The 71522-nt window shown below is 48.2% G+C and overlaps 3 protein-coding genes, 1 long non-coding RNA gene and 1 pseudogene across 7 annotated transcripts; 2 read left to right on the top strand and 3 right to left on the bottom strand.

Annotated features, from left to right (window-relative positions):
- The first annotated feature begins 31990 nt into the window (after positions 1-31990).
- Positions 31991-33142, top strand: LOC136469535 (uncharacterized). Its single transcript, XM_066467694.1, has 2 exons — positions 31991-32707; positions 33077-33142. The coding sequence occupies exons 1-2, from the start codon at positions 31991-31993 to the stop codon at positions 33140-33142; spliced, it is 783 nt and encodes a 260-aa protein (XP_066323791.1).
- Positions 33143-33335: 193 nt separating this feature from the next.
- Positions 33336-34872, top strand: LOC136472865 (uncharacterized; annotated as a pseudogene).
- A 2261-nt stretch (positions 34873-37133) lies between these two features.
- Positions 37134-55083, bottom strand: LOC136476897 (serrate RNA effector molecule-like). Of its 4 annotated transcripts, XM_066474867.1 has the most exons (14): positions 54687-55083; positions 52225-52292; positions 51676-51798; positions 51305-51359; positions 40971-41045; positions 40669-40743; positions 40540-40587; positions 40364-40432; positions 39385-40176; positions 39245-39293; positions 38947-39164; positions 38665-38868; positions 37927-38017; positions 37134-37497 (listed from the first exon to the last, which is right to left on the bottom strand). In XM_066474867.1, exons 1-13 carry the CDS (start codon positions 54896-54898, stop codon positions 37957-37959), a joined length of 2049 nt encoding a protein of 682 aa, XP_066330964.1. In that variant the 5' UTR covers positions 54899-55083; the 3' UTR covers positions 37134-37497; positions 37927-37956. The 4 variants fall into 4 exon arrangements, with proteins under 4 accessions (XP_066330964.1, XP_066330963.1, XP_066330965.1 ...); XM_066474866.1 differs by lacking the exon at positions 37134-37497 and having other exon boundaries at positions 37735-38017; positions 54687-55082; XM_066474868.1 differs by lacking the exons at positions 37134-37497; positions 51676-51798 and having other exon boundaries at positions 37735-38017; positions 54687-55081.
- LOC136475419 (uncharacterized) lies at positions 44429-47392 on the bottom strand. The gene is made up of 3 exons (XM_066472910.1): positions 47387-47392; positions 46197-46472; positions 44429-45091 (listed from the first exon to the last, which is right to left on the bottom strand). Exons 1-3 carry the CDS (start codon positions 47390-47392, stop codon positions 44429-44431), a joined length of 945 nt encoding a protein of 314 aa, XP_066329007.1.
- A 1101-nt stretch (positions 55084-56184) lies between the features above and the next one.
- On the bottom strand, positions 56185-57383 carry LOC136472864 (uncharacterized). The gene is made up of 3 exons (XR_010762443.1): positions 57123-57383; positions 56707-56828; positions 56185-56246 (listed from the first exon to the last, which is right to left on the bottom strand). It is a non-coding gene; the product is annotated as an uncharacterized lncRNA (long non-coding RNA).
- Between the last annotated feature and the right edge of the window lie 14139 nt (positions 57384-71522).

Here is a 71522-nt window from a genome sequence, read left to right as displayed (position 1 = left end):
GGAGGCTATGAAGAACATTCCAGTTGGAGACATCAAGCCTAAAGATGATGAAGATGATATACAAGTAATTGATCCACCTTCTTCATCAAATGTGCCACAAGATGGTAATAAAGATGGGAGAATAGAAAATGAAGACACTCATCTCCCATGATCAAATGGTGGTATAAGCACAAGATGTTGATGCTCCACAACCTTCTCCTCAAGTGGTCAATAGAAGAAACATACCTCTACTATAAGATCATCCACAAGATCTCATCATAGAGAGTCCATCAAAGGGAGTAATGACTCACTCACAAAACTTGCTTCATTTATTGCACATCACTCTTTTGTCTCTTGCTTTGAGCCTACTAAGGTAGAAGAAGCTCTTCAAGATCTGGATTGGATAAATGCCATGCATGAAGAGTTGAACAATTTCACCCGCAATGAAATTTGGACTCTTGAAGAGCAGCCAAAAGGTGCAAGAGTCATTGGAACAAAGTGGGTGTTCCGCAACAAGCAAGATGATCAAGGTGTAGTTGTGAGGAACAAGGCAAGACTAGTTGCAAAGAGGTTCTCTCAAGTTGAAGGTTTGGATTTTGGAGAGACCTTTGCACCAGTTGCAAGACTAGAAGCCATTCGTATCCTCCTTGCATATGCATCACATTATGACATGAAACTATATCAAATGGATGTGAAAAGTGCATTTTTAAATGGCTTTATTAATGAACTAGTCTATGTTGATAACCTCCCGGGTTTGAAGACCCTAGATATCCTAATCATGTTTATAGGTTATCCAAGGCGTTATATGGGCTTAAGCAAGCCCCAAGAGCTTGGTATGAGCGCCTTCGAGACTTCCTTATTGAGAAGGGCTTCATCATTGGGAAGGTTGATACCACACTATTCACCAAGAAGCTTGATGGACATATCTTCATTTGTCAAGTGTATGTTGATGATATCATCTTTGGATCATCAAATGAAGATTCTTGCAAAGAGTTTGGTGAATTGATGTCGAAGGAGTTTGAGATATCAATGAGTGGAGAGCTTACATTCTTTCTTGGTTTTCAAGTCAAGCAAATGAGAGAAGGGATTTTCATCTCTCAATAGAAATATACAAATAATCTTCTCAAAAGATTTAAGATGGATGAATGTAAGCCAATCAAGACACCAATACCAACTAATGGACATCTCGACCTAGATGAGGGAGGTAACACGGTTGATCAAACTCTCTACCACTCTATGATTGGTAGCTTATTATATTTAACCGCATCTAGGTCCGACATCATGTTTAGTGTGTGCATGTGTGCTAGATTTTAAGCTAATCCTAAGGAAACTCATTTAATTACCGTTAAAATAATTCTTAGGTATCTTAAGCACACACCAAGCATTGACCTTTGGTATCCCAAAGGAGCTATATTTGAATTAGTTGGCTATTCCGATTCGGATTATGCCGGTTGCAAAGTGGATAGAAAAAGCACATCCGGAGAGTGCCATTTGCTTGGTAGATCACTTGTGTCTTGGTCCTCCAAGAAACAAAATAGTGTGGCTTTGTCTACCGCCGAAGCGAAATACATTGCCGCGGGTGCTTGTTGTGCACAAATTCTTTACATGAAATAAACTTTGCTAGACTATGGTGTAGTTCTAGAAAAAGTACCTCTTTTGTGCGACAATGAAAGTACGGTAAAACTTGCAAATAATCCGGTTCAACACTCACGCACCAAGCACATTGATATCCGTCATCACTTTCTTAGAGATCATGTTGCAAAGAATGATATTTCATTAGAAGGTGTAAGGACCGAAGATCAATTGGCGGATATCTTCACTAAACCACTAGATGAGGCAACTTTTTGTCGATTGCGGAGTGAGCTCAATGTTCTTGATTTTAGTAACTTCACTAAAAAATGAGCTTGTGTTGTCCCTTGCATTGCATTGTAATATACAACATGTTTACTCTTTATGGTAATGCATATAGGGCTTGTCTAACATGGTTAAGATAACTACCAAAAAGCGTGTGAAGAAGCTTAACCTTGGATCAAACTTGACAAGCAACTAGATTTACTTTAAAGTATTGCATTGCATATGCACAAATGTTGCTCTGTCATTTATCTTCAATTGCGCTCTTATTGCCTATTTTCTTAAAAAGAATTATAGCCTAAGGCAAAATATTTTGAAAAATTTGAGGGTTTGAGAGAGGTTACTCACATCAGTCCCAATTGGTGTTTATTTGGATCTTATTGAAGTTGGGACTTGATTGGGAACAGGCAGCACGAAGGACTTTGAAGATTTGCTGGAAAAAGAGTGACCGGACGCTACACCGGACTCTAAAGTCCAACATCCAGTCAGTTCACAGGAGGTGAACTGCTGCTGAGAAGGAGTGACCGGACACTGAAACAGTGCTTTCCCAGCGTCTGGTTAGATGGCGATCTAGCGTCTGGTCGATCGAAGATGAAGGCGACTGCTTGCACCGGACTCTGGCTGCATCCGGTCATGATTCCAGGGGTTTTGGACCTCTCTAGAATCGACCGGACGCTAGGTGGCAGCGTCCGGTCGCTGCCATCGGAGCGTCCGGTCAGTAGAAAACGTACAGGATCTGGTTTCTTCTCTGTTTCCTTATCTATTCCGTCATGGGGGGGCCACCATAAAACCAAGATTGAGCTGCATACGCCGTCATCGCTGCTGCGCCTCCTTCGCCCGTACCCTAGCCATCGCAGCCCACGCCGTTGCTCGTGCCTCTGCTCCGCGCTGCCTGCCCGCAGTCCACGCCGCCGTGCCTGTGCCTCTACTCAGCGCTGCCTGTGCCCGCGCCTCCGTGCCGTCGTGCCCTACCTACGCCGCCGAACAGCGCACCCGCGCAGCTCTAGTGCCGCCGCCGCACCCATGCCCTAGCACCGCCTCCACGCTCGCCCACACCACTGCTCCCAGCGCCGCCTCTAGTCCGCGCCGCCGTGCACGTGCTCTGACCTAGCGCCGCTGAGCCCCTATTCCAGTGCCGTTGTGCTATTGCCCTAGCCTGCACCCGTGCCTCTACTTCACATGCCCGAGCCACATTGCAGTGCCCTGCATCCTCTGTCGCCGATCCTCGCCGCATTGCAACCCTAGCCGACTCGGTGGTTCCCCGATCCGTTCCTATTCTCGTCGTTTCACAAGTTCGTCAGGTAGCAAGCCCTCATTTCCAATTTCATTCCTAATTGCTTGCTTCCTAGGATTTCGTATCTTTAGATATATTGTATTTATTTGTATATCCTATCTATTCTATCATGTAGCGAGTCGGTGCCGTTGTGGTCCCTTTGGCAGTTGTTAGTTAACTCGGGGCCAAGCTCACGAGTACGTATCGAGGCCAAGCCTCGGGAGTGACAGTTGGTAGTTGATTCTTGTTAGGGCAGTTATCCTTTTTAGATCCATCAGATGGCTTGTGTCAAGAATGTCGGAGGTGGTCCCGGTGATGAGGATCCGAGGCCCCCGCCTCGCCAACCTACAGATGCAAAAGGCAAGGCAACAAAAAAGCTAGCGATGAAGAAGCACAAGTACCCTGATGCAGATACAGCAAGAGCAGCCACAGTTGTAGAGGCCACAGAGCATGCAGAGAGAGGAGGAGCTCGGAGTGGTGTTGTCATTGCAGATCAGCTCTCTCCATCTATGAGGGCTGCACTTGAGCAGGTTGAGCGCCATCATGGTGGTCCAGCTGTGACTCTCATGGTTGGAGGACGGCATGTCTCTATTGATGAGAGTCTGTCTCACAGGGAGCCTCAGCAGCAGCCACAGCCAGTAGAGCAGACTTAGGAGGGAGAGCAGGCTGAGGAGACAGAGCAGGCACCTCAGCCATAGCCTCATCGCTCTAGTCATACCCATGCTCTAGTCACACCGAGGTCAGAGACACAGCGGAGGGGTTCTCGCCCACCGCCTAGACCACAGGGTCCGCCTCCAGTGACTCACTTGGATTTGAGGGCTGCCACAACCAAGTAGGTTTAGCAGCTCAGATTTGTGGACTTTGAGTAGTGGTTTCCACCGAGGCAGGATGAGCGTGCTTCAGAGGGTTTCTACACACCACTATAGGAAGACTTTTATAATGCATATCTTAACAGTGGAGCAGTATTCAGATCTCAGAGGGTGTGTAACATTGAGACCATTGTAGCAGCAACTAGAGATCATATTCGCTCTTACCTAGCTTACCTGCCAGGGTTGATAGATTTACTTGAACGGACATGCCTATATGTTCCATCTTAGGTCCATCAGTTCTATGCTACACTCTAGATTGACCCGCAGCACAGATTTATACACTTTGTATTCAGAGGTAGAGATTATAAGCTGACAAGCACTAGGATTAGAGAGATACTCAGGCTTTAGGAGCAGCCCATCTGGCTACATGAGGTTTGCTATGGACAGACATCGCCTCCCAAATGCCCTCACGGTGGTTTTGTGCCCCCTACAGATCTAGTCCACCATTGTTTTACAGAGCCATTCGGCGAGGGGTCGAGCAGGACACCCAGTGATGTCAATCCTACAGCTAGAGTGCTTGATGCTATTATGTGGAGGACACTGCTTCCGAGGATGGGGTATCACAAGGGCTTGACTCGCATACAGTTATGGTTACTGAACTCTCTGATGTAGCAGACAGTGTTTGACATTTAGGATCTCCTTCTATCAAAGATGGAGGATACTATTGCAGAGGGGTTCAGGAGTCATAGGCAGCTACCATATGCTCACTGGGTTACATTCCTGATCCACAGGGCAGTTACTGTGAGGCCACTAGAGATGCTGGCAGAGTATAGTGGTGCTACTACAGAGTTCCCTGCATACAACATGACTTAGATGATTCGACATAGTGCAGTGAGGACACCCAGCCAGCCGAGCCGACGTCCAGAGGTGTCAGAGACTATAGCTTAGCAGAATGAGACCATCAGGAGCATAGCAGCTATAGAAGAGGAGCAGCTTGATGCTCAGCAGGAGGGGATTGTCGCGAGCGACCCTAGTGACAGCTCAGATGATGACTACCAGCCTATTCCTCAGATGCCTCCATGTCGACATGACCATGAGGCTGGTAGTTCCAGTTCAACTCCACCTGCACTGCAGATAGACCCCGCTCTACTTGCCATACTTGAGCGGATGATGTAGGATCAGGCTCGCCAGGCTCAGGAGACACCTGCCACTTTTGCTCAGTTTTAGACTAGGCAGGATGAGTTCCAGCAATAGCAGCAGGCTATACAGCAGCAGTAGTAGGCCATGCATCAGCAACAGCTTCTCATGCAGCAGCAGCTACTAGGGTTTATGCAGCATGTTGTGACAGCTATTGGGGCTCCACCGTCATAGCCTTCACCCCAGCTTGGTCAGCCTGCCACCACTTCTATGACTCTAGCATTAAATCCTAGTGGGCTTTAGAGTCAGGGATAGCCACCAGCACAATTTGCGTCACCTACAGAGTAGGTGTCCAAGTGGTTTGCCTCGCCAGTGTTAGCCCCACAGTTCACACCTCTTCAGACGGGCTTCACACTGGCTCAAACTTCCTCGCTGCTAGTGCTAGATACCTCAGTCTCTAAGAGCCTTGGAGCATCTTTCAGTGAGTTGACAGGACAGCCTACTCCACCATATTTAGATGTCCTAGGTCCTTCTATAGTTGCACCTATTACCGGGACTACAGAGACACTCCTTTCTTCTGTTGCATCATCAGAGCCGCCTACTTCAGTGATACCTGCACAGTCTATGGCCGCTCCAGTCTCTGATCCAACCCAGACCACTTCAGCATCGCTTCCATCTACACAGGGTCAGACAGCTTAGAGCTCAGGGTCAGATGATGATGGTACATAGTTCTAGCTCACTCCTCGTACCTCAGCGCCTGACTCGTCCGCTGCAGCCCCGCCGACCGACCCTTAGGTTTTGGTGTTTGACGCCAAAGGGGGAGAGGGATTGAGTATGTTAGACCTAGGGGGAGCGACTTAGGGGGAGCTTAGTTTATCTATTATATTTGGTTTTTATATGTGATACACTATTATGCATTCGTGAGTTTACTTTTATGCATCAAACTATATTTATGTGACAGTGATATCTACATGATCGTGATATGTGACATGTGTGCTCTCTACTTTGAATCTTTTATATGTCATATCACTAGTGTTGTCAGGGACCTAATATCGAGGTACCTAATGAGGTGGAACTAATGGCCATCGAACGATAAAAAACTCCTGAACGAGAGCACTACTGCACTCCTTGCCTGAATGACGGGAGTTTGGTTCCGCCTCGCCCGACGCTCGCAGGCCAGCTCCACCTCACCCGAGGGCTGGCGGCTCGGCCCCATCTCGCCCGAGGGCTAAGGGCTAGGCTTTGGCCCGCCCAACGCCCGTGGGCCAGCCCTGCCTCGCTCGAGGGCTAAAGGCTAGATTCCGCCTCGCCCAACCCTTAAGGGTTAGGCTCCGTCTCGCCCAAAACCTAGGGGCGGGCTCCGCCTCGCCCGATGGCTGAGGGCTAGCTCCGCTTCGACCAGACGCCCGAGGGCGGGCTCTGCCTCGATCGACGACTGTGGGCGGACTCCGCCTCGCCCGATATCCGAGGCCTAAACTCCACCTTGCCCCACCTCTGGGGGCTGGGCTTTGTCTCACCGGACGGCCGAGGGCAGGCCCCACCATGACCGACAAGGTACATCCCGTCCTTCTGTAATAATGAGCACAGGGTGCGACATGACATACGAGTCAAACGTAGTACCAAGGACCATACCCTGCGCCACTACGGATAGCGCTGTCAGGGCATGATGGGACGGGCGCTTTAGGCCCTCCCAGGCATGGCAGGGCCTGAACAGTGTTGCAGGCGCGTGCTCTTCACCCTACAGTATTGTAGGCACCGCCTTCAGCCCTCGGGTGAGGAACAGGACACCAACATATGACAACCACTACAGTCCAAGGAACTCCCATCCTCTATAGTAATGAACGGGCGGTCACCACACCGTCCGCTCCCCATAGGGCCATGGGAACGCACCTCGGTCCGACACGCCGCCCGCAGGGGCAGGACAGGACATGCCCATCTGCAGATCAAGTAAAGGCGCAGTGTCATCAGCACATGGGCACCCGGCGAACGTGCCAACCCCTAACATCATCTGGCCGTATCAGCGAGGCTAACTTGGAGGAAAAGGAAAACCCGAACCCTTCGAAGGACTTTCGATACCTTGCTATTTTCTTCTTTCTCCCGTCTGTAACCCCTACTCCCCCTTGGTCTATAAAAGGGAGGGCAGGGCTCCCTACTAGAAGGACTGACTTTTGATGGACAACTCACATACAGACGAGCTCATAGAAAGTTCAGTTTCACATCACACACACTGCCAAGCCGCCACCAGGCTCTTGGCATCCTTTCGACCCTTCCATCAGAGACCTGGGACCAGTCCCTCTCTCGACCATTTGTACCCCCTACTATGAACCATTTTCAGTGCTAATAACACAAGCAGCAACAGACTGGACATAGGGACATTCAGCCTGAACCAGTATAAATCTTGTGTCCTTTAGCGCACCATCCGGGCCTAACACGCATCAATTATAAATTTACTTGCCGGTGTTTGTTCGAAACACCGATAAGTGTTATGCTCATTTGCTTTGCTTCTGTGTTTTACTCTGATGCAAATGAGCTTTATTACTTATACTCATTCTTATTTCATATCTTTCGAGTATATCATGTTGGCTTGGGTCATATAAGCTTGCCTAACTCTTTTGTTCTTATTGTCAAAAGCTTATATGAACCAAGCATGTTAAAACCTCAACTCTTTCACATACTCGAGGTGGTATTGTCATCAATCACCAAAAAGGGGGAGATTGAAAGCATCTAGGCCCCTAGTTGGGTTTTGAGGATTAATGACAATACGTGATTACTATGACTAACGTGTGTTTTGCAGAGGCAATTATGTTAGGTCATGGTAATGGAGATCGATTAGGCTGTCATGGTGGTCATGCCCCTACGATGGAAATCATTTTGGTTTTCAAAGGATGGACGACAAGGTTAAGGATGGACTAGTTCTAAGTATCAATTGGAGTTGAAGAGACACTTAGAGTAGTTTAGGACTTTGTTTTTCCTTTGGCCGTACTATTAAGGGGGGTATGGATGGGTAGCTTGACCAAGGTGAGTCTAGTGGGTTAGGTGTGGTGCACAGTTGCTAAACCTAGCACTAGGTAGCTCCTAAAAAGCCCTTAGATCCATTGGAGCAAACTTTATTCACATATGATCGAGAGTTGGAAGTGAATGGAGGGTCAAATACTGATAGGACGCTGGCTCTGGGGTGACCGGACGCTAGCGCAGAGTCCGGTCAGTTCATTTGATCAAGGTAAAATCGTCTGGTGCGACCGGTCGCTGAGAGGTGAAGTGACCGGTCGCTGAGTCCCAGCGTCTGGTTGACTACAGTAAGGTTCCAGAGAGGGAAAATCATGACCGGACGTGTCAGGTCAGTGTTGATCAGACGCTGAGTCCCAGCGTTCGGTCGACTCCAGTAAGGTTCCAGAGAGGGAAAATCACGACCGGACGCGTCCGGTCACATTTTAAACACTGGAGTTCAGGGAGAACTGACTGGAGCGTTCGGTCACCCTACAAAAGCACATAACGGTTCATTTTTCAACCATGGTTATAAATACTTCCTCCATTCGTGTGTGGGGATACTTTTGCTCATTCCAATAGCTGAAAAACACCTTTGAGAGTGCCAAGAAGAGCAAGGTCCTAGTGAGGTGATTGAGATTTGAGAATTCCAAAGAGGGCCCTCATTAATGAGATCAAGAGTAGCAAAGTGTACATCCACCCTTCTCATTAGGCTTGTCGTGGTCAAGTGAGAGTTCGTGCTTGTTACTCTTGGTGATCGCCATCACCTAGACGGTTTGGTGGTGATAGGGAGTTTGGTGATCATCCGGCGGAGCTTGTGGATGACCCAACTCAAGTTGTGAGCGGTTGTGGGTGATTCACCGCGATGGAGTGTCAAAGAATCAACCCATAGAGAGCACTTGATCCTTGTGCGGATCAAGGGGGAGCTACACCCTTGCGCGGGTGCTCCAACGAGGACTAGTGGGGCAGGTGACTCTCTGATACCTCGACAAAACATCGCCGCGTTCCTCCTCTATTTACTTTGAGCAATTCAATTCTTGTCATTTACATTCATAGAATTGCCATGCTAGAGTAGGATTGGAATTTAGGTTGCTAAACTTTTGTGCGGTAGATCAATAGAAACACTTTCTAGGCACAAGGGGTTAATTGGGCTAACCATAGGACTTAATTATTGCAAAGAAATTTAGAATTAGCCCAATTCACCCCCCTCTTGGGCATCTTGATCCTTTCAGTCCCCAAATTTATTTATTTTTATTAATCTTCTGGCCTAGAATCATGGAGAAAAAGGTGAAATTGACCTGCACTGATCCCGGATTTGAAGAACAGTGGCTTCAGTCGTGATTCTTCGTGCGCACTTTTGAAAGGTCCTAATATGGCTAAGGGGGGGGGGTTGAATAGCCTATTTAAAAATCTACAAACCAACTAGAGCAATTTGATTAGTATGATAAATAGCGAAATGCAAACTTGCTCTAGCTCTACAAGGGTTGCAAGTCACCTATCCAATAATTCTAGTTACTATGATCACTAGACACTCAATTTGCTAAGTCACTACTCACTACGAGCTCTCACACTTGCTACACTAAAGAGCTCCACTAGATGAACTCAAAACAACAAAGCGAGCTCTCAATTCTAACTACACTAAAGAGCTTGCTACAACTAGTTTGCAAGAATATAAATGAGTGAGTAGGGTGATTATACCGCCGTGTAGAGGAGTGAACCAATCATAAGATGAATACTAAATCAATCACCGAGAGAATACCAAAGGATAAGGGACAACCAATTTTCTCCCGAGGTTCACGTGCTTGCCAACACGCTACGTCCCCATTGTGTTGACCAACACTTGGTGGTTCGATGGCTAAGAGGTGTTGCACGAACCTCGTCCACATAATTGGACACTGCAAGAACCTACCCACAAGTGAGGTAACTCAATGACATGAGCAATCCACTAGGGTTACCTTTTGGTGCTCCGCCGAGGAAGGCACAAGTCCCCTCACAATCACCAAAGATGGCCACGAACAATCACCAACTCATGCCAATCCTCCTCCGCTGCTCCAAGCCATCTAGGTGGTGGCAACCACCAAGAGCAACAAGCGAATCCGATAGCAAAACATGAACACCAAGTGCCTCTAGATGCAATCACTCAAGCAATGCACTTGGATTCTCTCCCAATCTCACAAAGATGATGAATCAATGATGGAGATGAGTGGGAGGGCTTTGGCTAAGCTCACAAGGTTGCTATGTCAATGCAAATGACCAAAAGGGTGAGCTTGAGCCGGCTATGGGGCTTAAATAGAGAGCCCCCACGAATAGAGTTGTTGGCTCCTCTGTTCACTGAAAAATCAGGGCGATCGGACGCGCCGGTCAGATCGACCGGACACAAGATCCTAGCATTCGGTCACATGAAGCACGCCATGTGGCCCCTGCTTCAAATGCTGATCGTCCGATCTCAATGGTCAACAGTGCACTTAAGTTGTGACCGGACGTGCTGCTCAAAGTGACCCGACACAGGACCCCAGCGTCTGGTCGATTCCAGTAACCACCGACCGGACTTGCCCAGCGTCTGATCACTCATTGTCTCCTCTGTGTGCCGCCACAGCAACATGACCGGACACTGAATAGTGTTCAGCCTGTGTTCGGTCAAGAGACTAAGAGTATCATCTTCTTTTATAATTGACCAGATGCTGCTCCCCAGCGTCCAGTCACCACATGACCAGCGTCCGGTGCACTCTGTGAAACCCTATCTTTTCTGTACGGGCGGACACTCTGCCGGTGAAGTTTCGAACCCTTGCTCCCAAGTGCTAAACACAATGTGTATCACCTTTGTGCATGTGTGTTAGCATATTTTTAGAAATATTTTTAAGGGTGTTAGCACTCCACTGGATTCTAAATGCATATGCAATGAGTTAGAGCATCTAGTGGCACTTTGATAACCGCAATGAGTTAGAGCAACGAGGGATGGGCCCGCAAACAATCAAGACTCAAGGATGCAAGCATCACCAGGGCCTCGATCTGCAGTCAAGCCCCAGCCAGGCTGGCCCAGAATGAAATCCCCGTGAACAGGATACCATGATTCCCTTAAAAATATCCGGTTGACGAAGAACCAAATCTTATGGTCCTACCCATGAAGGGCCCGATGCTACCCCCTGGGCGATTCTACTAGAATCACCTGGGGGCTCAGGGGCTACACCCGTTGGGTGCGCTCACGCGCACCCTCTGGCAGATCAAACTCTGGCAGGTCAAAACATCCCTCGGGCAATTCAGTCCGAATCACCCGGGGGCTCAGGGGCTACTGTCGGGGACCTAATACCGGGGTACCTAATGAGGTGGAACTAATGGCCATCGAATGATAAAAAAACTCCTGGACCAGAGCACTACTACAGTATTGTAGGCGCCGCCTTCAGCCCTCGGGTGAGGAATAGGACACCAACATATGACAACCACTATAGTCCAAGGAACTCCCATCCTCTACAGTAACGAACGGGCGGTCACTGCACCGTCCGCTCCCCATAGGGTTGTGGGAACACACCTCGGTTCGACACGCCACCCGCAGGGGCGGGACAGGATGTGCCCACTTGTAGATCAAGTAAAGGCACACCGTCATCAGCACACGGGCACCCGGCGAACGTGCCAACCCCTGACATCATCTGGCCGTATCAGCGAGGCTGACTTGGAGGAAAAGGAAAACCTAGACCCTTCGAAGGACTTTCGATACCTTGCTATTTTCCTCTTTCTCCCGTCTGTAACCCCTGCTCCCCCTTGGTCTATAAAAGGGAGGACAGGGCTCCCTACTAGAAGGACCGACTTTTGACGAACAACTCACATATAGACGAGCTCATAGAAAGTTGAGTTTCATATCACACACACTGCCAAGCCACCACCAGGCTCTTGGCATCCTTTTGACCCTTCCATCAGAGACCTGGGACCAGTCCCTCTCTCGACCATTTGTACCCCCTACTATAAACCATTTTTGGTGCTAATAACACGAGCAGCAACAGACTGGACGTAGGGACATTTAGCCCGAACCAGTATAAACCTTGTGTCCTTTAGCGCACCATCTAGGCCTAACGCGCATCAATTATAAATTTACTAGCCGGTGTTTGTTCGAAACACCGACAGTTGGCGCGCCAGGTAGGGATCTTTGTGCATTCCAAACCCTGCCACGGATGCTTCGGGAGCCTTGATTTCATCATCACGGTGGGAGGAGAGTTGGTACGGCCATACACCGCCATCCAATCTCTCCCCTCCATCGGCCTCAACCGTGAGGGGCTTGGGCGCCAGCTCAGTGCCTCCCTTGGACCCCGGTAGTCTAGGGAGAACCAGCGTCGCCTCACCCTTCCCAACGACAACGATGTGGCATGACCTTCTGGAGAGGGGCTCCTCTTTCCGGAACACCACGTGTAGAGCACCCCGACAGCGTTTCCATTCGGTCTCCGCAACGTCGCGGCGACCGTCGGCCACCTTGTGGCACTGCGCATGGTTCAGCCTCCCACAGACAGCGAGTTCGTGGGGGTAATTGAACATGACACGGAGTCTCTCCACAAGGTCCTCATGGAGGAGCCAGGATCATCCTCTAGCTCTGACTCCAGCAAGGGGAGCCACAACCCCTCCCAGGAGTGCTTTATGGCGGGAACCCCTGAGGGGCGCGTCGACAGCGTCTTCGGGGAGGAAGCTACCTCGACAGGCAACCCCGATGGCAAGACCGCAGGGGAAGCAGTGGCCCCATCTTGCGTAAGGATGGAGCAGCTGCGAGCCCAAAAGCTGGAGATCGATGAGGCCGGACAAGAGCTCGTGCGGGAATACGTGAAAATTGATCGTGAGATTGAACGCCGCGGAGACGGCGGGTGCGCACGCGCCACGGCCCGCAATGTGCACCAAAGGATCATCACCGATGATGGAACCCTTCCTCATTTCACTCGGGTGAGTCAGAACATCACCGCCGCAACGGCCTTGCTTCACGGCCTCGCAGAGGCCACAATGCCCGAGGAACGCTGGGCCCAACGAGAAATTCGCACACTGCTCGAGCGTGCGGCGGCGCAGCAGGCAGAGAGCTCATTGTCTCGGCGACGTGAGCTCAACACTAGCCAGCGTATGCCCTCGGCGCGCCCCACCAAGGACACGTCGGTCCACCAAACACCACTAGGCGGTGGATAGCACACCGCTGTTCCGGTACATCAACGTCTCGGCCACGACCGCGACACACGCAACACCATCGACGCCCATAGACGCACCCACAATGACCCAAGAGAAGGAGCCAAATGTGGCTACCACCCTTAGCGCGGTGGACGCTACGAAAGTGGCAAGGATCGGAGTCCAAGCCCTGGCCTGCCAGGCCCTCAGGCCTTCGGCCAGCACATCCTCAATGCTACTTTCCTGCCAAGGTACCGACCGCCTACCAACATCCCTAAATATTCTGGAGAAACAAACCCTGGGCTTTGGCTCAAAGACTATCGGCTTGCCTGTCAAGCCGGTGGCGCAAATGATAATGATTTCATTATTCGCAATCTCCCACTATTCTTGGCCAATTCGGCGCGAGCATGGTTGGAGCACCTACCGTCCAACGCCATTCAGAGTTGGGCGGACTTGAGGGAGATCTTTGTGGGAAACTTACAGGGCACGTACAAGCGCCCTAGGAACCCATGGGACCTCAAGAACTGCCACCAGAAGGAGGATGAAACCCTCCGCGGGTACATCCGACGCTTCTCCCGACAGTGCAACGAGCTCCCTAACGTCGCCGATGCCGACGTGATAGGAGCCTTCCTATCTGGGACCACCTGTGAGTCTTTGGTCCATAAACTGGGACACAGGGGCCCACGGACCACCAAGGAACTCCTGGACATTGCCACTAGCCATGCCTTAGGAGAGGAGGTGGTCGGAGCAATCTTTGACCGTTCCGATGGCAAGGCAAGGCGGGACGAGGGCACCGGCGAAGGCGCCTCCAACCGTTCCACCAAAAGAAAGAATAAGAAGCAGCAGCGCGATGACTCGCTCATGGCCGCTACCGACTGCAAGGGTGGCTAGAAGCCCACAGAGGGCACTCCGAACCACTTCAAAAAAATGCTTGGGGAATCGTGCCCAAACCATGCTTTCCCGGCCAAGCATCTATACAAGGATTGTGGCCTCATGCACAAATACTTGACCGGAGGCCTCAACAAAGGGGAGCAGGGGAAGGAACCTGCCCCCACCACAGACAACACCAAGGAGAAGGATGACGCCTTTCCAACGTCTAATGGCGCCCTCATGATCGTCGAAGGGTCAAAGGCCTATGACTCCAAACGCCGCCAGAAGGTCGCGCGCCGTGAGGTCTATACGGCTGGGCTAGCCAAGCCTTCCTCCGGTGGTCTGAATCCACCATAACCTTTGACTGGGCTGACCATCCGGATGCCGTCCCACACCTGAGAAGGTATCCGCTTGTTGTCAACCCGATCGTCAGCCCAAAGCGACTCACGAAAGTACTGATGGACGGAGGCAGCGGCCTCAACATCATGTACGCCAAGACGCTCGACGAGATGGGCGTCGACCGGTCGAACCTCCGCCCAATCCAGGTGCCTTTCCATGGCATCGTGCCTAGCAAATAGGTCATACCGCTAGGGCAGGTCGATCTACCCGTCACTTTTGGGGATCAGTCCAACTACAGGACTGAGACCCTCACCTTTGACGTGGTGGGATTCCTGGAACCTTCCACGCCATCCTAGGACGACCATGTTACGCAAAGTTCATGGCCGTCCCCAACTATACATACCTCAAGCTGAAGATGCCGGGTCCCCACGGGGTCATCACCATCGGCACCTTCCAGCAGGCCTACGAGTGCGAGGTCGAGTGTTGTGGCCACGCCACAGCTATCGTCGCCTCCGGGGAACTCGCCGCCCTCAGGGAAGAGGTCGCCGAAGAAGCGCCCGACGCAAAGAAATCCGCCGGGATGTTTGAATCGGCAGGGGGCTCCAAAGAGGTCCTCATAGATCCCAGCAGCTCTGAGGGTAAGACGGTATGCATTGGTACCACGCTCTCCTCCAAATAGGAAAGCGTGCTCGTCGACTTCCTCTGCGACAACAAAGGCATCTTTGCGTGGAAGCCCTCAGACATGCCAGGCATCCTGAGGGAGGTCGCCGAGCACACCTTGAAAATCCACCCAGGCTCTAAACCGGTGAAGCAACGCCTACGTCGCTTTGACAAAGGAAAGCGCAGGGCCATCGGTGAAGAAATAACAAAACTGTTGGCCGCCGGATTCATCAGGGAAGTACACCACCCAGAGTGGTTAGCAAATCCCGTTCTTATACGAAAGAAGAGTGGGAAATGGAGGATGTGTGTTGACTATACGGGTCTCAACAAGGCATGCCCAAAGGATCTATTTCCTTTGCCACACATAGACCAAATAGTTGATTCTACCTCAGGGTGCGAAACCCTCTGCTTCCTTGATGCGTATTCCGGCTACCATCAAATTGCGATGAAAGAGTCCGACCAGCTCGCGACGTCTTTTATCACCCCCTTTGGATCATTCTGCTACACCTCAATGCCATTTGGTCTAAAAAATGCTAGGGCTACCTACCAGCGCTATATGCTCAAATGCTTTGGGGGCCTCATTGGGCAGGCCGTTGAGGCCTACGTCGACGACATCGTAGTTAAGTCCAAATGGGCTGTCCACCTTGTCGCTGATCTCGAGCAAAGCTTTGCGAAACTTCGTGCAAATGGCATCAAACTCAATCCTGAGAAGTGTGTTTTCGGGGTCCCGAGGGGCATGCTACTCAGCTTCATCGTCTCCGAGCATGGCATCAAAGCCAACCCAGAGAAAATATCAGCCATCACAAGGATGGGCTTGATCCAGAACATAAAGGGGGTTCAGCAAGTCACAGGGTGCCTCGCTGCCCTCAGCCAATTCATCTCTCACCTCGACGAATGAGGTCTCCCCCTTTACCGACTTCTGAAGAAAGCCGACCACTTCGAGTGGACGTCCGAGGCCCAAGAGGCACTTGACGGAGTCAAGCTACTCCTAACAAGGCCCCCGATCCTGGTTCCTCCAAGCGACGGCGAATCCCTCCTGCTATACATAGCGGCCACCACACAGGTGGTCAGTGCCGCCCTGGTAGTAGAGCGGGAGGAAGAGGGACACGCCCTTAAGGTCTAGCATCCTGTGTATTTCGTCAGCGAGGTACTATCCGACTCCAAGACCCGTTACTCCCAAATCCAAAAGCTCCTATATGCCATCCTCATCACCAAGCGGAAGCTACACCACTACTTTGAGTCACATCTCATGACGGTCATGACGTCGTTCCCCCTTGGCGAGGTCGTCTAGAGCCAGGATGTGACGGGAAGAACCGTGAAATGGGCACTAGAGCTAATGGATCAAGGCATCACATATGCCCCCCAAACGGCGATCAAATCCCAGGTGTTGGCCGACTTCATTACGGAATGGACCGAGATCCAGATGCCACTAGCGGTCGTCGATCAGGAGTACTAGACGATGTACTTCAATGGATCACTGATGAAGAAGGGCGCTGGCGTGGGGCTAGTCTTCGTATCACCCCTTGGGGTCCGCATGAGGTACATGGTTCGTCTCCATTTTCCCTCATCAAATAATGTGGCCGAATATGAGGCGCTCATCAACGGCCTACAAATCGCCATCGAGTTGGGCATCTGACACCTCGACATCAAGGGCAACTCCTAGCTGGTTGTCAACCAAGTCATGAAGGAGTCGAGGTGCCACGACGCCAAGATGGCGGCATACTACCAAGAGATCCGACGGCTGGAGAATAGATTCGATGGCCTCAAACTCAATCACATCCTAAGGCGCCTCAACGAAGCGGTCAACGAACTCGCGAAAGCAGTGTCTGGTCAAGAGCCAGTACCAACTGGAGTCTTTGCCAGTGATCAACACAAGCCCTCGGTGCGTTACGAGGGGTCAGAATGGGCCGATGATGGCCCATCTGATCTGCCCCCGAAGGCCAATCCGTCGACTGCTCCGTCCGAACCTGAAGTTATGGAGCTTGAAGAGGATCCAGCAGCGAAGCCTGACCCTCTGAATGATTGGAGGATGCTTTACCTTGACTACCTCCTCCATGACACACTACCAACGGACAAGACGGAAGCTCGATGGCTCGCACGTTGTGCCAAGTCCTTCATTCTTGTAGAAGGCGAACTCTACAAATGAGGCCACACCGGAATCTTGCAGCTCTGTATCCCTAGCAAATAGGGAAAACTTCTGTTGAGCGACATCCACGGGGGGGTCTGCGGTCGCCATGCCGCACCGAGGACCTTGGTTGGAAATGCATTCCGACAGGGCTTCTACTGGCCCACCGCAGTAGCCGACGCCGAGCAAATCGTACGCACCTACGAAGGGTGTCAGTACTACGCTCGGCAAACTCACCTCCTGGCCTAGGCACTCCAGATGATACCCATCACATGGCCCTTCGTGGTCTGGGGGCTCAACCTAGTTGGGCCATTCAAAAAAGCGCCCGGGTTTACAAAATGGATCAAAGCTTGGCTGATCTCCACAATCAAATCTGAGCAGGCTATGCTGTTCTTCCTCGACATCATCTATCATTTTGGAGTACCAAACTCCATCATCATAGACAACGGCACGTAGTTCACTGGTAGGAAATCCATTCGATTCTGCGATGAGCAGCACATCCGGATCGATTGGGCGGCCGTCGCGCACCCCAGGATGAACGGGTAGGTCGAGCGCGCAAACAGCATGCTCCTACATGGCCTCAAGCCTAGGATCTTCAACCGGTTGAACAAGTTTGGCACACGCTGGGTTGCTAAGCTCCCCATAGTACTCTAGAGCCTAAGAACAACTCCCAGCCGGGCCACCGGCTACACACCTTTCTTCATGGTCTACGGTGCCGAGGCCGTCCTCTCGATGGACCTCGACTACGGCACACCAAGGATCAGGGCATACGGCGACTAGGGAGCCAAAGCATCCCACCAAGATGCCATAGACCAACTAGACGAAACCCGCGACATTGCCCTCCTCTGTTCGGCCAAGTACCAGCAGGCGCTACGGCGGTACCATAGCCGACGGGTGCAGGACCGAGCCTTCAACGTCGGGGACCTTGTTCTCCACCTTGCACAGAGCAACAAGGACAGCCATAAGCTCTCCCCACCCTAGGAAGGGCCGTACGTCGTCGCGGAAGTACTCCGTCCAGGTGCCTATAAGTTGAAAACTATCAACGGCAAGGTCTTCACCAACGCCTAGAACATCGAACAGCTACGTCGTTTTTCCCTTAAATAAACGCATAGTCTTCCTTATCAGTTTTTGTCTTTATAAATCCCCGACCTTTAGTGACATCCGGCCCCTACAAATTGCAAGGGGTCAGACCTCACTCGGGGGCTGATACAAATGATACCAGTACGTTTATCTTACAAACACTTCCTGTGTTATCTTTGCAAACATTTCCTAAGTTTTCCGTTCCTCTCATGACAAGTCCTAAGGACTAAGATTTTGGGAACAAATTCTGAGTACAACTGGTAGGACTACGGGAGACCCACGCCCTAGCGGCTACAACCTCTTTGCTCACCAGCGTGATCAGAATTAATTCACCTGCACTCCTAGTTCCTTACAACTTGGACCACGGGAAGGGTTAGAGGGCATCAGAACCTCTCCTACAAAGAAGAGGAAGCTAAAAAGCTGTTTGCCATAACAAAAGGCGAAAATTTGTTCATTCTTTGCACAAATTCATCACTTACAAAGTGATTTCATCATAAAAAAGACTTTTTACTTGGGGGGCTCCCCCACAAAACTTATTCAATTACAGTCTCTGCCTAGCTTGACTATGAGTACTATTGTGACCGCCGCGCCACACCCTCCATCGGCAATGTCCTGGCATGTACATGGGACAGTTCGTCTACTACGGCCACCGCTCCACGCTCTCCATCGGCGACGTCTCGCCGCTTTGTAGGATTCTCGAAGGCGCCGTCATCCACAACATCGAGCACCACGCCATCGACTGTGGTACACCTCCGCCGGGGCATCCGGGGACTACGCCATCGTCATCAACCACAACCCCACCAGCGGCGCCTGAATGGGGGGCGCCTCCCGCCAAAGGAAGGACGCAATAAACGATGGCAAGACCAACAACGCTCGGCACCCTCTAGTGCTCCTCCTCCTTCGGCAACAGCAACTCCTCCTCAGCACAGGCGGCCCGTACCATCTCATCTACATCGAATAACCTCCAGCTCGACATCACGCCCTAGATTCACGAGCAGATCAGTGAGTTTCTCTCTTTCAGGCATTACCCTCCCTCACTCAGGAACCGCCGCAACACACGGACGCATTCGGTGGAAGGGGAGAAGAAGAAGAGGTAGTGGCTCAGAGGCAGGCTAAGAAGTGGGACGAGAACTCCCCTCCCCCTCCCTATTTAAAGAAGGGGCTCAGCAGCTGTGGAAAGGCGAAAGGTTGGGACGAAAAACTCTCTACCTTCCCCTATTCAATGCAGGTGGGAAATCAATGTCGACGGGAATCCGAGGGGACGTGCTGGAACCGACGGGATGCGCTCTGGACTGACGGAAGGTGCCCTAGTCAAACAAAACGTTGCCAGGGCATGGCCCACCTCTATCGCGCGTCGGGCACGGGAATCAAGGCGCACACGCATGCTGACGACCCTCCGCTTCCCCAGGTGGGACCACGGAACGGTCTGACGACGGAACCCCTATCCAGGGGGCCCAATGGGCCACCTGGGCCGATCGGACAGCCCGAGCAAAACAATGAACCAACATCCGAAGAAAGATAAGCACCTCTGCCTTCTCACTTTGCGCGTCAATTTCATTACCAAGCTTCTGACCCCAACAACGACAGGGGCACGGACATCGCTCGGGGGCTGCCGAGGGTGTCTACTTGTTTAGACACCCTCTTCGCCCGACCCCTCCGAATGTTTAAAAAACCAGAGGCGCGGTACGCGGGAGTAAAACTTTGAGTAAAACTGGACGAACCACCAGACCCTACACCCCGAGGGCTACGAAATAAATTGAACTCACAGTCCCCCGCATCCCCGGCCTCGGCATCTGCTTTATCGAGAAGGGCTCGGAGGGGTCCACCTACAGAACCTCCCCCTAAGGAGAAGCTGTTCGGCCACCCAGGTCAACCGAATGGCTCAGATCGCCACTGAGATATAGAATCGCAAAACACTCATGCAGGTCACACCGGCCCCATCACAAGACGTCGGGCTCGAACCCTGCGTGAACACGTTTGGTAGGAGCTTTCTGTTGCTCGTACCACCAAGGTAACGTTACCAACCTGCCTTCATTTCGATTAAAATTACACATTCAAACATTGCATATGCAAATCACTGCATCCCAACGCTTCATGTCGCGTCACGAAACAACAGTCGCCTCATTCGACATGAGCCGCAATAGGCCAAGGTTTGAAGGCCGGCCCGCAAAGGGCTCGAGGCCGCCTTGTGTCAAACAGAGCTAGGGAGAAATAACTAAGACAAGCCCTAGCAGCCCTGCCCGACCCTGCTCAGAAGCGGACAGGGACGTCTCAACCTTTTCTCGTTCGATTCTAACCCCGAGCTAAACCCACAGAATCTCCATCGAGGAGAGGCCATCGGGCCACCTGAGCCTATCGAATGGCTCGGGCATCTACCGAGAGGCGGGTTAAGAAGTTGTGGAGTGCCACCAGAGGGCTCTACCGATCCCGTCAGCAAATGATGGACCCAGATTCCACACGAACGTACCCGTTAGCGAGCTCATTGAGCGTGACACTTGAGCCATCGAGGCAAGTGTCGTCGACTCAGCCCCTCCGGTTGCGAAAACCGAGGACAGGGTAACGCGCGAAGCATGGCCAACCCCTATTAGACCCTAACAGGGCTCGGGGGCTCGAGCCACTCGATCCAAGATCAAAAGACCGAGGCTCAAGGACTAACCCACAAAAGGTCCGAGGCCGCCTCACGTCGAATAAGAGCTAGGGGAGAAAAACGTGGATGAGCCTCAGCGGTCTCTGCCCAACCCGCATTGAGGCGGATAGGGTCATCTCAACCTTCTAGTTCAAAACCAGCCCCTAGCCGAGCCCATAGAAACCCCATTGAGGGGGAATCTATTGGAAGGCGGGGCAGGGAACAACAGAATGCCACCCGAGGGCTTTGCCGACTCTGTCGCAAAGCAATGGGATTAGATTCCGCTCGAACACCCCCGTTAGCGAGCTCATCAGGCACGCTATTCGAGCCACCGAGGCAAACGACACCGCTCCAATCCCTCCAAATTATGAAGAATTTCAGACGGGACAAAACATCACGAAACAGGCCGGCCCTCGACCAAATCCCACCACGCGCGGGGGCTCAGGGAAGGCCAAGCCAGCGGTAAAGACCGAACACACGGTCACACAGTGATCGCCAAAAACTTAAGTAAGGGGTACGAGCAAATACAAACATAAGCTCGCTTCTCTCGCTCCGGTCTCCAGTAACATCCAACCCCAGCAACCACAAGGGGTCGGATCTCACTCGGGGGCTGATAAAGGTACTGGTACTTCCTCTCTTTTTTCAAAAAAAAGTCATTACATCAGACCTCTTCCCCGCATCAAGATTGGCGGCAAGGTTCAGGGGAACAGATTGGTATAATCGCAAAGAGCCCATGCCTAGACGGCTATGGTAATTTTTGATCACCAGTACAATCAAGATTTCCCCTAAGCACCTCGGTCCCTATGGTCTTAACAAGCGGAACGGTCGATCGCGTAAAACTTTTTCATCGCAAAAAGAGAAGAAGGTAAGATCAAACAAACAAAATGAAATTACGAAACAAAATCACGAAGTTGTTCCAGAACACGAATAAACCGACACTTGTTCACCTATTAGAGATAAATATTTCTCAAACTAATTCCACTAACTACTTCCGTGAAGGGAGAACCTCTTCTTTCAGCTTGTCTGCCAGGTTCCACGCAAGGGGAGTCACTGCCTTCTCCATCTCATCTAGCTCAGCGTCTTCATAGATAGGCGCAAAGCCTTGGCTCATCACCCCCAGGTTGATCTCCTGAGCATAATGGGAATGGGCGACAGTGAAGGCTTGGGTGATCCCAAGGTAAAAGGCACTCTCCTCAAGCTGGCCCACCCACGCCGTGATACTAGCAGCACGAGTCATGAGGGAACCAGCACCCTCCTCTTGCACCACCTACAGGTCATCACAGACCACCAGGACGGTGGAAGACAGGCGATCATACTCATCACTTTCGACCTGAAGAAGTCCCCGTGCCTCAGCGAGATCGGCGCGCAGACCGACAGAAACTTCCTCGGCATCCAGCTGTCGGGCCACCTCGACTCCAAGATCCGCTTGGTGTGCCTCGGCCTCCCGACGCGCTTCGTCATGCTCTTGGATGGCCCGGTCGATCACCACGACATCCTGGTTCGCCTTCTCCTACAACATCGCAGACCTCTCCTCAGCCTTCAGCTTGAGGTCCCGCTCCGTCTGCAGCTCCGCCAGGAGCTCGCCGGCCCGCTCACTAGCCGCGACATTCTTCTGTAGCAGCTCGTCCCACTCCTTTCGAAGCCTGGCGGTCGCGTCCTCATCAACCTTCATCCTCACCGACAGATCCTCAAACATCCCATGGAACTCCTCCACGTCCCGGCACACCTTGGCCTCTTGTTGCTGGGCGACAGCAAGCTGCGCACTCGCATCTCCTCGCTACCGGGCCTCCTCGGTGAGGCGGTCCCACTCCGCCTTTCGCTCACGGAGAAACCAGGATTTGTTCCAGCTACGGGCAACAAGACTCTGAAAAGAAGACCAGTATCAAAAATATGAAAACACAAGGATACGAAAAGAAAGAGGAAAACAAGGTGGATACCCGGCTAGAAGGAACGATGATTTCGCGCAGGGCTCCACTGCCCTGGTTCAAGGCATTCATCACAGCCGAGAACCCGATGTCAAGGTTCTCCCGCTCCATGCTCTCGGCATCCATCCACTAGAGCGGTGGCTCGCCCCGCACGGGGGAACAGGTGCCCTCCGACAATAGAGCTAGGGGTGACCTCCTACGAGTCCTCTCCACCACCGCCAAGATGCCCGGAGACCCTCTGGCCATGTCCTCCTCCATCTGGACCTCCGGTGGCACAGACAGCGCTGCCCCCTCGGACGCCACCGCGGCCGCATCTAATTCCGCTCGGTCCACGTCGGGCGCCGTCACTAGGGCCGCTGGGGGCACAGAGTGCACCACCCCCTCGAACACAACCATGGCTGCATCCGGCTACTCCTGCCTTGACATGGTCGTGGTCGCCTGCTCAGCAACCACCAAGGGCATGGGCGCCGCCTGACTGGCCAACGAGGCCACAACGACAGCGTCGCTCCTTCTCGAAACAGGGGCGACGTCGGGTAGCACCAGCCGTCCCGTCTGAAGGGCAAGGCTCTTCTTCGGCGCCGGCCCCAGGGGGTGGCCCCGTCATAAGAATCTACAAAAAGGAGAAAGGCATAAGGTCGGAATGAAAAGAAAAAAAACAAGGGGAATCAGTGACGAACTCTGACGCTTTCGGGCGGTAGGTACATTTTGGGGATGAACCCCTGGACCCCGCTCCAACTCATGTGGGCGGGACCGTTTCGAGCCTGCCCCCTGCTCCGAGGCAGGGGCTCGCCTCCCTTGTCTCATGGGGCGCGGCGCCAGTGCCGCTCCCCTCCACCATCTCATGGGGCGCGGCGCCAGAGCCGCTCCCCTCCATCGACTCATGGGGCGCGGCGCCAGAGCCACTCCCCTCCACCATCTCATGGGGCACGGTACTAGAGCCACTCCCCTCCTTCGTCTCACGGGGCGCAGCGTCAGAGCTGCCCCCTCCACCAGCACCTCAGGGACAGTCTCAGATCCATCCCCTCCCATCCACCAATCCTCCGCCGGCACCCCGAGGGTGACGGTGGATCCACCGGCTCCCACCGGACCCAGGGGCAGGCCCGGTTCCACCGTCCCCGTAGACCCGCTTCCCCCTGTGTGGAACAGGAAGGGTCCCTATGGGGGCGACAAGTCCTCGTTCACCAGGTCACCCCAATCCACACTAGCTGCGGACTCGTTTGACTCATCGTCATCATCGTCATCGTCTTCACTGCCGGTCTCCTCTCCATGGTCATGAGCTTGCTGCTTCCGTACCGCCTTTTTCTTCACAAGCTCCCTCGTCTTCTTGTCCCAACCAGCCAAGGCGCAGTTCGCTGCCGTCCGGGCTGGGTCCTTCGACTGTGGAGCCGAGCTATCCTTGAAGAACAGTCCCCCCGGCTGATCCCGCTATCCCAAGGTTAGCATCAGGGGGTCGGAAATTTCAAGTGAAAAGAGGAGAGAAGGGAAAAAAGACTTACAAAATCAACAAACCCCGGTTCTAGCCGCATTGGGGGATGTCCCGACACCGGATACACGAAGTCAAGGACGGCGCCACGGGAGTCCTTCATGGGCTCCATCGCCTCCTTGATGCGCTGCGCCAGTTCAGAGTAAGGGAGCGCCTCGTCGACAAGCACCGTCCCTTCGAACGATGCTTCGGGCACCATCTGATATAGGGGAAGCGCGCGCACCATCAACGGCGCAACCCTCCTCACGTGGTAGGCGCCGATGATCCCTGACCCCTTCACGCCCCTCTACTTCAGAGTTTGGAGGGCCGTGAGAAGGCCGTTGGGTTGCTTCTTTCCCTTGCCCGGGACGCCCCACCCCCACGACCCCGGGGCCTCCAAGATGTAGTGCCCAGTGAAAGCTGGCAAGGGGGCGGCAGCACCATTCTCGATATAGAACCATTGCCAATGCCACCCCTTGTTGGAGGTGGATAGACGCATTAGCGGTACGCCCCCGCCCGGGTGTTATGGAGGTGGATGCTGGCACACCCCACCAGTGCATGCAGCTCTTGCTGCCCAACCCGCCTCTTCACAAGGTTGACGGCGAAGAGATACCGCCACAGGTCAAAGTGGGGACTAATCCCCAAGAACCCCTCACACAGGGCGACGAACGCCGCAATGTGCTGGATCCCGTTAGGGGTAAGATGCTGCAGTTCCACCAGATAGTAGTCCAACAGTCCCCGAAAAAACTGATGGGCGAGCATGGCGAATCCCCGCTCGTGGAAGTGAGCAAAAGACACGACGTACCCTTCAGGCGGCTGCGGCTCCTCCTCTTCACCGAGCAGCCACCACTCCTCGGCGGCGGTCAACGGATGAAGGAGGCCTCGATGGACGAGGCCCTCCAGGCGCCGAGTAGAGATGTTGGATTTGTACCCCGGGTCCATTGCGATAGTAGGAGCGGCATGGGGAAGAAGGCAGCAGCGAACCTAACGATGGCGGTGGTGCGAGCATAGGAGGCTAGGGCGATTGGCGGTGGAGATTTCAGATGCGAAGGCAAGGGGACGGAATACGAAACCCTGGGGGCGAACCCCATGGTTTTATAGGGGCGACGGATGCGAGAAGGGCAACAATTCGCCTCGATCTCCGAGCCTGCCACACGCATGGCCACGTCACATCGCGGGACACGCATACATGATCCCTATCCCTTCCCGCGAAAATCCCGCCAGGCGGTTCACCTTCCCTAGGCGGACCAGGACTCTCTTCCCGCCAGAGGGACGTGGGTCATGAAGTTCTTTCTAGCCCACCTGGGGCCCCAGAACCCAAGGGTCGTCCCAACGAGGGATGGGCCCACAAACGATCAAGACTCAAGGACGCAAGCATCACCAGGGCCTCGATCCGCAGTCAAGCCCCAGCCAGGCCAACCTAGAATGAAATCCCCACGAATAGGATACCACGAATCCCTTAAAAATATCCGATTGACGAAGAACCAAATCTTACGGCCCTACCCACGAAGGGCCCAATGCTGCCCCCCGGGCAATTCTACTAGAATCACCCGGGGGCTCGAGGGCTACACCCGTCGGGTGCGCTCGCGCGCACCCTCTGGCAGATCAAACTCTGGTAGGTCAAAACATCCCTCAGGCAATTCAGTCCAAATCACCCAGGGGCTCAGGGGCTATTGTCGGGGACCTAATACCGGGGTACCTAATGAGGTGGAACTAATGGCCATTGAACGATAAAAAACTCCCGGACGAGAGCACTACTGCACTCCTTGCCTGAGTGGTAGGAGTTTGGTTCCACCTCGCCTGACGCCCGCGGGCCAGCTCCGCCTCGCCCGAGGGCTGGCGGCTCGGCCCCGTCTCGCCCGAGGGCTAAGGGCTAGGCTCTGGCCCGCCAGATGCCCGTGGGCTAGCCCCGCCTCGCCCAAGGGCTAAAGGCTAGATTCCGCCTCACCCAACCCTTGAGGGTTAGGCTCCGTCTCGCCCAAAACCTAGGGGCGGGCTCCACCTCGCCCGATGGCTGAGGGCTAGCTCCGCTTCGACCAGACGCCCGAGGGCGGGCTCCGCCTCGCTCGACAACTACGGGTGGACTCCGCCTTGCCCGATATCCGAGGCCTAAACTCCACCTTGCCCCACCTCCAGGGGCTGGGCTTCGTCTCACCGGACGGCCGGGGGTAGGCCCCACCATGACCGACGAGGTACGTCCTGTCCTTCCGTAATAATGACCACAGGGTGCGACATGACATACAAGTCAAACGCAGTACCAAGGACCATACCCTGTGCCACTGCAGATAGCGCTATCAGGGCGTGATGGGACGGGCGCTTTAGGCCCTCCTAGGCGTGGCAGGGCCTGAACAGTGTTGCAGGCGCATGCTCTTCACCCTATAGTATTGTAGGCGCCGCCTTCAGCCCTCGGGTGAGGAACAGGACACCAACATATGACAACCACTACAGTCCAAGGAACTCCCATCCTCTACAGTAACGAATGGGCGGTCACCGCACCGTCCGCTCCCCATAGGGCCGTGGGAACACACCTCGGTCCGACATGCCGCCCGCAGGGGTAGGACGGGATGTGCCCACTTGCAGATCAAGTAAAGGCATAGCGTCATCAGCACATGGGCACCCAGCGAACGTGCCAACCCCTGACATCATCTGGCCATATCAGCGAGGCTAACTTGGAGGAAAAGGAAAACCCGGACCCTTCGAAGGACTTTCGATACCTTGCTATTTTCCTCTTTCTCCCATCTGTAACCCCTGCTCCCCCCTTGGTCTATAAAAGGGAGGGCAAGGCTCTCTACTAGAAGGACCGACTTTTGACAGACAACTCACATATAGACGAGCTCATAGAAAGTTTAGTTTCACATCACACACACTGCCAAGCCGCCACCAGGCTCTTGGCATCCTTTCGACCCTTCCATCAGAGACCTGGGACCAGTCCCTCTCTCGACCATTTGTACCCCCTACTACGAACCATTTTCGGTGCTAATAATACGAGCAGCAACAGACTGGACGTAGGGACATTCAGCCCGAACCAGTATAAATCTTGTGTCCTTTAGCGCACCATCCGGGCCTAATGCGCATCAATTATAAATTTACTAGCCGGTGTTTGTTCGAAACACCGACAAGTGTTATGCTCATTTGCTTTGCTTCTGTGTTTTACTCCGATGCAAATGAGCTTTATTACTTATACTCATGCTTATTTCATATCTTTCGAGTATATCATGTTGGCTTGGGTCATATAAGCTTGCCTAACTCTTTTGTTCTTATTGTCAAAAGCTTATATGAACCAAGCATGTTAAAACCTCAACTCTTTGACATACTCGAGGTGGTATTGTCATCAATCACCAAAAAGGGGGAGATTGAAAGCATCTAGGCCCCTAGTTGGGTTTTGAGGATTAATGACAATACGTGATTACTATGACTAACGTGTGTTTTGTAGAGGCAATTAAGTTAGGTCATGGTAATGGAGATCGATTAGGCTATCATGGTGGTCATGCCCCTATGATGGAAATCATTTTGGTTTTCAAAGGATGGACGACAAGGTTAAGGATGGACTAGTTCTAAGTATCGATTGGAGTTGAAGAGACACTTAGAGTAGTTTAGGACTTTGTTTTTTCCTTTGGCCGTACTATTAAGGGGGGTATGGATGGGTAGCTTGACCAATGTGAGTCTAGTGGGTTAGGTGTGGTGCACACTTGCTAAACCTAGCACTAGGTAGCTCCTAAAAAGCCCTTAGATCCATTGGAGCAAACTTCATTCATATATGATCGAGAGTTGGAAGTGAATGGAGGGTCAAATACTGATAGGACGCTGGCTCTAGGGTGATCGGACGTTGGCGCAGAGTCTGGTCAGTTCATTTGATCAAGGTAAAATCGTCTGGTGTGACCGGTCGCTAAGAGGTGAAGTGACCGGTCGCTGAGTCCCAGCGTCCGGTCGACTACAGTAAGGTTCTAGAGAGGGAAAATCATGACCGGACGCGTTCGGTCACATTTTAAACACTGGAGTTCAGGGAGAACTGACCGGAGCGTTCGGTCACCCTGCAGAAGCACATAACGGTTCGTTTTTCAGCCATGGTTATAAATACTTCCTCCATTCGTGTGTGGGGATACTTTTGCTCATTCCAATAGCTGAGAAACACCTTTGAGAGTGCCAAGAAGAGCAAGGTCCTAGTGAGGTGATTGAGATTTGAGAATCCCAAAGAGAGCCCTCATTAATGAGATCAAGAGTAGCAAAGTGTACATCCACCCTTCTCATTATGCTTGTCGTGGTCAAGTGAGAGTTCGTGCTTGTTACTCTTGGTGATCGCCATCACCTAGACGGTTTGGTGGTGATTGGGAGTTTGGTGATCATCCGGCGGAGCTTGTGGATGACCCAACTCAAGTTGTGAGCAGTTGTGGGTGATTCACCGCGATGGAGTGTCAAAGAATCAACCCATAGAGAGCACTTGATCCTTGCGTGGATCAAGAGGGAGCTACACCCTTGCGCGGGTGCTCCAACGAGGACTAGTGGGGAGTGGCGACTCTCCGATACCTCGGCAAAACATCGCCGCGTTCCTCCTTCTCTATTTACTTTGAGCATTTACTTTGAGCAATTCAATTCTTGTCATTTACATTCATAGAATTGCCATGCTAGAGTAGGATTGGAATTTAGGTTGCTAAACTTTTGTGTGGTAGATCAATAGAAACACTTTCTAGGCATAAGGGGTTAATTGGGCTAACCATAGGACTTAATTATTGCAAAGAAATTTAGAATTAGCCTAATTCACCCCCCTCTTGGGCATCTTGATCCTTTTAGTCCCCAAATTTATTTATTTTTATTAATCTTCTAGCCTAGAATCATGGAGAAAAAGGTGAAATTGACCTGCACTGATCCCTGATTTGAAGAACAGTGGCTTCAGTCGTGATTCTTCGTGCGCACTTTTGAAAGGTCCTAATATGGCTAAAGGGGGGGTTGAATAGCCTATTTAAAAATCTACAAACCAACTAGAGCAATTTGATTAGTATGATAAATAGCGAAATGCAAACTTGCTCTAGCTCTACAAGGGTTGCAAGTCACCTATCCAATAATTCTAGTTACTATGATCACTAGACACTCAATTTGCTAAGTCACTACTCACTAAGAGCTCTCACACTTACTACACTAAAGAGCTCCACTAGATGAACTCAAAACAACAAAGCGAGCTCTCAATTCTAACTACACTAAAGAGCTTGCTACAACTAGTTTGTAAGAATATAAATAAGTGAGTAGGGTGATTATACCGCCATGTAGAGGAGTGAACCAATCACAAGATGAATACTAAATCAATCACCGAGAGAATATCAAAGGACAAGGGACAACCAATTTTCTCCCGAGGTTCACGTGCTTGCTAACACGCTACGTCCCCATTGTGTCGACCAACACTTGGTTGTTCGATGGCTAAGAGGTGTTGCACGAACCTCGTCCACACAATTGGACACCGCAAGAACCTACCCACAAGTGAGGTAACTCAATGACACGAGCAATCCACTAGGGTTATCTTTCGGTGCTCCGCCGAGGAAGGCACAAGTCCCCTCACAATCACCGAAGATGGCCACGAACAATCACCAACTCATGCCAATCCTCCTCCGCTGCTCCAAGCCATCTAGGTGGTGGCAACCACCAAGAGCAACAAGCGAATCCGACAGTGAAACACGAACACCAAGTGCCTCTAGATGCAATCACTCAAGCAATGCACTTGGATTCTCTCCCAATCTCACAAAGATGATGAATCAATGATGGAGATGAGTGGGAGGGCTTTGGCTAAGCTCACAAGGTTGCTATGTCAATGCAAATGACCAAAAGGGTGAGCTTGAGCCGGCTATGGGGCTTAAATAGAGAGCCCCCATGAATAGAGTTGTTGGCTCCTCTGTTCACTAAAAAATCAGGGCGACCGGACACGCCGGTCAGATCGATCGGACACAGGATCCCAGCATCCGGTCGTGTGAAGCACGCCACGTGGCCCCTGCTTCAAATGCTGATCGTCCGATCTCAACGGTCAACAGTGCACTTAAGTTGTGACCGGACATGCTGCTCAAAGTGACCAGACGCAGGACCCCAGCGTCCGGTCGATTCCAGTAACCACCGACCGGACTCGCCCAGCATCCGATCACTCATTGTCTCCTCTATGTGCCGCCACAGCAGCATGACCGGATGCTGAATAGTGTTCAGCCTACGTCCGGTCAAGAGACTGAGAGTACCATCTTCTTTTTTAATTGACCGGACGCTGCTCCCCAGCGTTCGGTCACCAAGTGACCAGCGTCCGGTGCACTCTGTGAAACCCTATCTTTTCTATACGGGTGGACACTCTGCCGGTGAAGTTTCAAACCCTTGCTTCCAAGTGCTAAACACAATGTGTATCACCTTTGTGCATGTGTGTTAGCATATTTTCGGAAATATTTTTAAGGGTGTTAGCACTCCACTGGATTCTAAATGCATATGCAATGAGTTAGAGCATCTAGTGGCACTTTGATAACCGCATTTCGATACGAGTTTCACCCCTCTTAATAGTATGACTATCGATCATAAATGTGATCACACTCTCTAAGTGTCTTGATCACTAAACCAAAAAGCTCTTTTCAATTTCACCTTTGCCTTGAGCTTTTTTATTTTCTTTCTCTTCTTTTCCAAGTACAAGCACTTGATCATCACCATGGCATCACCATCATCATGTCATGATCTTCATTAGCTTCACTACTTGGAGTAGTGCTACCTATCTCATAATCACTTTGATAAACTAGGTTAGCACTTAGGGTTTCATCAATTCACCAAAACCAAACTAGAGCTTTCAACTTTGCTTACGCTTCCGCTAGAGAAAAGACATAAACATGAACTATCCAGAGCTTAGATTAGGATGTAATATCTAAGCCCTGCACAGTTCATGTTTACAGTTACTTTCCTTTCCTCTATAACCTTTTGTTAGTGGTGGTAATTTGTTGTGATAGAGGGACTGCTGTTAAACACGTCGACAATTAACTAGTGTAGCAACCTTTTTGTGCCCTTTCTTGTGATGTGACGATTAACTAGTCTTTTGTGCTGACTGCCTTCCCTGTTTCTTTTGACCACTAATTTTTCTTGTAGTGAGAGCGTTACTATAGCAGATGTGCTTTCGGAGATAGTCTTGTAACATTAATTCTATTTAATGACCACAATATCATAGAGTTACTGATTGTCAGAACTGAAATAGATAGACTGCACACAATTAGTTTGTCCATTCTTTAGTTTGTTCCTAAAATTGATACTTTCATGTCAATACAGAGTTTTGTATAATGTTGATATATGACTGATTCTTTAGTTTAGTAGGCAGTAGCTTCGTGTGTCTTTTTTTCTATACTTGGCAGTATACATGATATTATTTGTTGACAGTATAAATAAAATAAAAACAATTTTAATTCTAGCATGTTGTTTTCAGCTATTTTTCAGTTTCTAGAAATGTAGCATGCAATGCTCGATGTATTGTGTATTCTCCAATACTATTTAGATGTATTATATAACCCTCCAGCACTATGTTACTTGCGGTTTCTTGTTACTTGTAGATCTCTCCAGCACCATTTAGAGTTGGGGAAGGTGAACCTCCATCTTCTTGGGATCCAGTACCAACTCTAGAAGGTACTTCAGAAGCTTATATATGGCATATGCTTCTATATGACTAATCTTTATTAGAGCTTCTATATGACATGGTTAATAATATTTAGCTTCTATATGACTATAAAATTATATGCTTTAGTTCTACAATGCGTCTCTCACTGCGAGATCATATTAGAAAGAGGAGGGAGGAAGAAGACGATGACATGATGCTATTTATTGTCCCCGCCTTATATCTTATGAGTTCTACTAGCGGGGAAGAAAGGAAGAAACATCATACTTTGGAAGAAACAGGCGAGGTTAAAGTTCATAGACTCCTCAAGGGGCATGTCAAGAACTGTCAAGTTGCATTTAGGATGGAACCACACATCTTTAGAGAATTGGCAACTTATCTTAGAAGGAAAAGGCTTGTTGTTGATACTAGGATCACGGTGGAGGAGAAGTTGGGTTTCTTCCTATACATGTTAAGTCACAATGCCTCGTATGAGGATCTCCAAGTGTTCTTTGGGCACAACAATGACACCTTCCATCATCACATCAACCACTTCTTCAAGGTGGTCATTCCTACACTCTCTCATTGTTACCTTCAAGCTTCTGATCCTAATCAAGTGCATCAAAAAATCCAAGACAATCCTAGATTCTATCCATTTTTCAAGAATTGTCTAGGTGCCATTGATGGAACTCATATTCCTATTTCCATAGCATGTGAGAAAGCTTCTCCTTTTAAAAATAGGAAGGGCACACTAAGCATTAATGTGATGGTGGCATGTGATTTTGATCTCAACATCACTTTCATTTCTAGTGGATGGGAGGGATCGGCTACAGATTCCAAAGTGCTACGATCAGCCATGAGCAAGGGCTTCCAAGTACCTCCAGGCAAATTCTATCTGGTTGATGGAGGGTATGTGAATACTCCATCTTTCCTTGCTCCATATCGCGGAGTTCGATACCATTGGAAAAAATTTGGGGCTAGACATCGAAGGCCGCAGAACCCAAAGGAGCTCTTTAACCACCGCCACACACTAAGAAGCGCTTCCCCATTCTAAAAGTTGCCACGTTCGACATGTTGGAAAATCAAGTAGAGATACCTATAGCTGCTGCCATCTGTCATAATATAATCCAATTACTTCATGGAGATGAGGAGTGGTTAGATCATCAGCCAAATAATATCCCTCCAAGTACCTTTGTTGTTGTGCCAAGTGGTGATCAAATGAATGACCTAAATGTGAGTTCAGTACAAGGCAATGCTTGAAGAGACACCATCGCCCAAGAAATGTGGGTTCAGTACCAGCAATATTTAAATCAGTCTTTGAATAGGTTCTAAGAAGTTAATAAGCTTGTAATAAGCTTGGATTGTAATTAAGTAGAGACTTCTTTTTAGTCTTTAAGCCTGAATATAATGAGCTTTTGTCATGAATAAGCTTGTAATAAGCTTGGCTTGTAATAATTGAATAAGCTTGTAATAAGTGAATAGGCTTGTGTCATATTTGACAGTGATGGATGGAAAAGGCTCCCCAAAGTTGAACATGATTGCAAGGGGGTCGCCAAAGATGCATAAGTTCCTGGCTACAACAAGTGCTATTAAAAAGAAGGCTTCTCCTAAATGCAGGAAGGCAAAGAAGATAGGAGGTTCTCCGAAAGGTATGGTGTTTAATTCTTTGCTATTATTGTTGTTATTTCTCTGCTGCTATTTGCTACTAAATAGAAGTTTCTTGAAGTAATTCTCTGCTACACAGTTTATTCCAGCATATGCTATTATAGAAGTTTTAGTAAACCTATAACCTGTAAACTGTTATTTCTATTTGTTGATTGTTGGTAGCCTATAAGCCTATCAATAATAAACTGGTAACCTGATGTCTGAACATTGTTTATGTAGTAGTAAAGCAAAGAGCGGACTGGAATTCGGCCCTTGAGAAGTCCCTGGTAGACATTCTCCATGAGTATAAAGATAGTGGCTACAGAGGTGACAACGGTTGGAACTCTAAAGGGTGGAATAAGATCATGAAGGAGTTCCATCTGAGGAACAAGTATGTCAACTACACAAAGAGTCAGATTCAAGACAAAGAAAGGCAGCTAAAGAAAGACTATAAGATGCTCAAAGCGGCAAGGCAGCAGAGTGGGTCCTCCTAGAATGAAGATAGGCAAATGGTTGAAGGATCACCATCTATGTGGGATAAACTTGAAGTGGTAAATTTATTTCTTGAAGTAATTCTATGGATATCCTCGTAGTGATAACTTCATATTTGATCAATGGTTCTCTTTGAATTTGCAGTCATACCCTAAAATCAAGAAGTTCCGCAACAGTAAGGCAAGATTTCCACTATTTGATGCTTTGGGAGAGCTTTATGATGGTAGGTTCACTTTCTATAGTTGCAAACAGTGCCAATCAATATATTCTTTCTGCTTCTCACTTTAGTATTTGTTTGTTTCTATCTTGTTGCTCTATATTATCCTATGATTCACTTGACTTGTCTAGTAGTCTTTGATCAAGTATTTTTATAGTGCTGATGACTAAGCAACAATATGCTAGTTACAGTTTATATTTTCTACTGATGGAACAATGACAAGAATGCTTTTCTACTAGTGCTAATGACTAAGCAACAATATGCTAGATTTGTAGAGTTAGGTTATATGCTTCTACTTGTCACAATTTATAGATGTCAGAACAATAACTCTACGTCCATGTTCTCATCTATACTGTCATGATGTAGAATTAAGTTACCAGAGTATATGCTGTTGCACATGTGCTATTTTCTCAGGATGAGTATTGCTTTGTTCTGCCATGAGGCATATGTTTAGTCTTTAACATTGATGAACTAACCTAAAACTTATGCATTGATGCACACTTAGTTCTGCCATGAGACATCTTGCAGTACATGATAAGATTGTCCGAATTCAAAAATATAGCTTGATGAACTAACCTAAAAATTATCGTGTAGGTCATTTGGCTTAAGGTACTTATAATCTCACTTCCCTTGGGCCACCACAAGAAGAAGAACCACTTCAACAAATTCATGAAGTAGAAGACTTGGACAGCATTGCGGTTCATGAGGTACTAGATGAAGATGATTCAATCACTGAGATGCAAACAAGTGAGCCTACAACTGTTGAAAGAAGTGGACAGCGAGATTCTCTATCACGAGATGAAGAAAATGAGGTCGTAGCTGTTGAAAGAAGCGGGCAGCGAAGAACTAATACTACTACATCAAGCAAAAAACATGAAAAGGAAGAAAACAGGCCTAAGAAGGGTGAAAGGATTGAAGAAATGATGGGGAGATACCTAGACATGAGGACTAAGCAAGTACAAGATGAGTCTGCAGATCTAGCCAAAGAAAAAGAGGTTGCTGAAGGTAATGACTTCTCTATCAAAAGGTGTATATCCGTTTTGAGCACAATGGAAGTGACAAAGGAAGAGAAGGCAAAAGCATTTACAGTTTTCATCAAGAGCAAAGATAATAGAGAGGCCTTCCTAAGTGAGTGTGAACTAGATCAAGAAGCAACTTTGGTTTGGCTTAAAAGTGCGATGGTCTAACAGGCCAGTCTACTTAATTGCTGAAAACTTGATGTTTTCCTTCTATTTGACTACAAGAGTCCTTTAATCACTGCAAAACTGAAAGAAGAAATATTTTCTAGTTCTGTGCAACCCTTAGAGATGAGAACATTTTGATAGTTGAGTTGCTAGTAAGATGATTTGGATTGTAGAGATGCATTTCTAGTCAGGTTGAACGCTGAGATCTGCTCCTTTCATTTAGCTTGAAAATTGTTGTCCTTTTACAGTAAGGTTGAAAGCTGAGATCTGCTCCTGTCATTTAGCAAATGAAACAGTTTTCTTTGAATTATCAGTTTGTCACTAGTTGTCTATTTTCACCATTCTGATTATGTTTCCACCATTCCTAGTTAGGTAACTGAAATGTGTTTCATTACTTTAGTAAAGTTATTATTATTATTATACATAATGTGCATCATAAGTTAATAATAATGGCTATCCCTTGCTGTGAATGTATATGTTACTATATTGTTGTTTGTATCAAGGGACATTTGAACCTCATGGTTAAGTTGGATTTTTTTATAACCACAGTAATGGCCAAAAGAATTTATATATCACAAACTGGAACAAGTGATGTTTCTTATTTGTGCATGTTAGGGCTTGTTTTTCTCTCCCTGCCTTTTAGTCTTACAATTTGAATCTAATAGCAGCTGCTGATTCACAGAGGATGCAATCACTTCCATTTCTATTTATAACCATAGTATTGGCCAAAAGAATTTATATATCACAAATTGGAACAAGCGATGTTTCTTATTTGTGCATGTTAGGGCTTGTTTTTTTTCTCTGGCCTTTTAGTCTTACAATTTCAATCTAATAGCAGCTGTTGATTCACAGAGGATGCAGTCACTTCCATTTCTATATGTTAGGAAGTTAGCAAAGTTTTTGCTATGTTAGTACTTAAGATAACTGCAGCCAGTTTTAGATCATAGAAAAGAATCATCACTGGCATGGTTAATGAACTCCACAGAAGTAAACATGGTTGCCGGCGCTGGACTGAACTTGTGGCAAAATTTGGTTGCATCATTCTTCTGGATCAGTTTGATAAGAAAGGCAAAGAAACCATTTGTCCTTTCAGTTTGATAAGATAGGGATAGAGCCTGTAAAGACACTGATTAGTTTCATAACTAATCAAAGCTTTTAAACTGACACAATGATTTAATTATGCTTTGGTTGACTACATTACGAGTCATTTTCGTTCAATTATTACGAGTCATTTTCGTTCAATTATTCAGTAATTTGTAAAAAAAACTTGATGTCATTTTCAGGGAGGAGGCAATGATGATCAAGAAACATTCTATTGGACAAAGTGCCTGGACACTTGAGTAAGCTTAAACGAGTTATCTACTGGTTTAAATTATGCTTTGGATTTGTGCACTTTGTGATGGTTTGTGAGAAAAGATTGTAATTTCATGAGTGGATTGTGACAACCTTTTGGTGCACCTTCTGTCAATTTTGGCGGTAGCTAGCATGTCCTTTATCTGTGATTGTCTGTGGTACTCTTTGCTACCCATTATCTCTACATGTATGAGAGCATGATGTGAGACTTGCAGATAAAGAACTCCAAAATATGGGAGATTTATTTATTTTATTTTGCTGCAATGTATGAGAACTTGTTTTTGCTGCAATGTATTTCATAAGATGTATTTGCAACACTCCAAAACAGGCACGTATCCAAAACAGGTATCTGGTGTTAGTGCCCCCAGCAATATCTGTTTTGAATCCGGGGCAAACCGAACAGCAAATGGTTGAAGCAGGAATAGTTACGGGTAGGAAATAGTTACAGGGCAGGGAACGAGTGACAGACAGGTATCCACTCATTCCTGTGCCGGAAGAAATCTACTCCGGCATTGAATTCACAGCAAACGAACGAGGCCTCAGGGTTTTCGCGCGCGAAACCCTGCGATAGCAGTCAGCAGCGCTGACTCGCCAGTGTGTTTCCACATGTTGTCCAGATTGGGTCAGCAGATACAGACAGACTGGACCGGATCGGGGTCAGCCGTCCAGCGCTCCAGGTCCAGGGACTGGTCGACTGGGGAGCTTCCAAACAGTTTCCCTCCACGAGCTGGACCACCATGCTTGCCAGCTCCCACGGATCACGGGGAAGAATTTCTGGAAACAGCCCCAGGCAGGCAGTCAGGCACAAATAATAAACTTCAGAGCACACGCCAGAAGACACCACATGCCAACCCACTTGCCATTTGCATGTGCAGCGATAAACGGACCCTATTTGGCAAGGTACATACATCATCAGGGCAGGGCTGACAACAAAAATCGGGTAGCAAGGATACAAGATTACTTGCATCCAGCCATCTAGGAGATAATCTCTGAGAAGGAACACAGTAGAAGAAAATCTTTCACATTGCACAAACTGAGCTAACACCTTGTTTAATGGTGAGGGGTTGTAATGTACTTCCTGTGTTTCATTTTACAACACTGAGAAGCTGACAGCTCAGGAGTCGACACACAAATGCCTGCTGGGGTTCCTCCGTGGTGATTCTAGGGAGAGTAAGGTGTTTTGTTTTCGCACTATTATGTTACCTATCTGGAAGCACATGAAGTGGAGAAAGTCTACAAGCTTCGGTAGTCCATGACAGTCACTTCGTCCTCAGGAGCATCGAGGTCTTGGTAGCTGCATGAATGGTAAGGTCAAAACTGGTGAAAGGTTGTACCAAAAACACCAAATGATTATGCATTGGGAATACATTTTGGAAATTTCTATTGGTAGTTCACATCAACAGGTATCCAAATCCATTGCATAAGGCTGCTTATTCAAAGCACAAAATTTGCATCACTAGTATCTGGAAAGACGTATATCCTAGTCAAGCATGCATTATAAACTAGCCATATTCCAGGCGACCATAATCTGGTTGAAGTACTAAAACATGGTTGAGAACGACTTGGACTGCAGATAGAGTTCCATAATCAGACCATTCTTCAGCTAGGACATTTTTCAGGGTGCACAAATTATGAATAATCCACTGGCACCAAGCAGGAGTTTCAATTAGCCGATCAGCTTAAATTCTACAGTCAATTGTTTAAATTTGGTACTCAGACTGACAAGAAATATGCCCCATTGTACAAATCAAATCAAATGTAGAATACAATGATACCAAAGTTAAGCTGTCAACAGATAATCAGTTATGCATGCCATGTCTTACTGTTAAGGACCTCGTCTCCAGAATGTTGGAAATGAATTGTTTTTACTTATAGAGCGATGACTTTCTGAGAAACACAGTGCAAACTGCAAAGAGACTTGAGATATAAATAAATACTAACCTTCGTATCCTACGAGGGTCATGCATCTGATGAGGCGGAGGAGCAGTAAAGATTGGGGATGGACCACGCATTGGGGGACCAACACCCCTCCCTGCTTTCCTAGGATGTGGACCTCCAGTTGGCTCAAAAGGAGGTGGCGCACCCTGATCCCTCAACATATGCATGGCAACTTCCGGTGGTGCAGGAATAAACGGTCCGAGCGGACTGCATGGAGATGAACTGAATGAGTACATCGTTGATCATTCAAATTTCAAAATCAGCCAGCAGAAGTTCCAGGCTTACCCAGCACCAGGCACAGGCATTAGAACCGGGGGAGCAGGAATATCTGGAGGGAAGGCACCATGCATAATTGGATCACCAAACGAATCATAAATAGGATCGTCGGGATTTTCACCAGACCCATCATGTGTTGGTGAATCAACATTCCTGTCGAACCTATGATTACCACGCTCATCCCTCAGCCGACTCTCTATTGGTGGCCTTTGTCTGCCTTTTCCCCTCTGAACATTGATCAGTACAAACAGTTAGACAATAATGCCACCAATTTGCAAGCGAGTACAAACTTAGTGATGAGGCTTACTGGAGCAGATTGCTGCATGATAGGTGTACCACCAGGCGCCTTTGGGTCACTGCATTTGAGATAAAATTTCTTATAACCATCTTGCAATTTTTAAACATAGCTAGCTTAATAATTAAAAGAATGGGATTGCAGAAACATACTTCATATAGTTCTCAAAGTAAATATCCTCTCTCGCTTTTGAAGTTAGATCAACCACCAAATCTGCATGCTTCAGTTTAAGATGCTTCTGGACAAACTCAGCAGCATGGAAAAGTTTTGTGCAGCCCTTGGCTCCACATCCATATTTCCAACCATACTTCTCATCCCTTATTTTCCTCACATATGGATCCAAGACTTCAGTAGCAGCTCCATCAATCTTCTCCTTTGCTTTCAACATTTCTAATGGATCCAGACCTTGAATTCTGTCTTGCCAGAATGAATCAAGTTTATTCTCCCATTCGGTGCCATTTGAGCTAGCCCCATTATATGTCCTCGCATCAGCTTTCACATGCCTTAGGCCTTTAGGTTCATTTGTCTCAGACATACCATAATAATCCACACCATGGATACGCCATAAATAAGTAACAAGAGTGTCCAGCAACTCAGCACCCTCAAGACCCTTCACAGTAGATGATCCTCGTATTATAACAATTGGCCCCATTGAACCATGTGACTTATCCCTGTCTGATTTTTCATGGTCACTACTTGAGAGAACGTTGTTTTCAATACCCTTCTCAGAATCAAGTTTACAAATGAGAGCTTGAGCTTGCTCCGTGTCAATTCGAATTCGACGAACCTCAGAACTAACTGGGTGAGCCTTGGGAGCAGCATAATATGAATCATCAGGACCCTTTCCAAGTTTCCCCTTTTTACCATCCCCTTCCACAGCATCTAGATTTTTACTGCTATTATTTCCTGATTTGTTCACTGCCGAACCCGTCAAACCTGGACCTCTGTACAGTACCAAAAAAAAAGTATAATAATTAATACACACTCTTAACCACTGCATGTGGGCATGCATGTGTCATGTGTGGGCGCACGTGTTATTGTGTGGGCTGTGTGTGTGAGAGAGACAGAGAGTCATTGTGCGTGCATGTGTGTGTGTGTGTGTGAGAGAGAGAGAGAGAGAGAGCATCTCACGTGTCTAGATTTCCACTTTGCAATTGTAGGAAGAAATCATTTGCAGTAGTTCTTGCCAGTTCATTCCTTCTGTTTGAATAGACGATAGTTATAGCTACGATGGCATAAAGAAAAAGCATTGCAAAAATGCCAGAACATCATGAAGATGGCAGAGATAGACTAAGAAAGTAGTAAACCTTTCAATGACATTTTCAAGGTTTGTAGGATGGTACTTATTTCTTAACCTACAAGAAAGATGCAAATTTAAAAGTTATTGAAGAAGATAAGATGATATATCACATTGTTGTAATATAAAGAACCATTACCAATCTTCATCCTTATGGAGGTCAAAGTATGCTTTCTTCTGAGTTGTGATGTACTCTGACTTGTACTCCTCAAATCTATAAATAAATAGGATGAACTAAAACGTCAAATTGCATTTCACATCAGCCATAGAAAAAGTGTACCACACACAGCAGAAATGTGCATTTCACATCAGCCATACAAAAAGTGCAGCACACAGCAGAAATGATTCTTTTGATTATAAGGGAGAAAATTTGTTTGCAGTAGAAATATGTGCCTGCCAAAAATTTACAGTACAATAAAAGGGGAGGTCTAGCGCACACACCTGCTTTGAGCTTCAACTGGTGAAACGTCATCTTCAAGTTCCTGAATGAACTGCTTGTATGACATCAGTCCTTCCCTGTAGAGCATCAGTGTTGATCACTCTGGTTGTTTACCGTATTTTTTGTATATAACAAAAAGAAACAAAAGTAATAGTAGCAAATAAAAATAAGGTGAAAATGTCAATTAGGTCCCTCTATTAATGTTTTTCCTTCTATTTCTACTTTAAATAAAACTAGCCAACATGACCAAACTATGCTTTTAAACTAGGTTTATCTTCCCCATGGTTAAAGAGATGGAAGGAAACTAATATACAATTCTAGATGGTTGATTCAAAGTGTTGTGATGAGGTTGGGAAAAGATGATTTTGTAGTGTTCACATGAGATTGTCTGCGACAGCCACTGCTTTTCTTCAGTATATCTATATCAGATGGGAAGGATATGATCACTTCAATTGTTCAGCGCAGATCGCCAGTGTTTCAAAGGCGTCGCCTATAGGCGTACAGGCGTACCCAGCTCGCCTTAGGAAACAGTGGCGTCTTGGCGTCCAGGCGGACCCAGCACTCACCTGGACGTCTAGTCGCCTTTTAAACACTGCAGATCGCTTAGTCCGTAAAGAGTCTATTATACTAGTATTTATTGCGATAAATGGGAGGAGCTGAGTGTACACCCCACACAGGTTCAAGTCCTATTTGGCTCCAATTGGGTGCCCATTTTCCTCTTAATGAAATCGCTTAGTTTCTCCTAAGTGGTCTAGATTTTTTTTTCACATTACACAGGACAACCCCATGTATGTCTTATATCCTTTTTTCCACAATACACAGGACAATCCCATGTACACGTGTTACAACCAAAATTGCCACTTGAAAGCATTACACGCTCACCCCTCATTACTATTTGGGTTGGTTTGCAGGGCGTCACACCAACACAGATTCAATGAATGATTGATGATATCTTTGTGTAGTGATGGCAGCACGCTGCTGCAGCAGCAGACAAGCAACACCGGAAGGGACTCAACTTCATCTTCATTCTGGGAGCTTGGACTATCAGGAAGCACCGGAAATAATGTGCTTTCGAGGGTGTGACATCAGAAGTTGAAGCAGCAGTGGGTGCCGCATATGGAGGCTGATCTTTTGTGCATGAGAAATTTTGATATTTAACCCTCAATACGCATACCCCTCTACATTTGACATCCAATTCGCAAGCCTTTGGAAATTTAACCCTAGGCACGGGAACTCTTTTGATTCGAGGGATTTCTCTCATTTCCTATTTTCAATATATTCTCATATTTACTCAGTCCACAGGAAAAGACTCAAATGCCCACGCACCTAACAGAGAAGGATTGAGGCAGAAGCTCCACCTTACGTGTGTCGCGCAACTCTGCGGACGCCTGCGAGACCGCTGCCCACCTGATGCCGCCCACTCCGCCGCCGGCCACTAGACGCCTTGCAAAGGACAGCAGTGCCCTAGCTACTGCTGCATCATCATCGTGGACGCCATGGCCGCACACCCAGTAGCTACTCGCGTAGGGCCTCCACTCGAATTCTTTCGATGCCATGAACACCGCATGAGCAAACCCCGGGTCCAGCGCCTTGTGGACGTCGTGCCACCGGGAAGCCTAGGCACGCCACTGTCATCAGCGGACTCAGAGGCGCTTGCCAACGCCATCGCTGAGCGAAGCTCAGGGAATCGCTCCCAGACAAACAACTAGAGGATGTGCATCGGTGCCGAGACCGAGGGTGCCTCCGTTCGCTTGGCATAGATGAAGTGGCGGTGGAACGCGGGCGCGCACGCTGTGGCCGCGCGCCAGGAGGACGGCAACGGGGAGTACCTCCCCTGGGAGGATGTCGGAGCCGAAGTCGAGCCGGACAGCGCCGGCGGGAGCACGAAGCGAACTAGCCAGAGGCAAAAATGCATCGTGCTCAAGGCGCTGTGCACATACGAAGAAAGTGTTGTGCACATACGAAAAAAGTGTTGTGCACACACTGCCACTGGCCACCAGACGATGTGCAAAGGACAACAGTGCCCAAGCTGCTGCTGCATCGCCATTGTGGATGACATGGCCGCACACCCAGTAGCTGCGTGGGAATAGGAGAATGGCTTTGCTCTTGGTTCTTAAACTTTTGGCCTTCAACCTTTTGATGGTGGAAGAAATTTCATCTATATGCACAACTCTAGATTTATTTTTTATGAACCAAGATTTGTTTTGAAAAGAGAGGAAGTGGATGGGAGAGGGAAAAAAGGAGATGGTGGGCAGAGGATTAGGTGGATCGATGTGTCGTCTTACCTAAGCCACTTGGATCACATAATAGATGTGATGTTGGTTGTATGAGTTGTATAGCATCAAGCAACAAAACATGATGAGCTATGGTTTGTGGATTGATTGCAACATCGGCGTGAGAGGCATCGTGGACCGCATGAAGGTCCTGCTCCGTGGGCACCCCCGATCTGAAGCGTCGTTTCAACATGTTCCTGCCGTCGCAGTACGAGCTCAGCCTCAGGGACGACGACCAGCACGAAGAAGTGTCAGCAGCTGATAGCCTACAGGGAAGGCCCGCCCAGCATCATTGACTGAATCAAGTGTTATCTTCGCTCATAGCAGGTCTGGCTATGATGCCGAGACCGAGGGCGCCTCCGTTCGATTGGCATAGACGAAGCGGCGGTGGAACGCGGGCACCAGGCAGACGGCAATGGGGAGGACCTCCCCCGGGAGAATGTCGGAGCCGGAGTCGAGTCGGACAGCGCCGCCGGGAGCACGAAGCAAACTAGCCACAGAGACAAACACATCGTGCTCAAGGCGCTGTGCACATACGAAGAAAGTGTTGTGCACATACGAAAAAAGTGTTGTGCACATACTGCTTTCTCTTGCGCATTCATGTGTTCTAGGATAGCCACTGTGATCATATTGCTGTGATTTGTGTTCCTAAGATCAACATTGGCACCTAGCGAGCAGTAGTGCCAACATGGGGCATAAGCTTCTATGTTTCATGGAGCGAGATCATGCATTGGGCTGATGTGTTGTTTGTGGATAGATTGCAGCATCGGCGTGAGAGGCATCGTGGACCGCATGAAGGTCTTGCTCCGTGGGCACCCAGATCTGAAGCGTCGCTTCAACATGTTCATGCCGCCGCAGTACAAGCTCAGCCTCAGGGACAACGATCAGCACGAAGAAGTGCCAGCAGCCGATAGCCTACAGGGAAGGCCCGCCCAGCGTGATTGACTAAATCAAGTGTAATCTTCGCTCATAGCAAGTCTGGAAAAGGTGCCGAGACCGAGGGCGCTTCCGTTCGTTTGGCAAAGACGAAGCGGCAGTGGAACACGGGCGCGTACGCTGTGGCCACGCGCCAGGCAGACGACAATGGGGAGGCCCTCCTATGGGAGGATGTCGGAGCCGGAGTCGAGTCAGACAGCGCCTTTGGGAGCACGAAGTGAACTAGCCACAGAGACAAAAACGCACCATGCTCAAGGCGCTGCTCGTACTCGCCACGGCCACATGTGGCTGCCGCCATCTCCATTAGCTGGTGTTGATGCTGACGAAGAAAGTGCTCTGCACATACGCCATGTGTGCGCTCGTCCCACACCGCCACCGGCCACCAGACGACGTGCAAAGGACAACAATGCCCTGGCTCCAGCTACGTCGCCATCATGGACGCCGTGGTCACACACCCAAAGGCTATTCCCGTAGGGCCTCCACTCGAATTCCTTTGGTGCCGTGAACACCGCATGAGCGAACCCAGGGTCCATCGCCTTGTGGACGTCGTGCCACCGAGAAGCCCTAGGCACGTCACCGCCGTCAACGGAGTCCGGGACACTTACCATCGCCATCGCTAGGCGATCAGGGAAGCGCTCTGAGACCCACAGCTGCAAGATGTGCATCGGCGCCAGGACCAAGGGCACCTCCGTTCGCTTGGCATAGACGAAGCGGCAGTGGAACGCGGGCGCGCACGTTGTGGCCTCACTCCAAGCGGCGGCAATGGGGAGGTCCACCCCCGAGAGGATGTCAGAGCCAGAGTCGAGTCGGACAGCGTCGCCGGGAGCACGAAGCAAACTAGCCACAGAGACAAACACATCGTGCTCAAGGCGCTGTGCACATACGAAAAAAGTGTTGTGCACATACTGCTTTCTCTTGCGCATTCATGTGTTCTAGGATAGCCACTGTGATCATATTGCTGTGATTTGTGTTCCTAAGATCAACATTGGCACCTAGCAAGCAGTAGTGCCAACATGGGGCACAAGCTTCTATGTTTCATGGAGCGAGATCATGCATTGGGCTGATGTGTTGTTTGTGGATAGATTGCTGCATCGGCGTGAGAGGCATCGTGGACCGCATGAAGGTCCTGCTCTGTGGGCACCCAGATCTGAAGCGCCGCTTCAACATGTTCCTACCGCCGCAGTACAAGCTCAGCCTCAGGGACGACGACCAGCACGAAGAAGTGCCAGCAGCAGATTGCCTACAGGGAAGGCCCGCCCAGCGTCATTGACTGAATCAAGTGTTATCTTCGCTCATTCGCTTGGCATAGACGAAGCGGCGGTGGAACACGGGCACCAGGCGGACGGCAATGGGGAGGACCTCCCCCAAGAGGTTGTTGGAGCCGGATTCGAGTCGGACAGTGCCGCACGGAGCACGAAGCAAACTAGCCACAGAGAGAAAAACGCATCATGCTCACGGCGTTGCTCCTGCACGCCACAGACGCGTGTGGCTGTCGCCGACTCCATTGGCTGGTGTTGGTGCTGACGAAGAAAGTGCTTTGCCCATATGCCTTCGGCGCGGTCATGTTGATCCACAAGAGGATACTGCGGATAGCAAGGACTGCGTGCTCGTCCCACTCTACCGCCGGCCAGTAGACGCCGTGCTCCGTGCAAAGGACAACATTACCCTAGCTCCTACTGCATCGCCATCGTGGGCGCCATGGCCACACACAGTAGCTACTCCCGTAGGGCCTCCATTCGAATTCTTTTGGTGCCGTGAACACCGCATGACCAAACCCTGGGTCCAGCGCATTGTGGACATCATGCCACCGGGAAGCCCTAGGCACGTCACCGTCGTCAGGGGACGCTTACTATCAGCATCGTTGGGCGAAGCTCAGCGAAGCGCTCCCATACCCACATCTGCAGGATGTGCATCCGTGTCGAGACCGAGGGCGCCTCTGTTTGCCGTTGTGGAACGCAGGCGCGCGGCCACGTGCCAAGCAAACGCTAATGGGGACGACCTCCTCCCCTAGGAGCATACCTGAGCCGGAGTTGAGTCGGACGGCAGTGCCGGGAGCACGAAGCGAACTAGCCACAGAGACAAAAACGCCATGTTCTCCAGCATGACCGTGCCCTCGCCCAGAGAAGACAGCACGCCCTCGCTCCCTCGCCGCACCCGGTACGTGGTCTCGAGGATCCCCTCTAGGATCCCGAGCTCACGCCACAGAGCCCAACATCTAGGGATTGGGGAGGGCGGCGTCGGGTGGCCGAGGGCAGGCGAGGGGCGGCGTCGGGTGGCCGAGGGCAGGCGGGGGAGCTAGTTCCGGAGTGGGCGGCGACGAGCGGGTGGCGACGGTCTCGAGGGCGTCATATAGTCACGTGACTCGCATTAGGCCAAGCGTCCGCCTCAATTCTTCTCTGTGTTAGGTGGGGGTCATTTGAGTCTTTTTCCGTGGTCAGAGTTGAGAGGAGAATATATTGAAAATAGGAAAGGAGAGAAACTAGAAAAATCCCTCAAATAAAAGGAGTTCGCATGTCCAGGATTATATTTCCAAAGGGTTGTGAATCGGATGTCAAATGTAGGGAGGTGTGCGTATTGAGGGTTAAATATCAAAATTTCTCTTTGTGCATATACGTATTGGATGCTAAGTGTTATCAAAGCAGAAACTCTAATGCTGCTTTTGATTTGTGTGTGTTTTGGCATGTTTTTTGTTGGACCAGAAATCCCCTGCACAGGTGAGCAATCAGCTCACCAGCGCACACACACACACACCACGGCTAGAGGTAGAAAAAGGGGTGAGAACAGAGAGCACACGAGCACAGCACTGCACAAGTCTGAAACTCTGAATGTTTGCTACTCTGAACTGAAATTTTTGTTTCCATGTCTACAGTATATATACAACTCTTGAACCAGCTATAAGGTACACAAGAGTATGGCTGATATCAGCCCCAACTACTCACTACATGGCTGAGAACAGCCACTACAACTAGTGGCCTGTTGCCATACATCTACTTGTACTAACTGTTAGACTGCTATATTATGGGCTGTAGCTTGGGCTATTAGCATTACTGTATGGGCTGTTCGCCCTAGGCTTGGGGCTGAGTGCGCCTGTAGGCGCCCCTTGGGGTTTTATGGTAGATGATCTTGGTTTAGGCAAGGATCTCCGTTGATTGGGTGTTTCTATAAACCCTTGACAATCCTTGCCTATATATATTGTACTCATTTGGTACCTCCATAATCAATCTACCAAGTTTTCCCGAGCCATCTCTTCTTTCATGGTATCACTGAGTCTGGGTATTCACCCCGATTCCACCTCCGCTGCCCTAGCGCGCCTTTTCCCCTTGGCTGCGCTCCTCCCCAACGCGCCCTCCCCTCGGCTGCGCTTCTCCCACCCATCTACGCCAGCTTCCCTGTGCTGCGATGCCTAGGACTCCTCCCCCCTCTCCCGAATTGGCCGCCGCCGCCTCCAAGGCTGTCGTCCCCATGGTATCTAGCCTGGACTCCGATGCCCAGGCCAAGGCTGCTGCCGCCGCCAAAAAGTTGCTGCCGATGCGGATGCTGCTGCGCGCCTACGCGCAGCCAACCGGAAGGTTGAGCGCGATGCCGCCCTCGCGCGCGCCGCCGCAGCTGAGAAGGAAGCCCAGGCCGCCGCTTTGGAGCGCGACGCCGCCGCTGCCCGCGCTCGCGACGCCCTGGCACGCGCCGCCGCTGGTGCACCCGCGGACGGGGACGATGAGGACGACCTCTCCGATCACGCCTCCGACCACAACGACAACACCGATCTGCATCAAGCCCTCCTTCTACAAGAGGCCGCTGCAATCGCCAACCTCCACTCCCAGGCTGTTGGTCCAGAACATCCGCAATCTTGTCACGGTTGTTCTCGACCTCAACGCCGGCAATTTCAATCGGTGGCGCGATCAGCTCCTCCTCATCGTTGGGAAGTATTCCCTTCAACACCATGTCCTGCAGGACTTACCGGCACATGGTTTCCCTGACTGGCAGCGCATGGATTGCGTTGTCAAGTCATGGATCCTCTGCACCATCTCCGACGACCTCGCCGCGACGATCTCAGCGCGCAACTCCACTGCCCGCGACACTTGGCGCGCCGTGGAGTCCCAGTTCTTCAATAACCGCGAGACATGCGCCCTCCTCGACGCCAAGCTCCGCAACTTCGTTCAAGGTGATCTGTCCATCACCGATTACTGCAAGGAGCTCAAGCGCATGGCGGACACGCTTGGTGACTTGGTGAAGTCGTCACCGACCGCACCCTCGTCCTCAACCTCATTCGCGGTCTGAATGAGCGCTTCAAGACCGTCGGCATGCATCTCCGGCGAGGGCGCCCCTTCCCCACGTTCCTGGATGCGAAGGCTGACCTCCTCCTGGAGGAGCTGACGATGGAGAACACGTCATTATCTCAATCGACAGGACTCACCGCTTCCACCACTATGTCAGCCCCGTCGCGTCCTCCTGTTGTTTAAGCAGCCTGCAGCCTCCAGCGCAGGCTCCGGGGGTGGTGGCTCTGCTCCCTCCAAGAAAAGCCACGAAAAACGCGGCGGCCGGCGCGACGGCGCTGGTGGCAAACCGGCGCCCACTGGCACGTAGCTAGGTGCCCAGTCCAGCGCACCCTTTGGTGGACAGGGCGCGCCATGGCCCTCCTTCTACCGCCCATGGGCCAGGGCCATCCAAATGTGGCCTGGACCACAGCCTGGGCAGCGGCCTCCACTTGCGCCACTGCCTGGCACCCCTCAGCACGCTCTGCTGGCCCAGCAGCCTCTTCAACAGCATGTTGTGCCTGCCCCGGTCCTGGAGAACGCCGGGTCTTGGACTGCACCACCCCCCGGCTACTACCAGCCGCACGCTGGACTTCCTACATGGGATCAGCAATCTCTGGCATCGACATTCAGCACCATGACGCTGCAGCAGCCACAAAACAACAATGACTGGTACTTCGATTCAGGTGCAACCTCTCACATGTCATCACATTCCAATTCGCTTTCACATACTACTTCCTCGCGGTATCCTACTCCATCGTCCATTGTTGTCGGTAACGGATCCTTACTCCCCGTTACATCCACTGGCTCTACAGTTATTTCACCATCTTTACGTCTTAATAATGTGCTGGTTTCCCCACAACTTATTAAGAACCTAATTTATGTTCGCCAGTTCACTATTGATAACAATTGTTATGTTGAGTTCGATCCAACTAGGTGTTCTATGAAGGATCTTCTGTCTCGGAACGTGATCGTCAGGTGTAATAGCTCCGAACCGTTGTACCCTCTCCGGCTGTCAGCTGTTCAATCCTTGGTCGCCGCCACCGAGTCTTCACTTTGGCATCGCCGCCTCGATCATCCTGGACACGAGGCCCTCTCCAAGCTTGCGTCGAGTCTTCCTACTTGTCGTCATGATACTACTACTGTCTGTCATGCATGTCAATTAGGTCGTCATGTGCGTCTTCCATTTCATTTGTCAACTTCTCGAGCATCCAATAAATTTGATCTGATACATTGTGATCTGTGGACATCACATGTTCTTAGTGTCTTGGGCTATAAATATTACTTGGCTATTCTTGATGATTGTTCACATTATTTATGGACGTTTCCTCTGAAGTTGAAATCTGACGCTTTTCCGACAATCGCTCACTTTTTTGCCCTTGTGTCCACTCAGTTCGGCACCACCATCAAGGCAGTTCAGTGTGACAACGGTCGTGAGTTTGACAACTCCAGCTCCCGCACGTTCTTCCTTACCCATGGTGTTCGCCTCCGCATGTCGTGCCCATACACTTCCGCCCAGAACGGTAAGGCCGAGCGCATCATTCGTTCCATTAACAATGTGACTCGCTCCTTACTGTTCCAGGCTTCCCTCCCACCCTCATTCTGGGTCGAAGCTATGCAGACAGCCACATATCTCATTAACATCTTGCCCACCAAAACGCTGAGCTCATCCACCCCGCACTTTGCCCTCTTCGGCACAGCGCCCTCCTATGATCACCTACGCGTTTTTGGCTGCACTTGTTATCCCAACTTGTCCGCCACAGCTCCCCACAAACTTCCCCCTCGATCCACCTTGTGTGTCTTCCTGGGATATTCAGCCCATCATAAAGGATACCGCTGCCTTGATCTCTCTTCCAATAGAGTTATCATCTCTCGTCACGTCGTCTTTGACGAGTCAGCATTCCCCTATGCTGAGCGTGCCTCCACTCCATCACCCGCAGACTTTGATTTTTTGGACATTACTGACTATGTGCCGGCTCCCATCGGACCAGCACATAAGTTTCTATCTGCAGGCACTGGTCCTTTGACACCCGCACAGCCACGTGCGGCTACGGCTGACACCGATGATGACCTGGCTGGTTCAGCAGCGCTTGATGCGCTCCCAGCCAGTCCACCAGTTGCGCCTGCCTCGCCTTCGCCCGCACAGCCACGTGCGGCTACGATGTCACCATCGTCTGCACGTGCGGCACCGACTTCTTCGACCTCGCTGTCACCTGTAGCTTTGGCCGAGCCGCACGGACCTCCGCCCTGTTTCCCACCGCTGCTTGTCTTCCCGGTGCCCGCAGTCCGTCACGTGTACACGCACCGTGAGCGCCAAGCTGCTGTTCAGCCAGCTGCTGCCCCTACACCATGCCGGGAGAGCCCAGCTATGGAGGAAGAACATGCTGCTCTTCTCCAAGACCACACATGGGATCTTGTTCCTCGCCCCCCTCGGGCTAATGTGGTCACCGGGAAGTAGATTTTCAAGCACAAGTTCAACGCCGACGGGTCACTTGAGCGGTACAAGGCACGCTGGGTCCTTCGCGGCTTCACTCAGCGGCCTGGCGTGGATTTTTCAAAGACTTTGGCCTATTGCCATACTTCAGCAGTAGTCAGCAGAGCTGACCGATTGCCGAGTCCACTGCTGCAGCAAAACAGAAGAAAGGGGCAGCAGCAGATTATCTAACATTTTTTTTCTGAGTGTGTTTTTCTTCTTCTCTTCTTTCTATTTTTGGTGGAAACCCATTATTCCTTCTACAATGCAATGAAATGCAGCTCTCTTGCTGTCTTGCATGTTCGAGAAAAATATCATAGTGAAAACCATGACAATCTTGACAAGAGTTGTTCCTTAGAAAGTAAAAAAGAGTACACAAAGCCAATTCAGATTTATATATGTACCTACGACTGTTCCCAGGTCCCTCATTCCATCCACCACGTCCAGAATCCGACCAATCTATACATCATATGGAAAATTATAGTTAAAGGAGCATCACTACCAAGTACCAAGAAATTTCAAACATAAGTAGCTTGAAATGACAAGACATACATATGAATCGATTCCGATGCGTACAGTACATATTATGTTGTGTGCTTTGTTAAGGGTATTATTGTTTCGAAGCAGAAGGTACTTCAAGGATGTCACGGATACCCAGAAGAAAAGCATCAAGTCGCACCATTGAGGCCCATACAAGCATGCACATCTTCGAGATAGATGACTACAGTCAAAAGAAGTGTAGCACAGATGTTGGTAAATTCATAAGGTCATCCACCTTCACTGTTGGTGGCTTCGATTGGTCCATCCGCTTCTACCCCAACGGCAATGATGATATCACTAAGCACTACATCATTGCCTTCTTGGAATTGATGAGTAGCAATGTCGAACTGAGGGCGCACTACAACATTCAATTCATTGGAGGGGATGATGTTGTGAAGGACAGCATGATATCATGGTATTCTACAGGAATGCGCCTGTTCAACTCCAGCAATCTCATGAAAGGAGGTGAATATAGACCTAGACACAGGAGATTACAATAATACCCTTAACATGCTTGACACACTCGAAGACTTGACTTATAAGAAAAAAACATTTGCTATGAATTGTGATCCATTCCAATGTGTACAGTACATATTATGTTGTGTGCTTGACACACTCGAAGAAGATCAAGAGAAACATATCAATTACGGGGAAAATGAACTAGATCGGCACTTACCTTTTCAATCTGTTGTCCAACTTACAACTAATAATATCTTTACAAAAATGACAATTTGACAAGGAGCAGTTAATGGCAATCCTGGCTCACTAATTCAATAATTCATACCTGGTGCACGATTCGTATATCGACCATCACCACCTCTTCCTCCTACGCCACCAAGACCATTTCCATACCTAGGAAACAAATCACAGAAACTTCAAAAAATGACACAACGCTCAAAATATGTGGAAGAAAAAAGAACTGGGGGACTAAGTTTTAAAAAACTAGTCACGTAATCTCCTTCCTTTCTCCTCATAGTTATAGCTTTCTGCTCATAGCTAGAGTTCCCAAATTGAAACAGCAAACCCATGCATATATAGAACTAAAACGTTCAACAGTTTCAAAGCATCAAAATATATTTGCTTAATGTAGAAAAAGTAACACTACGAGCTTTTGAATACACAAATTTAATGGCACATTCTCATGCAGAGAAAACGGTAAAGAGATACCAAAATCTACAACAGTAGGAAAGCATAAGAAATACATTTGTTTAATGTAAAAGCCACAAGCGTTTAGATACACAAGTAATTAATAGCACGTTTAGTTGAATCATCCAATCAGTGTTATCAAGTCATCCGAAGATCATGTTAAGTCATCCTTATCAGTACCAATTAGCTCAACTAGGTTTCTAGTCGTCCGATTAATCATTGACTTAACACAAATAATCATCCAATCAGGGAGGAGGAAAACTAAGCTTCATGTTGTGTTTAGAATATTATTAGGCTAGCAGTTTGGCCAACTAGTCTAGGATCCAGAGTTCACAGCAATTCACAAGTGACTCAGAAACCATGGTGAAACTTGAATTCTTGAATCAATGTTATCAAATCGTCTAATCGATCCTAGTCACCATGGCACCGATCAGCCCCACTAATCATGACTTATCGTAGTGCATAACTAATCGCCATGGCAACGATAAGCCCGACTAATTGCGATTAGTCGAACGACTTGATAACATTATGACCAATTAATGGTGGTGAATACTACATAGCAGTATGGCACATATAACCTGATACAGTTATACTATATAGCATATACACCCTTGATACAAGTACAAGTACAATTACAAGGACATGGGGAAGACTAACCGATCTATTAGTCGTCTGATTGGTCCCCTTACAACTAGGCGACTTGATAATATTGCTGCAGGGGTTCACTATAAAAGCTACAGAACAGTTTCCTAATGTAATGAAGCAATTTTCTTATAGCCAAATATCCTATAAATCTTATAAAATTGAAACAAGCCTCATATCTTACTTTATTCAATCTTAAGACTTAACACCACCATTACAGCAAATAGCATGCATTGAAACCTCGTGTCAGTGTCACACTGGAGCCTATGACCTCTCTTCCATATAGCTAAACGAAACAAAAACTGTAATTTCCAGTACACACCAACTGATTTCAATTGACCGCACCTAGACAGCCTTTTCTTTTTCTTGTTTAAACTACCATAATAAACTCCCCATTCCGTCCACTCTCTCATATGCCACTGCCACCATGATCGATTTCCAACCTAGGAGACTAATCTCAACAGCTTCAAAAACCGCCGCAGCATTCAAATCGACGTGCAAGAACAGATAGATAAAAAAACATACGACAACAAAACCATCACATGTTTTACCTCCTTTCTGCTCACAGCTATAAACCACTTAGAGTTATCAGATGGGGACAACAAAGCCCAAGCAGATATAAAACTGTGAAAAGCTATAAGCCACATACCAGCAAACATGCTAGCTTCACATGGAAAAGGGGCATCACAAAACTTTAAATATAACAAGTCATTAATGGCATGTAAGCACAGTCACTGCAGGAAGCTCAGGTCGTTGACGGTGGTAAAGGGATTCAGGAGGCTAAACAGAAGAACTAGGATAGTTCAGATATCCTTAATGTGATGAAATCTCATTTGCAGTGCCGCACACCGCAAGACACAACCTCTCTAATCACCATAGCTAGACCTATCTAAAATAGCAATTTCTGATAAGCAATGCTTGTATCAGCTCCAAGCTAAACTCCTGATTCCAACGCACACTTTATCGCCCTGCTCGTCCCCATGCGAGGTTCTCAAATAGGTTCAACAAACCCACACAGAAAAAACTGCGAAAAGCTATGACAGTTGCAACACATCATCAGCAGATATGCTAGCTTGAGATTAAAAAAAAGGAACATCATAAGACATTGGAGGCACAGATTATCAATGGCACATTAGGTCGAATAGTGAGCACAGTCACTGCAGGAAGGTCAGGTCATTGACGGTGTTAAAAGTATTCAGAAGTTAAACAGAGGAACTAAGAACGCTCAGAGATCATCCTTAATGTGATGAACCGAACCTCAGACTGAAGCATTGCACACTGTAGGTCACAATCTCTAATCTACACAGCTAGACCAAGCCAAAAACAGCGATGTACAGTAAGCACCTTACAGTTCCCGCTGACAGCAACAAGCAGAGCACCTAGCCTAGCAAGCTCCGATCTGCTCCTCTCAACCATACATACAGTAAGCTAAACTCCTGTAACGCCACGCCCACTCACCTCCTGTCGTCCTGGTCGTGCCCTCCGCCGCCGACTGGCCCGAGCCGGCGCCGGTCGAAGCCGCCACCGCCCTCCTCCCTACGCCTCTTGTGCGGGCCGGGCGGCGGGGGCCCGGGCGGCGGCGGCGGGAGCACGGGCGAGGCGCGGCCCCGCTTGCGGTCTCCGCCGCCGGTGGTCGCCGGGGGTGTGGACGCGTCCGCGACCTCGGCCATGGCTGGGCCCCGGCGAGATGCTTGCTAGGGCACCCTGCAGTCTGCCCGCGCCCGCCTCGATCTGGAGGGTCTCTCGTCTCGGAACGGAACAGGTCGGGTTGGGATTTGGAAGGACGAGGAGAAATCAATCGGACGGGAACGAAGTGCCGGGAGAGGTGCGTCGGGACTCGAGAGGAAGAGGGAGACAGAGGTGTGGTAGGGACGTGGGGGACGCGTAGCGGAGGATCTCGTGACGTGGAGAAGGAGAACGTCGCGTGGGGTCGGGATTGACTTGCCGCGTGAGACTGGTCAGTGGGGCCGGCTGCAGTGCGGCCCAGGTAGCAGAGGCATGGGAATTGCTTGGTTGGGGGCTGTGGGCCCTGCTTAGTTTTGGTTGAAAGGGTAAAAAAGAAGGAGAAGCATATGAACGACTTTATTTTTACTAGGTAGTGTGTCCGTAAATTGCTACGGGATAGGTAATATTTTGTACTAATATTAAAGTGACATTTAATTCAAAAAGCAAAGTTTGTGAAATTAGCAGTCACGGAGAGCGCGACGTTATAGGCTTACAAACTCCTGTAATGCGCCTAAGATGATGTTTTATATCGGCAGAAAGAAAATCTAAATCAATCTATTAAACTTGATAATTGCGTGTCCGTACTCGCGCTACGGTAAAATATAAAACAACATAAATTTATAAAAAACAAAACGAACAATCAGATTCATTAAGATCCACGTCTTACATATATTCATTAAGACACACAACACACTCAAGGTACAAAATTCCAATTAAGCTTGCTAATAACAATAGCTGCAATTTCACAAGGCATAGTGGCACCAGCGAATTTGCTTATTTGGGATGAGGCTGCAATGATAAAACAATGCTTTCACTGAATCCTTTAACAATGCTTATTAATGTTTATTCTATGATGGTGACCTAGACACTGGTCAAGAGCAATAATACAGTGGAAATAATAACTAATCTAAACCAATATAGTAAAGGCGTCGAACTTTGACAAACACACTACATATACCCCGTTCGCTGGTCTGAAACTTGGCTGAAACTGGCTGGTTTTGTGAGAGAGAAACACTGTAGCGGCTGGTTGATGAATAGTGTTCTGTGAGGGTGTTCAGCCGGCTAGTAAAACCAGCTAACACGCCCATAGTTTCAAAGTTTAGTTTCTCCAAGACAAAAAAGGATAATTTTTTAAAAAAAATCTCAGCCTCCTTTTCATCCAGAAACTGTTGAGGCACCCCACTGGCATTCTGCTGTGCACCGACGAGGCTCCAGAGCTCCTCCATGAACTTTCACTATGTTCTTCTCCATGAACCATGTCAGTTGGATCTAAATCTTCTTTCCTTCCGCTTCCTGTCGTTAAAAAACAAAGGCATAACACACCTCATTGCCATAATCTACCATCTTTGATACAGGCAAATTAATGTTAAAAAATAGAAGAAACAATACAGCTATCTACACTTGGCTTGTACCTGACTTCAGATAACATTAACAAAAATCCAATTCTACGGCTGAGCAACATTGGACTCCTGAACTAAAACATAATACAAAGCTGCATCTTTTCAGTAAGCTCGACCACAAATGGTTGCTCTGTAGTTTCTGAGCTATAGTAGTCAAGCTGATTAGACTAAATCAGCCGTATCTTGGCATGCCCTACGTGTACCAGGTTTGTTATCTTTTTAAAGAACCAAATTCAATCAAATTTGATACCCTGCTTTTCAGAGAACCAGATTCAATAAAATTTGATGAATATGCAAACACAATTCAACAAGGACAATATAAACAAGCAACATTGCTGGACTTGAATAAATACCTTCTCCTCGAGGAGGCCATAGATGAAGTTGATGAGAACCTCGTCCTAGAACCCAAGGAGCTCAGTGACCCGCTTGTCAATCCAGGGCTTCATCACGTCCATCTTGACCTTGGCATATCCACCTATCACCAACACAAGCAGCTTATGTGTGTATATATATTTCTTGTCTGAAAGTAAAAACTCCAAAGAAGTTAGTAAAAGGTAACATCAGGCATTTGAACTGATGGGGTCCTCACTGATTAATTCAGAGCTATATATAATAATATATAATTTAACTGAAGCTTTGAACTATTCGATTATTGGATAAGCTTTGGAAAGCTGTAACTAAATTATTAGGTTATTGCAAATATGGCATTGCAATATAGTTTGAAGAAGCATGGGGAAAATATAGCACTGCAATATAATCTCTGTCATACCTGCTTTGTGGATCGGTCAAGCACTGCTCAAGGAAGAAGCTTCATCGTCACAAATCCAACACCAAGGCTGCAGTTCATGCATGTCAGGACTCGGGAGGCCACATCATCCCTCGTGGATCCACTGCCAGCATGCCAGAATAGTGTGCTTGATGTCCCTGAGTTACATGAATGAATAGAGATTTATGCTAATTAGGAAACGCTACCTGCATTCACTACAAAATTAATAGAAGTTACAATAGTGTGCTATGTCCAGCAGGGAGCCTGATGATTGGGTGGTAAAGTCTATAGAAGAAGAGCTGTGAGTTGTTCAGATGCACCAATTTCCTGCATTTGTTGTGAAAGAAAATTAGGATTGAACAATGTCCACATAATTTCAATACAAGGGATCAAAATTGAATGTAGTCCCATGATATGGCTTTACTAACAGGACGTTGTTCTGAAAAATGGATATACCAAATACCATGCACAGGAATGGTAAAAGATGACTACAGATTTTAATAGACAATGATCTAGCCTAGTCGTACCTAAACACATAATTTATTTGGCAAAATACCATAAGACAGCCTGATGTTCATTTGGTACAGAACCAAAGTTTACGATAATCTGAATCCAAGCAGTTACTATTATAAGATGAAACAAGCACTGACTTTGGTTTCACACTATATCCACAAACTTTATGAAACCATGAACACACAGCAAAGCTAGAGGCTTAGAGCTACCTAAATCAAGATGAATCAATGTGAAGGAACCTGGTGAATCGTTATTAAAAAAATGAAAATAGCAGGAACGATTCGTTGTGCCATGGACTTATCAGCAACACAAACCCCCAAAAGCAAACATATGATATATGGTGAATTAATAGTAGCCTAAGGAAATCACAAACCTCCAGGTTGATGGACGATGCAGATATGGATGGATGATTTCTCCACGAGCAGCTTACGGAACTCAAACATTGTGTAACACATCTGGTGTTTCAAGCTTATTTAGCACTTAGGTTAATACCTAAGAGTAATTAGCAAAACAAGTTTTCGGGTTTAAAAGTTTGGAGCACACGTGGAATTATAAACGAATCTTGTGTGACTCGCTTTCATAAATAAAATAAATAAATAAGTGTCGCTAGTCAACTTGTCCCGGTGCTTAGCAACTTTTAAATAATCTTGTGGACAAAAGTTGTTTAGGGCTTGTTTTGGAAAAAATATGAAGAAAGTGTTTAAAAATGCTTGATAGCAAATAAATAGTGAATGACTTGTTTATTTGGTTAAGCATTAAAAACAATTTTTATAAACAAAATTTGTTGAAAATAAAATTTGCTAAATAATAAAACCTTAGAGCTTTAGTTATGCTTGTAAATGCATAAAGTTGTCTTAGAAAATGAACTTTTGGAAACTAAAATAATATAAAATATAAACAGGAAAAATCATATCATCGGTAAGATATGAACATCGGGAATATGTTGGTGTGCTTGTTCGAGTGTCAATGTGATGTTTGTTAGTTTAAAAATAATAACGAAAGTGCTGCTGGCCACTCATCTCACCGACCTCATCGGTACGACGCGTGCGTTATGAGATAGGACCGAGCCTGCTGGCCTTGCCGGCTACTCGCTTTCCCTCCCTCTGCTGGTCTTGCCACTTACTGCTCTCTCTATCTCCCTCTCTCGCTCTGCTGCTGCCCGTGTCCTTGCCATGATGCATGTCGGTCGTCTCGTGCAGTCACATGCCTCGTCTCAGCCCGGTTGGCACATGCACTGCTTGTTCTTACAGCCGCGGTTTGTGGAGAAGAGCTTTTGTTAATGAAAGGATCAAGATGTCCAAGAGGGAGGTGAATTGGGCTAATTATAAATTTCTTTGTAATAATCAAAACCTATGGTTAGCCCAATTAACCCCTTGTGCCTAGAAAGTGTTTCTATTGATCTAACGTACAAAAGTTTAGCACTCTAAGTTTCAATCCTACTCTAGCATGGTAATTCTAGGAATGTAAATGACAAGTAATGAATTGCTCAAAGTAAATGCTTAAAGTAAAGAGAGGAGAAGGAACGCGGCGATGTTTTACCGAGGTATCGGAGAGTCGCCACTCCCCACTAGTCCTCGTTGGAGCACCCGCGCAAGGGTGTAGCTCCCTCTTGATCCGCACAAGGATCAAGTGCTCTCTACGGGTTGATTCTTCGACACTTCGTCGCGGTGAATCACCCACAACCGCTCACAACTTGAGTTGGGTCACCCACAAGCTCCGCCGGATGATTACCAAACTCCCAATCACCACCAAGCCGTCTAGGTGATGGCGATCACCAAGAGTAATAAGCACGAACTCTCACTTGACCACGACAAGCCTAATGAGAAGGTGGATGCATACTTTGCTACTCTTGATCTTCACTAATGAGGGCTCTCTTTGGGATTCTCAAATCTCAATCACCTCACTAGGACCTTGCTCTTCTTAGCACTCACAAACATGATTCTCAGCTATTGGAATGAGCAAAAGTACCCCCACACATGAGTGGATGTTGTATTTATAACACCGGCTGAAAAACGAACAGTTAAGTGCCTCTACGGGGTGACCGGACGCTCCGGTCAGTACACCCCGAACTCTAGTGGTTAAGCGTTGACCCGACGCCGGCCAGCGTCCGGTCAGCACTGACCGGACACGTTCGGTCACGTTTTCCCATCACTGGAACCTTACTGATGTCGACCGGACGCTGGACCCCCAGAGTCCGGTCACTTATTGAGCAGCGTTCGGTCAATAGCCAGAACCTGATCAGCGTCCGGTCAGCATTGACCGGATGCGTCCGATCAGGATTCTCCCTCTCTAGGACCTTACTGGAGTCGATCGGACGTTGGCCCTCAGCGTCTGGTGACTTGACCTCGCAGCGTCCGGTCACTTCCAGACGCTTTCACCTTGGTCAAATGAACTGATCGGACCCTAAGCTAGCATCTGGTCAGTATTTGACTCTCCATTCACTTCCAACTCTCGATCATATGTGAATGAAGTTTGCTCCATTGGATCAAAGGGTTGTTATGGAGCTACCTAGTGCTAGTTTTAACAAGTGTGCACCACACCTAACTCACTAGACTCACCTAGGTCAAGCTACCCATTCATACCCCCTTAATAGTATGGCCAAAGGAAAAACAAAGTCCTAAACTACTCTAAGTGTCTCTCCAACTCTAATCGACACTTAGAACTAGTCAATCCTTAACCTTGTCATCCATCCTTTGAAAACCGAAATGATTTCCATCGTAGGGGCATGACAACCTTGATTGCCCATTCGATCTCCATTACCGTGACCTAACTTAATTGTTTCTGCAAAACACACGTTAGTCACAGTAATCACGTATTGTCATTAATCACCAAAACCCAACTAGGGGCCTAGATGCTTTCAATCTTCCCCTTTTTGGTGATTGATGACAATACTACCTCGAGTATATGAAAGAGATGAGGTTTTTAACATGCTTGATTCATATAAGCTTTTGACAATAAGAACAAAAGTGTTAGACAAGCTTACATGACCTAAGCCAACAAGATGTACTCAAAAGATATGAAATAAGCATGAGTACAAGTAATGAAGCTCATTTGCATCGGAGTAAAACACGGAAGCAAAGGCAAATGAGCATAGCACAAGAGATATGACATATAAATAATTCACAGTAGAGAGCACACATGTCATATATAACGATCACGTAGATATCACTGTCACATAAATATAGTAGTAAACATGAATGCATAATGTATCACACACATAAAAACTCCAAATGTAATAGATAAGCTAATATAATAACTAAGCTCCCCTAGATATGTCGCTCCCCCTAAGGCTAACATACTCGAACCCTCTCCCCCTTTGGCGTCAAACACCAAAACCTACGGGTCAGTCGGTGGGGCTACAGCGGACGAGCCGGACGCTGAGGTACGAGGAGCGAGGTGGAACTGTGTGCCATCATCATCTGATCCTGAGCTCTGAGCTGTCTGACCCTCTATAGCTAGTAGTGATGCTGAAGCAGTCTAGGTCGGATCAGGAACTGATGCTGCTGTAGGCTATGCTGGTATAACTGAAGCAGTCGGCTCTGATGATGCCACTGAGGAGGGGAGCATCTCTGTAGTCGTTGTGATAGGTGTAGCCATAGAAGGACCTAGAACATGCAGGTATGGAGTAGTGGGCTACCCTGTCAACTCACTGAAGGAAGCTCCAAGACTCCTAGAGACTGAAGTGTCTAGCACTAGCAGCGACGACGTCTGTGCCTGTGTGAAGCCCGTCTAAAGTGGTGTGAACTGTGGGGCTACCACTGGCAAAGCGAACCATTGGGACACCTACTCTGTCGATGAAGCATACTGTGCTGGTGGCTGTCCTTGACTCTGAAGCCCACTGGGCTGTAATGCTAGAGTCATCGAAGTGGTGGCAGGCTAACCAAGCTAGGGCGAAGCCTATGGCGGTGGGGCCCCAATCGCTGTCACTACATGCTGCATGAATCCGAGAAGCTGCTGCTGCATGAGGATCTGCTGCTGATGCATGGCCTGCTGTTGCTGCTATAGAGCCTATGTCTACTGCTGAATAGATAGCTGCTGTCGCTGGAACTCGTCCTGCTGAGTCTAGAACTGAGCAAATGTAGCAACTGTCTCCTGAGCCTATCGTGCCTGGTCCTACCTCATCTGCTCAAGTATAGCAAGAAGAGCGGGATCTATCTATGGGGCAGGTGGTGCTGAACTAGAGCTACCAGCCTCAACATCATGTCGTCGTGGAGGCATCTAAGGAATGGGCTGGTAGTCATCATCAGAACTATCACTGGGCTCGCTTGTGACCATCCCCTCCTGCTAAGCAAGCTGCTCCTCCTCTATAGTTGCAATACCCCTAATGATATCATCCTACTAGGCTGCAGTCTCTAGCACCTCTAGGCGATGGCGCGGCTGGCTAGGTGCCTGTGGTGTACTGTGGCAGAGCATCTGAGTCAGGTTATAAGTAGGAAACTCTGTAGTGGCACCACTGTACTCAGCTGGCATCTCAGGTGACCTAACTGTAACTGCTTTGTGGATAAGGAATGTGATCCAGTGAGCATAGGGTAGCTGCCTATGACCTCTAAAGCCCTCAGCTATAGTATCCTCCATCTCTGATAGAAGAAGATCCCAAATATCAAAAACTGTCTGTTGCATCAGAGAGTTGAGAAGCCAGAGCTGTATACGAGTCAATCCCTCTCTATATCCCATCCTCGAAAGTAAAGTCCTCATGATAGCCTCAATCACATGAGCAGTGGGAGTAAGATCACTAGGGTTCCTCCGTGACCCCTCGCCAAAGGGCTCTGTGAAACAGTGACGAACCAAGTCCGTAGGATGTACCATACTACCATGAGGGCATCTAGGGGGTGCGGTCTATCCATAGCACACCTCATGGAGCCTGACTGGCTGCTCCTGAAGCCTGAGAATCTCCCTGACCCTAGTGCTCGTCAACCGGTAGTCTCTGCCTTCAAATGTAAAGTGTATGAACCTGTGCTGAGGGTCAATCCAGAGTGTAGCATAGAACTATTGAACCCAAGATGGAACATACAGCCCTGTCCATCTGATAAGATCTGTCAGCCCTGGTAAATAGGATAGATACGGGCGAATGTGCTCTCCAGCAGCTGCTACTATAGACTCAATATTGTACACCCTCTATGATCTGAAGACTGCTCCACTGTTGAGATAGGCATTATAGAAATCCCCCTGCAAGGGTGTATAGAATCCCTCTGATGCTCTCTCATCCCTCCTGGGTGGAAACCACACCTCAAAGTCCATGAACCTCAGCTGCTGCACCTGCTTGGCCATGGCGGCCCTCAGGTCAAGATGGGTCACTGGAGGCGGACCATGTGGTTGAGGCGGTGGACGAGAACCCCTCCTCTGAGTGTCTGCCCTCGGTGTGACTAGAGCACGAGTATGACTAGAGCGACGTAACTGTGGCTGTGGTGCCGGCTCTGTCTCCTCGGCCTACTCAGCCTGCTCACCCTCCTGAGTCTGCTGTGCAGGCTGTGCCACCTGTGTCTACTGTGCAGGCTGAGGCTACTGCTATGGCTCCCCCTGAGGCTGAACCTTGTCAATTGCAACACGCCATCCTCCAATCATGAGGGTCCCAGCTGGACCACCATGAAGGCGCTCAACTCACTCAAGTGAAGCCCTCGCCTCTGGTGAAAGCTGATCAGCAATTCAGACTCCACTGCCAGTGCCTCCTCTCTCGGCACGCTCTGCGGCCTCAGCAACTACGGCGGCTCTCGCTGTATCTGCATCTGGATACTTGTGCTTCCTTACTACCAATTTCTTGGTCGCCTTGCCTTTTGGTTCTATAGGCTGGCGAGGCAGGGGCCTCGAATCCTCGTCACCGGGACCACCCCCAACATTCTTCGTATGAGTCATCTAAAGGATCTGAGATGAATCAACTGCCGCTAACAAAGATCAACTGTCACTTTCGAGGCTTGGCCTCATTCTGTACTCACGAGCTTGGCCCCGAGTTGACTGACAACTGCCACTGACACCTCAACGGAACCGACTCGCCGCATGATGGAATAGATAGGATATACAAATAATCTTAATTATTCATCTAGAGATGTGAAACCCTAAGAAAGCAAGCAATTAGGTATGAAATTGAAACATGGGGCTTGCTACCTGACGAACCGGCAATCCGAGAAGAAAAGAAATGGCACGTGGGGAACCACTGGGTCGGCAATCGAAGATTAGGGTTAGCAAAGCGTAGGAGGCTCTCCGGCAAGGAAGCAATGTCGGCACTAGGGTACGGCAGCGGCACTGGAGATCCAACAGTGGTGCTACTGTTGTGAATCTTGGCGATAGCTAGGGCAATGGAGGCATGGTGGCTCTGCTGCGGTGGGAGCCCGGTGGCGTGCGGGCATGGCTAGGGCATGACGTGGTGCAGTGAGCGGTGCTGCGGGCAGCACGGCGGCACTAGGGCGCAAGGCGGCGCTGCGGTGGCGTGCGGGAGTGGCTGCGGTGGTGCGGGCTTGGCATGCGGTGGCGCTAGGGCTTGGGCGGCGTGGAGCTCGGGGCGTGCGGCGGCACGAGGAGCTGTTGTGGCGGCGCGGCGGCACGGAGAGGTGCTGCGGCGGCGGTGGTCGTGTGGGAGGCAGCTAGGGCTCGACTACGGCGCGGATGTGGGTCAAGGGACGATGGCTAGATGGTTATAAAGGGGTCCCCACGTGACAAAATAGGAAACAGAGAAAGAGTTCGCAAACCGCATGAATCCTATTGACCGGACGCTCTGGTGACAGCGACCAGACGCTGCCACCCAGTGTCCGATCGATTCTAGAGAGGTCCAAATCCTCTGGAATCATGACCGGATGTGTCCGGTGGACACCGACCGGATGCAGCTAGAGTCCGGTCACTCTTTCGCAGCAAGTTCACCTCCTGTGAACTAACCGGATGCTGGACTCCAGAGTCTGGTGCAGCGTCCGGTCACTCTTTCTTCAGCAAATCTTCAAAGTCCTTCGTGCTGCCTATTCCCAATCAAGTCCCAACTCAAATAAGATCCAAATAAACACCAATTGGGACTGATGTGAGTGACCTCTCTCAAACCCTCAAGTTTTTCAAAATATTTTGCCTTAGGCTATAATTTTTTTAAGAAAATAGGCAATAAAAGGGCAATTTGAAGACAAACGACAAAACAACATTCATGCATATGCAATGCAATACTTGTAAGTAAATCTAGTTGCTTGTCAAGTTTGATCCAAGGTTAAGCTTCTTCACATGTTTTTCGGCGGTTATCTTAACTATGTTAGACAAGCCCTATATGCATTACAAAACATTAAACATGTTGTATTTTATAATGCAATGCAAGGGACAACACAAGCTCAATTTTTAGTGAAGTTACTAAAATCGAGTACTTTGAGCTCATTCCGCAATCTACAAAATGTTGCCTCATCTAGCGGTTTAGTGAAGATATCCGCCAATTGATCCTCGGTCCTTACACCTTCTAGTGATATATCATTTTTAGCAACATGATCTCTAAGAAAGTGATGGCGGATATCTATGTGCTTTGTGCGAGAGTGTTGAACCGGATTATTTGCAAGTTTTATCGTACTTTCATTATCGCACAAAAGAGGTACTTTATCTAGAACTACACCATAATCTAGCAAAGTTTGTTTCATGTAGAGTATTTGTACACAACAAGCACCCACGGCAGTGTATTCCACTTTGGCGGTGGACAAAGCCACACTATTTTGTTTCTTGGAGGACCAAGACACAAGTGATCTACCAAGCAAATGGCACCCTCCGGATGTGCTCTTTCTATCAACTTTGCAACCGGCATAATCCAAATCGGAATAGCCAACTAATTCAAATATAGCTCCTTTAGGATACCAAAGGCCAATGCTTGGTGTGTGCTTAAGATACCTAAGGATTCTTTTTACGGCAATTAAATGAGTTTCTTTAGGATTAGCTTGAAATCTAGCACATATACACACACTAAACATGATGTTGGGCCTAGATGCGGTCAAATATAACAAGCTATCAATCATAGAGCGGTAGAGAGTTTGATCAACCGGGTTACCTCCCTCATCTAGGTCAAGATGTCCATTAGTTGGCATTAGTGTCTTGATTGGCTTACATTCATCCATCTTGAATCTCTTGAGAAGATCATTAGTATATTTCTCTTGAGAGATGAAAATCCCTTCTCTCATTTGCTTGACTTGAAAACCAAGAAAGAATGTAAACTCTCCAATCATTGACATCTCGAACTCCTTTGACATCAATTCACCAAACTCTTTGAATGAATCTTCATTTGATGATCCAAAGATGATATTATCAACATACACTTGACAAATGAAGATATGCCCATCAAGCTTCTTGGTGAATAGCGTGGTGTCGACCTTCCCAATTGTGAAGCCCTTCTCAATGAGGAAGTCCCGAAGGCACTCATACCAAGCTCTTGGGGCTTGCTTAAGCCCATATAATGCCTTGGACAACCTATAAACATGATTAGGATATCTAGGGTCTTCAAACCTAGGAGGTTGATCAACATAGACTAGTTCATTAATAAAGCCATTTAAAAATGCACTTTTCACATCCATTTGATATAGTTTTATTTCATGATGTGATGCATATGTAAGGAGGATACGGATGGCTTCTAATCTTGCAACCGATGCAAAGGTCTCTCCAAAATCCAAACCTTCAACTTGAGAGAACCCCTTTGCCACTAGTCTTGCCTTGTTCCTCACAACAACACCTTGATCATCTTGCTTGTTTTGGAACACCCACTTTGTTCCAATGACTCTTGCACCTTTTGGCTGCTCGTCAAGAGTCCAAACTTTATTGCAGGTGAAGTTGTTCAACTCTTCTTGCATTGCATTTATCCAATCTGGATGTTGAAAAGCTTCTTCTACCTTAGTAGGCTCAAAGCAAGAGACAAAAGAGTGATGAGCAATAAATGAAGCAAGTTTTTGTGATCGAGTCATTACACCCTTTGATGGACTCCCTATGATCAGATCTTATAGATGATCTTGAAGTAGAGGTGTATTTCTTCTATTGACCACTTGAGGAGGAGGTTGTGGAGCATCAATATCTTGTGCTTGTACCACCATTTGATCATGGGAGACATGAGTATCTTCATTTTCTACTCTCCCATCCTTATCACCATCTTGTGGCACACTTGACGAAGAAGGTGGATCAATCACTTGTACATCATCTTCATCATCTTTAGGCTTGATGTCTCCAAACGGAATGTTCTTCATAGCCTCCCTCAATGGTTCATCACCTACATCATCAAGATTCTCATGTGCTCCTTGGGAGCCGTTAGATTCATCAAATTCTACATCATATGTTTCTTCAACCAAGCCGGTTGCATGATTAAATACTCTATATGCTTTAGAATTTGATGAGTAACCAACAAGGAAACCAATATCACAATGTCTTTGAAACTTTCCTAGGTGTTGTCGCTTCTTGTAGATATAGCATTTGCAACCAAACATCCTAAAGGAGACGTCCGGCTTCTTCCCATTGAGCAACTCATAAGGTGTCTTGCCAAGGAACTTTTGAAGGAATAGGCGGTTTGATGCATAGCATGCGGTGTTGATAGCTTTCGCCCATAGAGCTTCGGGGGTGTTGTACTCATCAAGCATTGTTCTTGCAAGAGTGATCAATGTCCGGTTCTTCCTCTCAACTACACCATTTTGTTGAGGAGTATATGTTGCGGAGACCTCATGTTTGATTCCAACTTCATCACAATAGGCTTCTATGTTTGTGTTGTCAAATTCCTTTCCATTGTCACTTCTTATCTTCTTGAGCTTCACTTCAAATTCATTTTGTGCTCTCTTGGCAAACTTCTTGAAGCAAGATGCAACTTCAGATTTGTCATGAAGGAAGAATACCCATATATACCTTGAATAGTCATCAACAATCACAAGACAATAAAGATTTCCTCCCAAACTCTTGTATGTTGTTGGTCCAAATAAATCCATATGAAGGAGTTCTAGCACTCTTGCGGTTGACATGAAAGCTTTTCTTGGATGGGTATTTGCAACTTGCTTGCCGGCTTGACATGCACTACAAAGCTTGTCCTTCTCAAACTTCACATCCTTCAACCCTCTCACCAAATCATTCTTCATTAGTTTCTTGAGTGAGCTCATCCCAACATGAGCAACTCTTCTATGCTATAGCCACCCAAGTGTTGTTTTGGTGAATAGGCATGTCTTCAAGTTTGCATCTTCGGAGGTGAAGTCCACTAGATATAGGTTGTTGTATCTAAATCCTTTGAATATCACATGATCATCATCCTTCTTGGATACAACAACCTCCTTCTCAGTAAACAAGCATTGGAAGCCAAGATCACACAATTGTCCAACGGATAGCAAGTTGAAACTCAATGAAGCAACATATAGCACATTGGAGATGGAATGATCATTTGATATTGCCACTTTGTCCAATCCTTTGACCTTGCCCTTTGAGTTATCTCCAAATGTGATTCTTTCTTGTCCATCTACTTCTTCATCTAGTGAGGTGAACATACGAGGATCACCGATCATATGTTGTGTGCAACCACTATCAATAACCCAATGACTTCCACCGGTATTGTAGTTCACCTACACACAAGAGATCAAGCTTTAGGAACCCAAACTTGTTGAGGGCCCTTCACCTTCTCAATAAGTGACTTTGCAACCCAAATTTTCTTAGACCTATTCTTGTTGGGAGGGCCTAAGAACATGACTTTCATCTTTCTACTAGAATCATTTCTAAGCATGTAGTGAGCATTGAAGGCAAAAGGTCTAGCATGCTTGGGCTAGGGTTGTGGTGGTGGAGTTTGATACTCATGAGCAAAGTGGCCTTCTTGTCCACACTCAAAACACTTCTTTGGCTTTGTCTTTTGTTGTTGTTGAGCTTGAGCCTTCTTCTCTTTGTTTGCCATGTACCCAATGCCACTTCTATCTATCTTCATGACAGTGTTCATTAGTAGCTCACTTTGAAGATGCTTGCCTCTAGTGAACTTGCTCAATCCAATCTTAAGATGCTCTTTCTCCAACTTGAGCTTCTTGTTTTCTTCCTTGAGAGCATCATTGTTTTTCTCTTCCTTGAGCTTCTTGTTCTCATCTTTGAGCTTCTCATTCTCAAGGATCAAACCATCATCATGAACAATAGTTTCTAGCACAATAGACTTGGTGGTTTTGAGTTCTTCAAGATCTTTCTTGAGCTTTTCATTGTCATTCTTGAGCTTGACAAACTCATCATAATCATCGGCTTCAACCACTTGCTTGCCCTTACTACTAGAACTTTGCTCAATGCTTTCAATAATCAAGTCATCACATGATGTAGCTATATCAATCTTAACAACATTGTTAGTAGCATCATGTGGCTCATTGGATAAGAATTCTTGAGCAATAACAAGATTATCATGATTGACTTTAAGAGTGGTATATTCTTCTCTTAGCTTGTTGTGGCTAGTGATGAACTCATTATGTGTCCTCTCAAGTTTATCATGTTTTTCTTTAAGCTCTTTCTTAGAAGATTTGAGCTCCTTGAGTTTGGATGATATAGCATCATTTGCTTCTTTAAGCTCAACACTAGCCTTTTCCGCTATATCACATTTGGCTAAAAGAGTCATTTTTTGCTTCTAGCTTTTCATTTTTAGCTCTAGTTTTTATAATGATCTTAGTGTATTGTTTTAACAATCTAGCAAGGTCATCATAAGAAGGTGATTCATATTCATCATCATCACTACTATCATCATTGTTAGATACCTTGTGGTCACCCTTGGCCATAAGGCATAGGTGTGTAGAGGATGATGGCGGTGGTGGTGATAAAGATGATGAAGAGTTGATAACAATTGCGGCCACCTTCTCATTGTCACTATCATCATCGGATGAGGCACTAGATGAATCAATATCCGTGAGCCAATCACCGACAATGTATGCCTTTCCACTCTTCTTCTTCTTGTGGAAGTCCATCTTCTTGCCATCTCTCTTCTTGTATGGCTTGTTCTTCTTTTTCTCTTCTTCTTCTTCTTCTTCATTACTTGAGTCATCTTTCTTGCCCTTGTATTTGTTCTTGAACTTGTCTTTCTTGGGCTTAGTGCATTGGTGTGCTAGTTGACCAAGTTCTCCACAATTAAAGCAATCCATCTCGGAGATTGGCTTCCTTCTAGAGCTAGTGAAGAACTTCTTCTTCTTGCCATCAAACTTGATGCCACTCTTATTGAGCTTCTTTAGCATCTTGGCGGTCTTCTTCACCATGAGAGCAAGACTTTCATCATCACTTGAGCTCTCATACTCAAGTCTTGCTTTGCCCTTTTCTTGGCTAGCTTTGAATGCTAAATCTTTTTCTTTCTTCTTTGTAGAGGATGAGCCATCTTGAGGTGTGATGTGCATGTACATCTCATGAGCATTGATCTTCCCCAAGATTTGTGTCGGTGTAGTGGTGGAAAGATCACCTTGGTGTAGCACGATCACAATATGCCCATATTTGTCAATGGGCAGGACACTCAAGATCTTTCTTACAACATCGGATGGTTGCATTTGAGTAAGTCCAAGCCCATTGACTTCCTCTACAAGAACATTCAAACATGAATATATTTCATTAGCACATTCTTTAGGAAGCATTTCAAAAGAGTTGAGCTTTTTCATGATAAGATGATAGCGTTTCTCATGCTCACTCTTAGTTCCCTCATGGAGCGCACAAACGTCCGACCATAGTGCATGGGCGTCTTTGTGGTTCCTCACCTGATTGAACACATCTTTGCAAAGGCCTCTAAAGATGGTGTTTTGAGCCTTTGCATTCCACTTCTCGTAATTCATCTCATCACCTTGTAGGTGAGTAGCATCCTGAGGTTTTGGGAAGCCTTGTGAGGCGGCTCTAAGAATACCAACATCTAGAGCTTCTAGATACGCCTCCATGTGAATTTTCCAATAAGGAAAATCATCTCCCTCAAAGATAGGAGGAGGTCCATCCCCATGAGACATCTTGCTCTAGGCGGTTAAGCCTAAATACGTGAGCACGAGGCTCTGATACCAATTGAAAGGATCAAGATGCCTAAGAAGAGGGGTGAATTAGGCTAATTATAAATTTCTTTGCAATAATCAAAACCTATGGTTAGCCCAATTAACCCCTTGTGCCTAGAAAATATTTCTATTGATCTAACGCATAAAACTTTAGCACCCTAAGTTTCAATCCTACTCTAGCATGGCAATTCTAGGAATGTAAATGACAAGTAATGAATTGCTCAAAGTAAATGCTTAAAGTAAAGAGAGGAGAAGGAACGCGGTGATGTTTTGCTGAGGTATTGGAGAGTAGCCACTCCCCACTAGTCCTCGTTGGAGCACCCGCGCAAGGGTGTAGCTCCCCCTTGATCTGCGCAAGGATCAAGTGCTCTCTACGGGTTGATTCTTCGACACTTCGTCGTGGTGAATCACCCACAACCTCTCACAACTTGAGTTGGGTCACCCACAAGCTCCGCCGGATGATCACCAAACTCCCAATCACCACCAATCCATCTAGGTGATGGCGATCACCAAGAGTAACAAGCATGAACTCTCACTTGACCATGACAAGCCTAATGAGAAGGTGGATGCACACTTTGCTACTCTTGATCTTCACTAATGAGGGCTCTCTTTGGTATTCTCAAATCTCAATCACCTCACCAGGACCTTGCTCTTCTTGGCACTCACAAACATGATTCTCAGTTGTTGGAATGAGCAAAAGTACCCCCACACACGAGTGGAGGTTGTATTTATAACACCGACTAAAAAACGAACTGTTAAGTGCCTCTACGGGATGATCGGATGCTTCGGTCATGTTGACCGGACGCTCCGGTCAGTACACCCCGAACTCCAGTGGTTAAGTGTTGACCGGACGCCGGCCAGCGCCCGATCACGTTTTCCCTTCACTAGAACCTTACTGATATCGACCGAACGCTGGACCCCCAGAGTCCGGTAACTTGCTGAGCAGCGTTCGGTCAGTAGC

This window comes from Miscanthus floridulus, chromosome 8, assembly GCF_019320115.1.
Source record: "Miscanthus floridulus cultivar M001 chromosome 8, ASM1932011v1, whole genome shotgun sequence".
NCBI classification, from domain to species: domain Eukaryota; kingdom Viridiplantae; phylum Streptophyta; class Magnoliopsida; order Poales; family Poaceae; genus Miscanthus; species Miscanthus floridulus.
Note: the sequence above shows the minus strand (reverse complement) of the source record. Positions and strands in the feature narration are given on the sequence as shown.

Bases quoted from the DNA above. Each gene is read 5' to 3' on its own strand.
- LOC136475419 (XM_066472910.1), bottom strand. The intron at 45,092-46,196 runs GTATGCTCCTAG...TGAATGCGCAAG, and splicing joins CCGACTCAACTCCGGCTCAG to AGAAAGCAGTATGTGCACAA.
- LOC136476897 (XM_066474867.1), bottom strand. From the start codon at position 54,898: ATGGCCGAGGTCGCGGACGCGTCCACACCCCCGGCGACCACCGGCGGC. The intron at 51,799-52,224 runs GTATGAATTATT...TGAATGTTGTAG, and splicing joins ATATACGAATCGTGCACCAG to TGCGCCCTCAGTTCGACATT. The intron at 40,744-40,970 runs GTGTGTGCGCTA...ATTTATTTATAG, and splicing joins CCAGTTGAAGCTCAAAGCAG to ATTTGAGGAGTACAAGTCAG.
- LOC136469535 (XM_066467694.1), top strand. From the start codon at position 31,991: ATGCGTCTCTCACTGCGAGATCATATTAGAAAGAGGAGGGAGGAAGAA. The intron at 32,708-33,076 runs GTACCTCCAGGC...ATGTGAGTTCAG, and splicing joins CCATGAGCAAGGGCTTCCAA to TACAAGGCAATGCTTGAAGA.